A 72,089-nucleotide genomic window follows, 5' to 3' on the forward strand; every position below is an offset into this window, starting at 1 on the left:
TGTTAAAAGCACTGGAGACAAGATCGGACTTTGTAGCAACCCCTTTGTTTTTCAAAAGGGTTTTCAAAGGGGTTTTCAACTAGGAGTAACTTAACTCTTAGAAGTACTTTTCAGCCCTGCAAGGGGCACTTAGAACCCTCCCACCTCCCTGACTCACTTGCATGCTACACCTGTCCAGGAGGGGAGGGGGAAGAGTGTCAGGCAGCATCTCTTCTTCCTCCTCTCTATGTGACTGGCTCAGCCCTCAACCTGACTGATAGGCATGGCAGCAAGGAAATGCTGGCTGATGCTCAATTTAAACATTGCTCTTGCTGCCAAGCCCTGTAAGTCAGGCAGAGGGTGTGAGGCTGAGCTTGAGCATCTAGCCAGCCAGTCACATGGAGAGAAGGAGGGAGAGATGAGGTCAAGTCAGGTATATGCTGTGAAGCCCTGGCCATAAGGCTCCAGAGGACAGGAGGAAGAAGAAAGTCACAGTGGAGAGTTAGGGAGAGTTTTGTTTTTGTTTTTGCCAGATTCTAGGGTCTATTCACTTAGTTTGTATTTACTTCCCACCAGCTTTTACAAGATTTACTTCGGGGGGAGGTGTGTGTCCACAATTATTGGCTGCTTATATACGTTACCTGAGCTGAAGCCTTGGGACAGAAGGGGTACACTTGTTTTAAAAGGTTGGAAATTGACCAGAGGTCAGTGGCCAAGGGGCTGCCGTTCCCCAGCATCATCATCTGGAATGCTCCATAAATAACTGAAGCCAGCTGTATATGGTGCCTCCTACTGCCCAACCCCTTCAGTTGCCCCAGAAGGATATCATGACTGATAATATGGAAAGTTTCTAAGAAGTTCAGGAGAATCAACAGGTTCCCCTTTCTCTGTCTGTCTGACATCACGAATTATCTACAAGGAGGTTTCAGTCTAATAATAATAATAATAATAATAATAATAATAATAATAATAATAATGAGCAAAAGTCACTGGAGAGATGCTGAAATAGTGTTGGATAGGGACAATTGTTCTCCCTCTGCTAAAAAAAATAAGGGAGCCATTTTAAAAGTTGCCTCTTGGCCAAGTTAGCACTTGGCAGATAGCTGTATTTGGCAGCCTTTCTGTGGAGAGTAGCCCTTGTAGGCTTCCTGATAGTTCCAGAGAACTAGAATCAAACAAATTTACTTCATCTTAACTTTTCTTTGACATAGGATCTGGCTGAGAAAGGATTGTAGCGATGTTTTAATTTAGGTTTTAGCCTATGCATATTATACTGCATTTTCGAGATTTTCAACTCATCTGATTGGGCGGAATGACAAAATTTTGCAACAACACATAGATTAAAATACAAGGTAGCATCCACAGAACCACACATGCACTGGCATTTGATTATTGTTATTATTATTATTATTACATTTATATCCCGCTCTTTCTCCAAGGAGCCCAGAGCGGTGTACTACATACTTGAGTTTTTCCTCACAACAACCCTGTGAAGTAGGTTAGGCTGAGAGAGAAGTGACTGGCCCAGAGTCACCCAACTAGTATCATGGCTGAATGGGGATTTGAACTTGGGTCTCCCTGGTCCTAGTCCAGCACTCTAACCACTATAGCACACTGGCTTCGGTTTAGGTTTCTCTGTAAGGTTTTCTCTCTCTGAAGAGCTGGTCCTTGTGGCTTCCTGTGTTGCGAGCCAATTGGAATTAATTTGGTTGTCTGAAAGAATCCATTGCAAATAGACACCATAGCCTAGAATCCATAGACCAGCTACAGAAATGTAGCTCGTTATGAAATGTTAGGGTAATGCACACAACCATGAGAGGGGTAGAGAGACAGGGGGCCTATTCTTACAATCACAAAAATCGGGCTAGGAAAATCCCAGCCCAATTTTTGTGATCGTCAGATCCACCGGGCTCGCAGCCGAGCTCGGTGGTTCTGGAGCGGCTAACCCACTCCTGTAGCCCGCCCCTTAGCCCGGGTTTGCAGAGCAAGCGCTCCGCAAACCTGGGCTATCTGCTCGTGAGTAGCCGCGGCGTGGCTCCACAACATGGCTACTCGTGAGCAGACCCCTGGCCGGGAGGCTTAAAAGCAGCCTCCTGGCTCGAGGGTCTCCCCAGTATGCCCTGCGTGCTTGCGCAGGGCATACTGGGGCTTCCGGGGACCGCGCGGCCCCCAAGCTCCCCAGGCCCCACCAGCTCCGTCTCAGGGCCGGCCATCGTGTGAGCGGCCGATCCGGCCACCCAGGGCTCCCTTCCCGCTCACCGCTAGGAACCGGGTCTCACTGATCGTGAGACCCAATCCAGGGTGTGGTGGAGAAGGCAGGGATAAACCTACCTTCCCCTCAGATAATCAACTGGCTCCTCTTCAGCACACCAGCGTGCGCCCACATGATCCACACTGATCCCAGCAGCACAAATCACTAGAGGCTAGGAAAAGTAGTCTAGGCCCTCATGCTCGTGTGCACATCCTCATTGTCTGTAAAGTTTATCATGCTTTAGGACTAATTTCTAGGTAAATGATGTAGTCAGTACTAGTAATATTGCCAAACTTTGTCCAGACATCAAATCTGGCAGCTTCATAATATTTGCCTCTAATGCAAGCCAAATATTAAAATCCAAACCTTGTTTTCCAGTTTGAATTTTAATCCAATCAGGAACTAAAGTTTTGCTTCCTTTCCCACTTCTGCCTGCCTGCCTGCCTGCCTGCCTACCTACCTACCTCCTGCCGCCAAGCCCCCTCCCACCCCTTTACTTTTCTCATCACATCAGCAGTACCAAAAGAATAGCAGTGGGTTGATTCTGTCCCCGCCTTGATACTTGGCATACTGTGATGGCTGCAAGCTAGATGCAAGGAAAACTCTGGGTAGTAGTTTTCACAGCTCTGCTAGACGGGGCGGGGGAGGGGGATTGTTACCAGCACTTTCCTTCTGACATGCAGTCATCTCAGCATCATGGAGGAAAGGGAGGAAGAGATAGTCCTGCATTCTCCTTTGTCACTGAAGCCAAAGCAAAGGATAGTGGGACTTGGGGGAGACTAGTGGCTGGGAGGAAGAAGGGGAGGGGTGTTGGGAGCAGAGGCGTAACTAGGGAAAACAGCGCCCGGGGCAAGCACTGAAATGGCGCCCCCCCATGCCCCCCGCCCCCCCAACATACTACATTATACTTAAGTTTTTCCTCACAAGCGCCCGCCGCCAAGCCAGGCCACTGACTGGCCACCAGGTGCCAGCAAAGCAATGGGGGGGGGGGCGCGGGGGGCGCGGAAGGGACCACTCGTGGGGGAGGGGGCGCCAATGCGCTCCCTTGACTGCTGCAGCGCTGCTGCACTGAGCAGGAAACATTTGTATTAACAAAAAATTAAAAAAATTTTTTTTTTGTCATGGCAGCGCCCCCCATGTGACCAGAAAAGATGGCGCCCGGGGCACGTGCCCCCCCTGCCCCCCCTATAGTTACGCCTCTGGTTGGGAGATGTCCTGGATCTGATTCTGTTGTACTCCCAATGACATAATTGGGACAAGGTCCTAAACTGACCTGCGTTTTAAAAAAGCATTCTTTTCTGTGTTGGGGAACAAATGGTCTCAAAGCATTATTAATAGCCTTACTTGCAGGGGTTTACCTATCACTAGTCACAACACATAAAGGTAAAGTGTGCTGTCTAGTCGATTTCGACTCCTGCTGCCCACAGATCCCCGTAGATATCTTTGGTAGAATACAGGAGGGGTTTACCATTGCCTCCTCCCATGCAGTATGTACCAGTGGGGATTCGAACCGGCAACCTTCTGCTTGTTAGTCAAACATTTCCCCGCTGTGTCACTCAAAGTGAACATTATTCACCGGAATCCATCCAGTGTTACAAAGATATGAGTGATGGTTTCAAAGTTATTTAGTAGAGGTTGTGAACTAACCAGAATATGATTATGATCTGTGTTGCATAAGAAACTGCTTTTTACCAGTCAGACCATTAGTCTATTAGCTCAATATTGTTGTCTGTACTGACTGGCAATGGCATTCTAGATTATCAGGCAGGGGCCTTTCCCAGCCCTACCTGGAGATGCTAGGGACTGAATCTGAGTCCTTCTGCATGCCAAGCAGATGCTCTCTCACTGAGCTATGGTCCTTCTCCAAAGACATTGCCCAGCTCCAGAGGTGCCCGTGTCCATATGCAGGACTCAGTCCAGAGTGCATGCAGCTGTGAATGCCAGATGCAGAGTTGTAGCCATACAAACCATGTGCCCAGCACAGGGTCACTTTGTGTATTCAGACAGGGGTCTTTCCATTCCTGCTAGCGGAGATCTTTTTAAGTGGACACCCAAGGAGTTGAACCTGAGACCTTCTAGCACTGAGCTTTGGACCTTCCCCAGTTCCCAGTCCTTTAAGGTTGTTGCACATAAGATTGGGCAATTAGCATTTATACTTCAAAAAGTTTTATTATTTTATTGTACTGCATCATTGCCTTTCTTTGAGATAACAAAAATAATAGGTAAGATTGCATTTATAAGAACATCTTATTTTTGCACTGAGATTCTCCTTATGCTACCTCTTCTAGATGCTATTATTTGAACAGTTCCATAGCAAATGTGCCTTATTATCCTTCACATTGTTCAGTCTTTTCCACCTCCACAGAGCTGTCAAAGTACCGGTTACAGCACACATACAAAAAAAGAAAAAGAAAAAACCCATCTTGACAGCTACTCTACATTCTTTACTTGTAAATGGACTTGAGACATCTTGTTGTTACACACAGTAAACTTTCTGAGACTTTCCTAAGGAAAGTCAAATGTTTTCAAATAGCTTCATATAAACATAATCTCTAATTAAAGGAGTTTCACATGCTTCGACCACTCATACCCCAATACAGATGAGTCATGACTGAAATGAAAATGGAATATGTGAAATAATTCATATATACTGAAATAAGATCATCTCCTTCTCTGCTTGTTTTCAGGAAGGCCCTCAAGACTCTCCTGTTCTCGCGAGCTTTTAATTAGAATTAATTTTAATAATTTTAATAATTTGTTTTAATACCTTTTTATACTATTGTTTTTATTGTATCTCATGTATTTTAATCTGTGTTGACTTTAAATATTTTAAATTTCGAACACCTAGAGATGTACATATCAGGCGGTATAAAAATATGATAACTAAAAATAATAAATAATAAATAAATAAAATATTTCCCCATGAAGTATTTCACACGTATATTGTATTATCTTGAAATGCCCCAAAGCAAGTAGTGTGTAATTCAACACTGAAGCAGATTAAAACCTGAATTTAGGAGGAGCCAGATTGTATGCTTCCATGCAGAAGGTCCCAGATTCAGTCCCTGGCATCTGTACTTACACATTAAGGCTGCCCACACAACCTTCTGCTGGGCCAGGAAGGAAGCATATACCTTCCCCCAGAGGATCCAGCAGTGATCCAAGCCACACAGATCATGTGCCCACACAACAGGTGCTGCCACAAGCCACACAGCGTTCTGGAGGCCAGGAAAATGGCTTCCTGACCTCCAGATATCCCACAGCGCACTGTGTGATGAGCATGGTGCTTTGGGGGATGCCCCTGTGAGTCAGGTGCTCTAGGAAACTGCAAGCAGCCCGAGCAGACACACAACACTAGAGCGAGGTAAAAGGGCATGCTCATGCCCTCTTACCCAAGTAAAAGGCTGGGGGGGGGGGAATTGCCAGGCTACCCAGGGAGGGAGTACTGGAATCAGCCTTGATCCCAGCCCTTCACTTAAGCAACCCTACCCAGGGAGGGCTGCCCAAGCCTGGGTAGGGCTGCTTGTGTAAACAGCCTTGGTGTCTGGTAATAGGGTTGGAAAAGAGTTCAGGCCTTGAAGAGCTACTACCAGTCAGATTAGGATGGCTTTTACCAGATGGACCAATGATTCCATATAAAACATACTATGTTTAGATAACAAACATAACTACAGCTCTGTCCAGTCATTACAAAAGCCTGGAAGGTCTACTGTGCATAGAGGCTATTTGCTCATAAGCCCTCTCCCCCACACTGCATCTGAATTTGCCCAAGCATTCCACCTCATAGGCAAAAATCTTTTGCCAAGGTACAGCATAGGGATTGGAGTGGATTTATGATTTAGTGGCCATGTGTTCTGCACACAGGCCACTGGGGGACCCACCGAGGGGTGCTGAGGGGAGCCACCACTGGCCTTGCCCTTTGCCACCTCAGCCAAGGGCCTCCACTGCTGGCCTCCACTGGCCTTCATGGGCCCTGCTAAGAGCTGCCATCGCCATGGCTGCTTCCCTTTGCTGGCTATGGCATGGTACAATGACATCACTGTCTGGTGTCTCTTATCCCTGGGATAACAGGGGCCAGCTGGTGACATCACTGTACCATGCTGTGGTTGGCAAAGGGAAGCAAGCTGGCCACAGTGGTGAGCAGAGACTGGGGCAGCAGAGACTCCAGTTCTACCAGCAGTGGCAGCAGTCCACCAAAATATTTAGATGTAGGATGGTGTCAATGTCACTACAGATTGATAGGAATGTGGCTAATGAGTGCACCAGAATGGGCAGGGCGAGACTTTCCAAAGTGCTCTTGTGAAGGCTGTTGCCAGCTTCAGCCTCCATGCTCTTCCAGTGGTTGGACAGGGCTTAGGTTGTACATCAGTAAGGTTGCTTTCCTAAATAAGCATGACTGACCATTATTTTGAAGAAAAGCATTAGCTAGTAAATTCAGAAGAGAAAGTCTAGGAAACAGTGAAGAAGCAAAACAGAAAGAGAAAACAGGGTCTGCATGTTGGTCCAGAAAGAAAACTTGAGTTTTAAATACAGGTGGACCTCATTATCCATGGGGTTCCATTCTCCGATACAGCTGTGGATAATAGAACCATGGATAATGAGGCACTGAGGCAATAGAAATTGGCGGTTAGTTTCCTGGAAGCTAGAAAAATGGCTAAAAATAGTGAAAAACTGCTCTAAAATGGTGGGAAAGTGCCCTGCCATGCTCCGTCGATCTTCAGCTGTCCAGCAATGTCCCCTAAAGGTCATAAATCTGCCATTTTTTCTGTGAAAAAAATTCAGAACCCCCCCCCCCCATGAGCCAAGAAATGTCTCCTTTCCTCAAAATGGTGGCCATAAATGACCTCAGAGGGAATTTCCAGACACCCTGAGCCCATGGATACAAAGAAATTAACTCCTTTCCCTCTATGTACACTGAGGTCAGATGTCAATTGCCCAACCACGGATTTCAGGACCATGTATAGAGAGGTCCACTTGTATGCTGCCTAATAGCTGCTTGGTGCTTCTCACACTCTGTTGGTAACAATTAAAAGAGATTGTGCTCTCTTCCATCTGGGTTCATAGTCCTAGTATTAATCCATCAATTGTCTTCTGTTATGCTAGTTTCAATTCAATTCAATCATTCAAAATGTTGCCTTCCAAAAGATGGTGCTGCTTACAATCAAATCCTCTTAGCTGCCACACACCCTTCAGCTCATGCACATATACATCCTCCTCTCTTTTCTTCTGTCTCTGTCATGGTTACATTCAATCAGGCCTTTGGCTCACCACCCACACAGAATCCAATTTCAAATACAATTGTGATGAAGTAACCTTGTTCCAAACATTAATTTTTATTTCATAAGTTCTCTTGGGTTGTATTCATTGGGTAATTTAAAATTCCAGCCGCTAAGTTAGTTGGTTTTATTAGTATTAATTTCTTTTTAACTTTCTGCCCACCCTCTCAATGCCAATTACAGCCTGCAGCATTAGATGATGTGATGCAATCATTAATAGATTAAAAAAAGTTTGAAATTGATATTTTTAGACCAATGTTGTGTTAGATACAAGCAGGTGCATGAATTGCTGGTCAATGACTGAAATAAAGATATCTATCTATCTATCTATCTATCTATCTATCTATCTATCTATCTATCTGTCTGTCTCTATCTATCTATCTATCTAAGCAGTTGCATGAGGAGTTGCCCAATATGTGTGATTTGAACTAGAGTGATGGATTAAAATCTAAGCTCTGTAGTGGTCCTCCGTGGGTACATTTGGGCATATCCTATTAAGGACTTGTTATGTAGGAAAATGGTGTAAAGAGAACTGTAAATAGTATAGTTCAAATCAGTTATCCACATGTGCTGAGATACATAATGTGCCAGCTAAGGTTACCTCAAATCACAACTCAGATCAGATGTGGTGACCTGCTGAATTTAAGCATATTAGTCAGCAGAGGAAGAGAAGCTAACCAGGGTTGCCTCAGTAACAGTTAGTAAACAGGGAAGAGGCCAGCACCAAATCCCCATCCTGTGATGGAGCACGGGAAATGTGGTGTACCGCACACACAGTACACACTGAGCAGGTTCAGGTGATACTGCTTAACTGGCCTGCTGAATCCTATGGGTATGGCTTGAAGCATATGCATCCTCCAGCCTGTTTGGGCCTCCCCCACACAGTGCAGTGGCCATTTTGGAGGCCTCCATGCCTGTGCAATGGGCCTCTGCATGGCCTGGGTCATGCCCCAAATGGCTGTTGCACCAGGGGAAAGGACCGAATGGGCTGAAGAACAGCTGAACAGGCATGTTTTTGAAGGCAGGAATACCGGTGGGGGAAGGGAGGACCTCCATGGACCCCTCCGCTACCGTGGAACCCTGCCCCCCCCCCGAAGGGGAAAGTCTTTTTAAAAATTTAAAGTTTTTAATTCAAGAACTCCGCAAATGGGCCGGGGTGGTTCAGCTCGACCCCAAACCTTCGAACTGAACTGGTTCAACTTCAAACTGGTTCAGTTTTGAACCTATTTGCATATCTGTAGAAGAAATGTGCATGCACACATGTTCCTCCTTATGCAATGGAGAGCCCAGTCAGACATATTATTCAAACCCGCCCACCACTGAATTCAAATAGAGGGCGGTAGATCCATGGACAAAAAAGAATAAGACCACAGTTGAAAAAGGACAACATTGTCTTAAGGAGGCTATTATTAGACCACTCTTGAATAAACCTGCATTGGATCCCTCAGGGTTAGCTAATTAGAGACCTACAGTAGTCCCTCAACCTACGAACTACTCGACAACCAACGTTTTCGACTTACGAACGACAAAAAAGACTGGAAGTAGTTGGCGGTTTAGATTTGGCTTCAAATTTTTAGATGCGGTTTCCTCGACTTATGAATGTTTCCAGACCTCTGTGGGTGCGCTTTTCGGCCTACGAAAATTTCGACTTACGAATGTCCGTTCGGAACGGATTAACTACATAAGTCGAGGGACCACTGTATTTCCAGTCTTCCGTGGTTGGGCAAGGTGGCTATCATTACCATCTCCCATGGTATCCTTCTGGATCACCTGAATGAGGTAGGTGGCACTGTTTTACAGCGATTCTGTTCCTACCTCTCTGGTAGATTCCAGATGGTGTCACTTGGACGCTGCTGCTCTGCAAAGCAAGAACTAAAGTATGGAGTTACACAAGGCTCCATACTGTCTCCAATGCTTTTTAACATCCATATGAAACTGCTGGGAGAGCAGTTCTGGTTCACCTGGTGGAGGTTTGGTGCAGGGTGTTATCAATATGCTGATGACACCCAGATCTATTTCTCCATATTGACATTATCAGGAAATGGAACAACTTCCCTAAGTGCCTGCCGGGAGGTGGTAATGGGCTGGATGAAGAATAACAAACTGAAGTTGAATCCAATTAAAGATGGTGGTATTGACTGTGGGGGCTCGGGACCTGTGAGATGATTTAGATCTGCCTGTTCTGGATGGGGTTACACTCCCCATGAAAGATCAGGTATGCTGCTTGAGAGTGCGTCTGGATCCAAAACTCTCTCTGGTTTCTCTGGTTGTGGCAATGGCCAGAAGGGCTTTTTATCAGTTTCAGCTGATATGTCGGTTACGCCCATTTCTGGAAGTAAATGACCTTAAAACAGTGGTGTATATGCTGGTAACCTCCAAGCTTGACTACTGTAATGCACTCTATGTGGGGCTGCCTTTGTGTTTAGTTTGGACATTACAGTTGGTATAGAATGTGGCAGCCAGATTGGTCTCTGGGACAACTCAAAGGGACTGTATAACACCAATTTAAAAAGAATTGCACTGGCTGCCGATATGTTTCTGAGCAAAATACAAAGTGCTGGTTATTATCTATAAAGTCCTAAACAGCTTGGGTCCAGGGTACTTAAGAGAATGACCTCTTTGACATGAACCCTGTCATCTATTGAGATCATCTGGAGAGATCCGGTTATGGTTACCACCGATACAGGACCAGGCCTTCTCTATGGCTGCCCCGGGGCTTTGGATCATGCGCCCTGTGAAAATAAGAGCATCTCCATCTCTGTTTGCTTTTAGAAAGACCCTCAAGAGACACCTGTTTTCTCAGGCTTTTAACCGAAATTAATTTTAAACTATTTGTTTTTATCCCATGCAATTGTTTTCATTCATTCATTCATTCATTCATTTATATATTTGTTTGTTTGTTTGTTTATCAAATTTGTACACCGCCCCAAACTTTCGTATCTGGGCATTTAACAATAACATAAAACAAGTTAAAAACATACACAAAACTTAAAACAATTACAGCAATTTAAAAGTCAAAAACAGATTAAAACCTAAACATTTAAAAAGCTGAAAACGCTTGGGTGTAGAGGTGGGTTTCCAAATGCTTTTTAAAAATGGTCAGAGATGGGGAGGATCATATTTCAGTAGGAAGCGCATTCCACAATCTCGGGGCAGCAACTGAGAAAGCCTGTCTCTGTGTGGCCACCAGCCGAGCTGGTGGCAACTGGAGACAGACCTCTCCGGACAACTTCAGTGGGCGTTGGGGCTGATAATGAAGAAGACATTCTCTTAAATACCCAGTGCCCAAGCCATTTAGGGCTTTATAGGTTATAACCAGAACTTTGTATTTTGCTCAGAAACCTACTGGCAGGCAGTGTAGTTCTATCAGCAAAGGAATGATATAGTCTCTCCAAGATGACCCAGAAAACAACCTGGCTGCTGCATTCTGTACCAACTGGAGTTTTCGGACTACATACAAAGGCAGCCCCACATAGAGCACATTGCAGAAGTAAAGTCTGGAGGCTACCAGTATATGTACCACTGTTTTGAGGTTGTTCCGCTCAAGAAATGGATGCAGCTGGCATATTAGCTGAAGTTGATAGAAAGCCCCTCTGGCCACCACTTCAACCAGAAATATCAGGTAAAGATGTGGATCCAGAAGTACACCCAGACTGCATACCTGTTCCTTTTAGGGAAGTGTGACCCCATCTAGAACAGGTAAATCAAAATTGTTTCTGGAGTTCTGACCCTGCACAATAAGTACCTCCTTCTTATTGGGATTCAGTCTCTGTTTATTCTCCTTCATCCAGCCCATTACTGCTTTCAGGCAAGCATTTAGGGAGGTTATGCCATCTACTGATAATTTTGACATGGAGAAGTTGATCTGGATATCATCAGCATACTGATAACACCCCACACCAAATCCCCTGATGATCTCTCCCAGTGGTTTCATGTAGATGTTAAAGAGCATTGGAGACAGTATGTAGCCCTGAGGGACACCATATATAAGCTCAGGTTTTGAAGAGCAACAGTCTCCAATTGACACCATCTGGAATCTGTCTAAGAGGTAGGAGCAGAACCACTGTAAAACAATGCCTCCCACCCTCTAACGCTATCAGATGTTCCAGAAGGATTATGGTTGATAGTATAGAAAGCCACCCAGAGATCCAAAAGGAACAACAGAATCACACTTCCTTTGACAATTCCCTGTTGGAGATCATCCATCAGGCCAACCAAGTCAGTCTCCACCCCACAGCCTGCCCAAAAGCCCATTTGAAATGGGTCTAGATAATCAGTTTCTTCCAAGACTGTGTGGAGCTAAGAGGCCACCACCCTCTCAGTTACTTTGCCCAGCCATGGGAGATTGGAGACAGGCCTATAGTTGCTCAACTCTGAGGGATCTAATACAGGCTTCTTTAGAATAGGTCTAATAATTGCCTCCTTAAGACAAGGAGGCATCCTGCCCTCCCTCAGAGAAACATTTATGATTTCTACCAGGCCTCCTACAACAACTTCCCTGCTAGATAGAACAAGCCATGTTGGACAAGGGTCAAGAGAACAGGTGGTAGGCCTCATCACTCCAAGCAGCTTGTCCACATCCTCAGGAGTCACAAACTGAAACTGATCCAGTCGAACAACATAAGAGGAGTTGCTGGACACCTCCAATTCAGACACCTTAGTAATTGTGGAGTCTCCATCTAAGCCAGCCCAAATACGAGAGATTTTATCTGCAAAGAACTCATTAAATACATCACAGTGGGTAACTGATTACTCCAAATTCTGATTAAAGGAAGGGGGGCACATACTAGCCCCCTCACAACCCTGAACAACTCCACTGGACATGAACCCGCAGATGCAATATGGGCAGAAAAGAACCGCTTCTTTGTTGCATGTATTGCCTGAGCATAGATCTTTAAATGTGCTCTATGTCATAATCTGTCATATTCAAGTCGAGTCTTTCTCCAGTTGCACTCCAGTCACCCACCTTGCCGCTTCTGCCCCCATAGATCTTCCGTATACCAAGAGACCAATTTCAAAGTGGGTCAGAGGGGACGCTTAGGAACAATCGTGTCTACTGCCCTGGTGAGTATGTTGTTCCAGTTCTCCACCAAGGCATCAACAGGATCACTGGCAGAGCCAACATTAAATCTCTCCAAGGTTTTTTGAAATCCTATTGGGTCCAATAACCTCTTCAGGCAGACCATTCTAATAGGTCCCTTGCCCCTGCAAAGGTGGGAAGTGGTTGTAAGCCTAACCTTAACCAGAAGGTGGTCTGTCCATGACAATGGGGAAATTACTGGAGTCTCCACCCATGGAACACCACTCTGATCAGAGTAAAAGACGAAATCAAGCATGTGACCTGCAGTGTGTGTTGGTCCAGAGATCATTTGGTATAAGCCCATAGTTGTCATGGCCCCTAGGAACTCCTAAGCTGCCCTGGACAAATTGGTCCCAAAATGAACATTGAAGTCACCCAGCACCAAAAGTCTGGCAGACTTCAACGAAAGTTCCGTGACCAAGTCCATGAGCTCTGTAAGGGATTCTGTTGGGTTTTGGCGATTGGTACACCAACAGAAGTCCCAATCTATCCCTGGTCCCCAAACCTAAGTACACACATCAATATGGTCAGATACCCCAACAATGACCCTGGCAAGGGATATGTTATCCTTTTAGGCCACAGCCATTCCACGTCCACACCCACGTCTCCTTGCCTGCTGCTCTACAAAATATCCTGGAGGGAGAAGCTGGGACTAGACTGGGACACCAGCCTCCCCCTACCAAGTAATACTCATCAGGTCGACCCCTTCATCCACAATCAAATCATGGATGATTTCAAGTTTATTCTGGACCAACCTGGCATTGCAAAGGAGCAAGCTGAGGCTATGCATGTTGTTGGCAGTGCTCCCTGAGGTCAAAGAGCTGGCAGGACAACTGGAGGGGATGAGAGCTATTAAAATTTCTGACTTCCCTTCCCCTGGAACAGCCCGCTGACCCACCAACATTACTTCTGTTTCCCCACTACCACCGGAAGAGCTGCCCCACAGTCAACTAAGTCGCTCCCTGTCTCCCTGTCTCTAGACAAACCCAAACACATTACAAAAATCTTCAACCAAGTCTCAATAACAACACTGGCAAACCAGTTGTTACAGCTCCTAAAATAGCCAAAAGAAATATAGTATGCCCCAGCAATCAGTTGCACACTGAAGGCTGCCCCCCTTTGGTGGCTCGCTTTGGTGGCCGCCTGCAGGCCAGCCACACCACCGGCTGTACCGCCTGCGACAGCCTCCTTCCTTAACAAGCCTCCAGAGCCTTTCCTCTCACAAGGGACTCTGGGAAGGGCTTGTGTAATCAGTGCCAGCAGATGTTAAGAGTGTTGGAAGTGAAGGACTTTGTGCTGTCTCTTGTCTCAAAAACAGTGGAGGACAGACTAGTGAGTCAGAGGGCTAGAGGGTCAAGACATTGGTCATCCCTTCTCTACTGCTCTGACACTATCCCTTTCGAATGTAGATTGCTAATCTTAGGGAGTTCCTTCCTTCCATCCACTTCCTTCCTCTCTCCCTTCTCTTCCTGTTCCTTCTACCCACATGCAAGCTCCTCTCCCCTGTACCATGTGTGCAGAGATGCAGAATCCATCTGCATCCAGCTAGATAGATAGATTAGAGATCCTAACTCCTCACTTTCCTATCTAGAATGGAGTTCTTTCATAAATGCCATATATATTGATTTGAAATTATGAACTGGCTCCAAATTACTTTACTCTCAGCATACATGTATGCCTAACCAAATTCCGCTGTGTTGTGCCTCTGTGCACTCTGATATAATGAAAAAGGGATTCTCTTAACAGAGAGCATTCCCAACAAAGAGTTGGGAAAATAAAACTCCCAATCAAGGCTTTTAACCTTTTTTATTCTGTGAAATTGTTTTGTTTTTACTCTTGTAAAATTGTTTTTACTTGTTTTATATTTGTTGTTTTATATTGTGTACACCACCTAGGAATACACGTATCAGGTGGTATAGAAATATTTATTTTATTTATAGTTAAATTTATATACTGCCTTTCATTAAAACAATCCCAAGGTCTATCATCAGCTACTAGTGGGAGGGCTAAAGGCCACCTCCAGCCTCAAAGGCAGGATGCCTCTGAGTACCAGTTGCAGGGGAGTAACAGCAGGAGAGAGAACATGCCCTCAACTCCTGCCTGTAGGCTTCCAGTGGCATCTGGTGGGCCACTGTGTGAAACAGGATGCTGAACTAGATGGGCCTTGGGCCTGATCCAGCAGGGCTGTTCTTATGTTCTTAAGGTGGTTTACACAAAAATTAAAAACGAGACTATAAAAAATGACACAATTAAAATATAAAAATAAAATATAAAACAAATCTGATTAAAAAGATTTAAAATACAAGCATAAAAACTGTACAAAATACAAAGAAGCAGCAGTAGAGACAATCATGTAACAGCCTGGGTAAAAAGCCAAGATTTCACATGCTTTCTAAAAACTGTGATGGAGACACAGCAAATAGCCACCGGGAGAGCATTCCAGAGTCTGGGGGCAGCAACAGAGAAGGCCCTGTCCCGCGTGCATGACAACTGAACCACCTTCATGGTCGGCACCCAGAGCAGAGCCCCCTCAGAAGACCTTGTCATCTGATAAACAAACAAACAAACAAACATTGGACCGGGTCTCACGATCAGTGAGACCTGGTTTTTCCTGGTGAGCAGGGAGCCCTGGGCGGCCGGATCGGCCGCCCACACGATGGCCAGCTCCGTGACGGAGTTGGTGGGGTGTGGGGGGAGCAGGGGCCGCGCAGCCCCCGCAATCCCCAGTATGCCCTGCGTGACTGCTTTGCGCCTCCCGGCCGGGAGTCTACTCATGAGCAGGTGCGGCGCAGCGGCGCGCTGCGGCAACTCACAATTGCAAAAAGCAGGTTTGCAGAGCGCTCGCTCCGCAAACCTGCTTTTTAGCAGGGGTTCTCGAGCAAGTTACCCGCTCAAGAACCACCGGGCTCGGCTGTGAGCCCGGTGGTTCTTACGGTCACCAAAAATCAGGCTAGCCTCTGCTAGCCCGATTTTTACTGATCGTGAGAAGCGCCCCCTAGTCTGCTTCAACCCCAGGTACGAGTTTTACCTTTAAATACACTGATCAACTGAAAGACATGGTCACTGAACTGCTTCCATTCATTCCTCACTTTGTCCTCTACTCATAACCCCTTGGTCATGCAGGCAGGTAGCTACCTAATGGCATAGCGGGGAAATGCTTGACTAACAAGCAGAAGGTTGCCGGTTCAAACCCCCGCCGGTACTATATCGGGCAGCAGCGATATAGGAAGATGCTGAAAGGCATAATCTCATACTGCATAGGAGGAAGCAATGGTAAACTCCTCCTGTATTCTACCAAAGACAACCACAGGGATCTGTGGGCGCCAGGAGTTGAAATCTACTTGACAGCACACTTTACTTTTACTGCAGGCAGAAAAAGAGTTGTCAAAAAGACTATAGAAGAACCAGGTTGCAACTTTCACATACTAGCACTCTTGAATTTCAAACAATACATTAGCACTCTCAATTATTAGAGTGGGATGTTTATACTGTAATTTTTGTGTATATTTATGTTTGTGTGTTTGTGTGTCTGTGTATATTTATACATTAGAGTAATAATTCGCCCCATGAAAAAGCTGCAAGTGTGTGCATGCAAGTTCCATTTTGTTTAAATGCTCATAATATGATCCAGTCCGTCTCCCACAGCAGAACAGCTTTCCCATGACCATGATGGAAGTGAAGCCATGCTATTTGCCTTGTTGGTATGGTTTTGTTACTCTCATTTTGCCTCTCCACCACAGAAGTTATAGCAAGGTAGTTTTCTGCAGCAGTGCAATCTCTCTCTCTCTCTCTCTCTCTCTCTCTCTCTCTCTCTCTCCATACATAATGGGAAACCAGTGGTCCCTTCACCTCTGGTTCACAAACCTGAATGTACGAACTGGGGAATTACAGTTACCAAAAAAGAAAAAAGGGGGAGAAAAGTTTCCCTCCCCAAACTGCACTTTGTCACCTTTGGTTCTCTCTAGGTTTCATCTGCTCGGCCTCTGGTTTACCTGTGCAAGAGTTATATCACAAACGCTGGCATGCAGTTTCACCTCTCTAAAACCCAAGTTAAGAGAGGAAGCTCCTCCCTTACTCTGGCTCCTATTGGCTGTGCAGGCTGTACTTCAGGCTGTCCTTCAAGCCCACACAGCCAGCTCCCCCACCTCTCTGCAGTCTTGCTGACGGGTCAGTCCTAGTCCAGCACTCTAAGCACTACACCACGCTGGCTCTCTACCAAGCTCTCTACCAGTATATATTGCTGATGATAATAAATACAGGCACTCTAAGTATTTGAAAAGTGCCTTTCCTTCAAGTAACCACAGAAGTCCAGCAGTGGAGAGGAGGGGGCGCAAGTTACTTGTCTGAAGGTTGCTTTCTCTCCTTTGCCCTCCTCTGGCACTGTCTATCCTATAATATGATGTAAGCTGGTGTAATTGATATAATTTTGGACAAGGATCATCATCCATACTCGGTTGTGAAGCTCCCTGGAGAACATTGGGTAGATCACTGTCTGTCAGTTTAATCTATCTCACAGTTTTGTTGTGAAGATGAAACAAGTTGTGTACACTACACTCACTCATTAGTCATTACTTCACCTTCTCTTCCCCCGCCCCTTCATTGTCTCTGCCTCAGGAATGGATACTTCCCTTGTATCTGGGAAGGCCAGCCAAATACAAATGAGGATGGGGCCATAGTTCAAGCAGAGCATCTGCTTTGTATGTTGAAGGTCCCACATTCAATCTCTGGTAGCATCTCCAATTAGGGCTGGGAAAGACTCCTCTCTGAAACCTTGATGAAGCCACTACCAGTCAGTGTAGACAATACTGAGCTAGATGGACCAATGGTTTGATTATTGTTATAATTATTAAGTATTAATAGTATTAATAATTAATAATGGCTAGTGGTAATTATTATTAGGTAGTTTCCTATGTTCCTTAGCCAGTGATTATTAAGATGGTGATGGTGATGATTATCATTATAAAAATAGAAGCCATATTAACAAGTTTATAAAAAATGACCTTCCTCCACCCAACTTTAGACAAAGGATGGCTTAATGTGTGTGTAGTGGGGGGTGATACTCTGCAGAAAACTAAATGCCATGTGAGATGCATCATGTAAAACTTAAGGGTTAAGAATATTTTGATATGAAAGATCCTGCCACAATATGAAACTGGACAACAATCTTTGCTCCCTGTCTGACTCAAATTTACTATGGTTGCAATCCTACTGTTTCTTGTGCTCCGCTGAAATCCATAAGGCTGTGTACTTTTAATGGTGTGACAATGTTCTAACATGTTGCTATGTTCCTGTATGTCCGAGAGATATCCCAGTTGCTCAGCCCAGAGACAGTGTTCATGACAGAAGACAGCATGGCAGCCAAATCCTCTCACAGTCAGTGCGCTTATGTCACAGCAACACAAGTACTGTAGGTCACATCCCTCATTGTCTTTGTAATAATATGTATTCAACATCTGCCATACGTCACCTGAATATATTGTCCTTTTCCCCCTCTTGATAGACTGATAAGGAACATATGTCCCAACAAACAAGAAATGATGATATCAATCATTCACACTTCTTGAAGCTAATGTTTTATTGCACATGTAATGCTAAAGTTACCCTTCAGAGCTGTTTCATCCAATGTATTTTATTGTTCTGGACTTGAATTCATAAAGAGATCAATCTCATAAGAGTTCATGATGACCTGTATTGTTTCTATAGTGAAGATGAAGGAAGAAACTTGATTCCTGAAAAATTCAGCTGGGTTAACAACTTGCTTAAGCAGTGCGTATATATCTCAGTTTTCAAGGGCACCTGAGGCTTCCTTGCTGTATTCAGCAGTAAGTTTTAAATTATATGAAGTAGTTATTCACTCCAGGCTGGCAACAAACAAGAGCCATGATAGTGTATCTTCTGAGCTACAAGCGGAAGAAGAGCTGAGCTCCATATATCTTTGTTTTACAATCAGGAAAGTATCCCTAGGTAGGAACTAAACCATTCAGATCCTTTGAATTGCCCTTTTATGTTTTGTGGGGGGGGGGGGGGGCTAAAAAAGAAAGTACCAGTATAAAAAGAGTTCTGCAAAGTATGTATGGCCATGTCACATTTCACTGGGACTATAGCTCCATACAGATGTCATCAGAGGAGGATGTACTTGCACACAGCATCCAAAAATGAGGCAGACGTCCCGCCTGGAGTGTTGATCACTCTCCCCTGCCAAGCAGGTCCATCACACTTACAGCCTTCATCTGAAGAGGAAGAGGAGAGCTGGTCTTGTGGTAGCAAGCATGATTTGTCCCATTAGCTAAGCAGGGTCTGCCCTGGTTGCATTTGAATGGAAGACCACATGTGAGCACTGCAAGATATTCCCCTCAGGGGATGGAGCCACTCTGAGAAGAGCAGAAAGTTTCACGTTTCCTCCCTGGCTTCTCCAAGATAGGGCTCAGAGAGATTCCTGCCTGCAACCCTAGAGAAGCTGCTGCCAGTCTGTGCAGACAATACTGAGCTAGATGTACCGATGGTCTGACTCAGTATATGGCAGCTTCCTATGTTCCTATAAGAGATGAAGGCTGTAAACATGATGGAGGGTGCTTCCATGATTGGAAGGCTCAAATGCCAGAACCTCCTGATCACAGAAGCACCCTCCATCACATTTACAACCTTTGCCTCTGTAAGTGTGATAGGTCCACACAGCAGGGGAGAGTGATTGACACAGTGGTCAGGACTTCCACCTCATTTTTGGAGGCTGTATGCAAGTACAGCCTCCTCTGAAAAAATCTGAATGAGGCTTCAATTTTAGCAGTGACTGTGCCCAATCTCACTTAGCCGAAGTGTGTCCTGTATGTCAGTGTGTCCTGTTTGTTTGTACCTCTCATGGTTTTTTCCTCTTATTTATGCCTTATTGAGTGCATTCTCTCTCTCTCTCTCTCTCTCCCCCCCCCCCCCAAACACTGACTACTGGCCATATCACAGAATATTTGGTAGCCTTATTGCTCCTCATGAGATAGTGATATTATCAGGGGAGTGTTACAAGTCTCTGAATTTTATGTAGGATTTTAGATGTCCCTGATTTTCATCTTCTATTCACCTCAGAGTGTTCTGGTGCATGAAATCTGCAATTAAAATCAAATGCAAAACAGAATTCTGGTCCTTTTATATGTAAAGTTAGGATTTTGAATTCCACTTAGGTTGGGTGGAAATACAACTGAGATCCTTCAAAGCATAAATTTTATTGGGCTAAAAAGATTACATGGTGCCAATTAAGTGATAAGATTATACCCCCTCACTTCCTCCTCTCCCCCCCCCCCGCACTTTTTTTTTTTTTTGCTTCTGGATGCAAATGAAATGAAGTTACTTTGGTCTGCCCCGAGCCAAGACAAACTGGAATCCTTATTCATAATGATCACTGTCTTTTACAACTTGTACTTTTCCTCCACTCATTCCCACTCTGAATTCCTCTGGCTGCCTACAGTCTTCATTAACCTCCACATTTATGATCCCAGAAAAGGTTGCACATTATCTTTGGAAGGCTTTAATAGTTTCACTCAAGTTGCTGATGAAGATAAATTTCCAACTGTTATTATACACTAGATAAGTATTTATACGTGTCAGAGCAGGAGAGATTATTGGTTCTCCATAGTAAGTAAAAGTTCGGACTTGACTTTTTTTTTTAAAACCAAGTCTCTATTGCAATCCTGCCATTTTGGATAACTTTTTGCAAGTGTAAATGATAATTCAGCTTGCTTCAGTTATACACATAACATCTGGATTTGTCACACACCGATACAGCAGGAGATATGCAATTTGCAATCCTTGTGACATACATTATTACATTTCAGAAGACAAAACTACATGTCCATCTATTATGTGTCACTCTTTTTCTGTACATTTTATACAATTAGCCCTGGCCTCCTCATTCTCTTTCAATAAAGCTGCAGTATAGAGACACCTGCTGGGAAACGAATGAACAGAAACCAATGCTAATGTGTGTCTTTTAAACAACAAAGGAATCATTTGCAACCGTGTGTGAGAGAAAAATCACTCGCTCAAAGAATCAGTTCATCTTTCTTTGCAGTCACGAGGAACTGGATCAAAATGCATTCTTTTTTTGGCACTCTACCTTCCAGAGACCACTGCCTGTTGAGCACGAGCAGAACAAAATAACATGCAGTGACATAGACATTTGCATCTGCACTGAGGAATGTTTCAGAAAGTGTGCCCTCATCCACCTTGCTTTCACAGTGCCAGTCCTGCAGTGCCTAGTCTGTATGAGAAAGTGCACTGAGGAAGATATGCTCACTGAATATAGCTTATTTCATGGCATTCCACAGGGTTACTCCAACTGTGGAAGGGCAGCTGCTTGGTCTGGCCACAGGCATTGTCAACCAGCAATAATCTCTTGTGCATGTAGAGTTGCTCCCTGAATTTCCTCTTTGTGGCCCATGCTTTGTGATCCGATGCATATTTACATGTATGGTCTGTTGTTCCGTATGTGCAAGATTCTTACATGTCTAGGGTGACTTCTGCTTTGGGGTGCACATCTTTATTTTAAGTGAAAAGCACTAGATATCTGAGCTCTACACAAAATGAGAAAATCTGCCTTGAGCATAGATTAACATTATTTTCTTATACCATCAATAGCTTTCTGCAAATGGTGTCCAAACAGAGGGAGAGAGAGAAGGAGATCGAGAGATCATTCAGATCCAGAGTTTACCAACAACAGTCCTCTTCCCATCACAAGCAGCATTGCAGTCATCTGAGCACTCTCTCACTGTGGTAACTGTGGCTCCATCAAGCACTGTTGTCACACATCCTCCATCTATTTCACTGTAGGAGCTGTGAGGCCCTGCATAGAAGGGGTCATACCTCAGTGGCAGAACACATGCTTTGCACAGAATACATCATCAGTCACCATCATCGTCGTCGTCATCATCATCATCATCAATATAGTGCCACTCATGGCACTACAAATAATCAGAAGACAGACTTGTGCTTCCTGAAGATTGGGTAGGGCAAAATTGCCATCCAGCAGCACATGGCTGGGGGCATGGCGTCAATCACTATGAACCCCACTGCCCATTAAGGTCATCAGGAGAGGTTCGTCTGCAGTTGCCACTGCCTTGTCTGGTGGCTACTCAGGGGACGGGCCTTCTCCATCACTGCCCCGAGGCTTTGGAATGTGCTCCCTGTTGAAATAAGGGGGGGGATCTCTGACCACTTTTAAAAGGGCAGTAAAGACACATCTGTTCACCCAGGCTTTTAATCAGATACTGTTTTAATAAAGTTAACATGGTTTAAAATTTCAAATTATTGTAATGTTTTTAACCTTTTTATTTTGTTGTGTTTGTATTGTTTTATTGTAAACTGCCAAGAAATATACATTTTGGGTAGTATACAAATATGTCACATACATACATACATACACACATACATACATCTGCAAGTTATTGACACCTGCACATTAGTACTGCTTCATATACAGTATTGCTGCACACAATACTACAGTTGCTGTAATGAAAGCAGCTATCTAGCATCAAAGTATTAATAATATGCCTAGCATTTCAAAAAACTAAATTATAAAATGTATTTAATGAGACGAGTGTAAGAGATAAATATGGAATGGGAAAGGTCGACATGTTTCTAAAAGCAACGACTGACATTCAACACAAGTGTACGTCAGCCATGTAACATTGCATCTGTGCAATTTCAAAATGTGCTACACAAGAGTAAGCTCACTAGAAATAATGGTTGCTCTTGTGCACTGCAGTCCTCTTGTGTGAGGAGTCCCGTTTACCAGTAAAGGGGCAGTGGGGCTTCCCTAAGGGTGGAACGGGCGGGAGGGGAATGATTAATACTTACAAGCCCCATTGGCGGGAGTGGTGGTTGCAAGGGAGTGGCTGCACGGGGACAGCTGCAGGGGGCAGCAGTGGCATCAGCTCCCTACCCAACTCCTACCAGCTGCCCCCAGAGTAGCCAGGGCAGCCGGTGGTCTGGTTCATGCCTCTGTGTATGCACGGAGGTCACTAAGGTGGCCTCCACAAATGTGCAGAGGCCTGAACTGGGCCGCCAACAGCTCTGGCTACTCTGGGGGAGGCAACTATGGGGATCCTCCTCCCCCCCCCCCGCACAGCTGTCACTGCCATCAATGGGGCTTGTTAATCCTGAATTACTCCCATCCTGTTCGCTCTACCCTTAGGAAAGCCCCCCTGCCCCTTTACTGGTAAAGGGGAATCCTCACCAGATTCCCCTTCACCAGTAGAGCTATGAACCAGCTCGGTTCAAATCAGGCCTTGTTCCGTTCAAACCCAGACTAGCTGAGGTCTGGCTCGACTCCGAACCTGTCAAGCGAAACTGATTCATTGTAAAGTTTGGCTCGAATCGAGCCGGCTCTCACACACCTAGTTACAGTGAGACAGAAATCACAGAAGCTGTAATTAAGGCTATTTCCCCTGAACTGAGCCTCATGACCTATCTGGAAGGGAAAAGAGATCCTAGCAAAACTGAGACACATTATGAGATCGTTCCACCAGGAAAAAGATGCAACAGAATTGTATTTATCCTTGGCAAAAGCAGTGCAAGAACCCCAAGAGACACCCCAGGATTTCCTAGACAGACTAATGGATTTGAGGGGGGGGGGTGAGAATCATTTTTATTTTATTTATTTTTTATTTATTTGAAAATCTGAACATGGTTGTCAGTAAGTAACAAGAAAAGTAGAAATGGGGAAGAGGAGCCTGGGCTAAGACTGGAGAAATCTAAGAGTACAACCCCTGCATCTAGAAACTGAGCTTGACGGGAATGCAGTATTACCACACAAGCAAAAGAGCAATCACTTGCTGAACGAGTTGAAAGCACTGAAAGCCAGCCTTGAAGAGATTAAAGAGGCTAAACTGAAGTCAACCTTTCAAAGCAAGCTGTTTAGCGTACCAACCAGCATGCAAACTATGGCTACTGAGAGCCAGTATCAAAGAAGGGGTTGCAGAACCTGCCAACAGACTGGACAAGGGGGCACATGCACTCATTGTTTCCATTGTAGATGTGAGGGATATTACCAGTCAGGGTGTTCTGCCAAGAGGTTACCTCAGAAAAATACTCAGGCAGGAAATGGCAGACAGTCATTCCAAAGGGACTGGGAGTGATCATGCAGACCACATAGTCTCAGAATCAAAACAAGTCAGGACCCTGCCTGTACAGCTGGATGTGGCAGGAACTATTTATGCCTAAGAAGAAAGCCAGAATGGACCACATGGCGGGAAAGAAATGTATTATTTGGTCCTTCCTCAACCAGATCAAGACCCCAGCTTATAGGAATACAGGGGCACAAGTGTCCATAGTGTCTAGCCAGTGGGCAAAGGATAATCTTCCAGGAATTCCCCTGAGGAAGCTTGGAGAACTACTAGAAATAGACAGTGAACTGGAAGTGAAAGCAGCAAATGGGACTCCAATACCCTATGAGGGATGGATCAAGGGCCAGTTTCAGTTATCTTTAGATGATGACATCTTGACTGTCCCTACACTGGTTAGTTCACATGAAATGGAGCACATGGTCATTGGCGACAATGTTATTGAGGAGGCAGTAAAACGTCATAGTAGCAGTTCAACCAGGAAAGCACCTACATCCAATTTCCTCAGCAGAAGCATGTGTTCCCACATGTTGACTCTGGAAAAGTGTAGACTTTAGTAAACCTCATTAGAGGCAACAATTCTGGTCAATTATATGGCCTTAAGCTAGGGCAAAGGGATCTATGGATTACTAAAGAAAAAGCCCTATATGTGAAGTGTTGGTCCCATGTACAGCCTCACCAGGAAAGGCTGACTACTATATTTGGACCAGAACCAATTGCATTCTGGCCTGAGGATCTATACTTTTAAGAAACATTGGTCCAGATACCAAGTGGAGCACCCGGCCAAGTAAATATCCCAATTAGTAAACCCACAAAACATATCCTCTTAAGAGGACCAGCCCTACTGGGAAGTCTCCACCAGATCAAGTCTGAAACCCCAGTGGATATTCAGGGACAGAAAATATTTCAAGTAACTTCAGACTCAAGACCAATAGCAACAGACCTACACATTCTGAATCCCATCAGATGAAGAGAGAAGAGGAAAGCTGTGGATCTAAGTCACCTCTCAGACCTACAGAGGGAAATGGCCCAAAATATGTTGAAAGAAGAATCAAGAACATTTTCCAGAGATGAGAGAGACCTGGGACAAATTCCCATACTGCAAAGACATATCAATCTGCACAATCAACAACCAATTCAGAAGTCATATATAGGTGAAACTCGGAGAATTAGAAGATCGTGCAAAAGTCCATTAATTTCAGTAATGCAGATTAAAAGGTGAAACTGATATATGAGACAGATGCATTACATGCAAAGCGAGATAAGTCAAGCCTTAATTTGTTATAATTGTGATGATCATGGCGTACAGCTCATGAAAACCCCAAATCCACAATCTCAGAAAATTAGAATATTACATGGAACCAAGAAGACAAGGATTGAAGAATAGAACAATATCGGACCTCTGAAAAGTATAAGCATGCATATGTATTCAGTACTTGGTTTGGGCCCCTTTTGCAGCAATTACTGCCTCAATGCGGCGTGGCATGGATGCTATCAGCCTGTGGCACTGATGAGGTATTATGGAAGACCAGGATGCTTCATTAGCGGCCTTCAGCAATTCTGCATTGTTTGGTCTCATGTCTCTCATCCTTCTCTTGGCAATGCCCCATAGAATCTCTATGGCGTCAGGTCAGGTGAGTTTGCTGGCCAATCAAGCACAGTACACTGTATACTTTTCAGAGGTCCGATATTGTTCTATTCTTCAATCCTTGTCTTCTTGGTTCCATGTAATATTCTAATTTTCTGAGATTGTGGATTTGGGGTTTTCATGAGCTGTACGCCATGATCATCACAATTATAACAAATTAATGCTTGACTTATCTCGCTTTGCATGTAATGCGTCTGTCTCATATATCGATTTCACCTTTTAATCTGCATTACTGAAATTAATGGACTTTTGCACGATATTCTAATTTTCCGAGTTTCACCTATATGTCTCAATCCCACACCTTCACTTATAAAGAAGTAAAGGAATATCTGAAAGACCAACCTCCTTAGAAAAGGACACATTACAACATCAGAATCTTCATACTCATGTCTAGTGGTCTGTGTCTGGAAGAAAGATGGGAGCCTCTGTATCTGTGTGGACTACTGGGAAGTGAGCAGGAAGACAATATCTGATAGGCAGCCCATTCCCCAAATTCAGGATTTGCTTAACGTATTAGGGGGCAAAACTTGGTTCTCTGTTCCAGACCCAGTAGGATGGAAAGGGGAACACACTTGTGATATTCTGCAGTTGGAGTCTCCAGTGATAGACATGAGAGAGCACACTGAGTCATGGGGTTAGGGAAACTTATATCCCAAAATGTGCCTTGGGGGCACTTTGCTGTTGTCATGTTCTGCTGAACAGGGGAGCCCAGACAGGCTGTTTTGGAATGCATTGTGTCTAATTGTCCTTCCTGCGTAGGAAGGTGTGAATCACCTATTGTATGCAAGTCTGATTGTAATGAAATTAGCATCAGGTATTATCTCTCTTATGAGAGGATGAGGGGAGTTTTAGAGTTCATCCTAAGTCCAAAATGAACTTGGATGCCAGATAACTCACAATATCTAGTTCTGGAATCTGCTTAGCCAGGCCCCCCACATAGGGAGAGAGTATATGAAGCTAATCCCCTTTGCAATTTGTGTTACTTGCAGCCCAAATCTAGGGGCAACCAATCCACCACCAACTAAGTGACTTGTCCCCATGTATAACATAAACTGGGAGTTCACATTGTGGTGCAGCTCTTGAGTATAGCCAAAGTACAATCTTCAAGCCTGGAGAAGCAGCTGCAAACAGGGAGGCTTCTGGGAGCTGGGCAGAATAAGCTCAGCTAGTAACACCAGATCCCATTTGGATTTACTAATGCACCTACAGCCTTCCAGAGGTGTGTGGAAGAATGCCTAGAAGGACACAGGGATGACATCTGCATTCCATTTTTAGACAATATCCTAGTTTACAGTGGCTCATTTGAGGAACATGTGGAGAATGTGAGAAAGGTGTTACAGCATCTACAGAAATATGGCCTCAAACTCAAAGTTTTTAAATGCAATCCCTTTAAAAGAGAAGTGTGCTGTCTGGGGATGGTGGTGTCTACTGAAGGTTATATAATGGATCCTGCTGACACTTTGACTGTTTACACCCTGGCAGAACAAGCTCCAAAGACCATTGGAGAACTTCACAAACTACTAGGGTTTCTTACTTACTATCAGAAGTATATCCAAGATTTTTCTCAAATAGCTAAACCTTTGTATGACTTGTTAAATTCTCCTTTAAGATCTGACATGAATGATTCTCAGTGAGTGACTTTAAAAAGTCACAGAGGTGGCAAGAACAAAAAGGATTTCAGGGCCAATACCCGCCAAACAATCAATCACTTGGACTGAACATCATCAATAGATATTGAAGGAGTTGATTGACCACTTAGTGAAACCCCTAGGAATTGTATACCCAGATATGGCATTGCCCTTTATTTTACACATAGATGCTTCCAACAAAGGATAGTGAAGTTCTCTGTCAATGACAGGAAGGCCAACTCCATGCTATTGGGTTGGGTAAAGGACTTTGACAAGAGCAGAAAAAAATTATCATATGCACTCAGAGAAACTAGAGTTTTTGGCCCTGAAATGGGTAGTCACACACAAGTTCCAAGACTATCTATGTTATGCCCCCTCTTTCACAGTGTACAATGATAATAACCCATTAACATATATTTTTACTCTGTAAGACTCAGTGCCAGAACACACTGATGGGTAGGAGAACTGGCTGGTTTTAATTTTAGGATAAAGTATCTCCCAGGAAAATAAAATGTGGGTGCTGATGCATTATCTAGGATGCCTATTGATATGGACAGTTACATTACACAGTGTATTGGCAAAACAACTACTGATATTGTGGATGCCATTTTACAAGCCGCAGATAGGCAGGAAGAGGGAACTATATCTTGAGTGACAGCTGTGGCCTTTGATCCAGTGGTTGTGGAAGGGTTTCAGAAAGGCATGGATTGTATGCTGCATCCCATCTCTCAGGAAGAAGTCCGAGCAGCCTAGAAAGCAGATCCTGGGGCGGTTTTCACAACCAACAAAAATCAGGCTAGGAGAGCCTAGCCTGATTTTTGTTGGTCGTAATAACCACCAGGCTTGCAGCCGAGCCCGGTGGTTCTTGAGCAGGTAACCCGCTCGAGTACCCCTGCTAAAAAGCAGGTTTGTGGAGCGAGCACTCCAGCAAACCTGCTTTTTAGGCTCGTGAGTAGCCACGGCATGGCTTCGCGCCGCGCCTACTCACAAGTAGACCCCCGGCCGGGAGGTGAAAAGCTGCCTCCTGGCTCAGGGGTCTCCCCAGTATGCCCTGCGCACTCACGCAGGGCATACTGGGGCTTGCGGGGGCTGTGTGGCCCCCGCTCCCCTGCTGGCTCCGTCACGGGGCCAGCCATTGTGTGGGCAGCCGATCCAGCCGCCCAGGGCAACCTGCCCGCTCGTCTGCGGGGAGAGCGGACTTAGCCCGCTCTCCCCGCAGTTTTAACAAAAGCGGGTCTCACGGATCATGAGACCCACCTCCCTGACATTTCTTGCATAAGGCATTGGGGCAAAAGCCCACCAACTCTGCCCATACTAAAGGAAGTCTTGTTTTACTGTGGGAATGGCACCAATTGTATGTGAACTCTGAGGGCTTGTTATATTGGAAGCGCAAGTGAAGGAATCAACCTGCATTACCACAAAAATATACGCCCCTAGTATTTCATGAACTGCATAAGGAAATGGGACATCTTGGTGGTCTTTGCCCTGGGTAAGGAATGATTCTATAGGCCTCACATGAAGAGAGTCATTGAACACTATATTACCGACATTTGCGGTTGCGTCAAGCCAAAGAAACCTCTTCGCTCTGATAAAGCACCACTAATTCATATTGTTACTTCAGAACCTTTTGAGTTAGTGGCTATTGATTTCTTGCATTTAGACAGAAGTAAAGGAAGATATAAATATGTCTTAGTTCTGGTGGATCATTTTACAAGATTTGTGCAGGCATTTTCTACTACCAATAAGTCTGGGAGGACAGCAGCAGATAAAACCTTCAATGATTTTATTCTGAGATTTGGTTTTCCTAAACAACTACACCATGATCAAGGTGCAGAGTTTGAAAACGACCTTTTCAAACAACTTCAGCATGATAGCAACATCAGCTGTTCCGGTACTACACCATATCATCCTCAAGTTAATGATCAAGTAGAGAGAATGAATTGTACACTGCGGCCTATCTTGCATACTTTGCCAGATAAACAAAAGGCCAATTGGAAAGACTCCCTTAACAAGGTGGCCCATGCCTACAGTTCTACACTGCATGAAGCCACCCTTTATTTGTTATTTTGGAGATTACCACATTTACCAATAGACATTGCATCTGGGCGTTCGCCAAGCACTGCATCCTCATCAAAAGGCCACATTACTTATATAGACAAATGGAAACAACTGCTGAAGGAAGCATATAAATTGGCAGCACAATATTCCCAAACATCTGTTCTCCGGAGAAAACAGTGTTCTGACTAGGGAGCACATGGTATTACCCTTAGCCCTGGAGACATGGTGCTAGTTCAGAATCTTTCTGGAAGAGGAGGCCCTGGCAAACTGAGAGCTTATTGGGAAGACAAAATATGTGTTGTGCTCCAAGGGAAAAAGTCATGGCCTTCTATATGTAGTGAATATGTAGAAAAATGGCAATGGGGACATTAGGGTCTTTCGTCATAATCTGTTACATCCCTGCTACTTTTTACCACAGGAGTACTTTTTACCACAGGAGGAGCTTCAGTCACCCATAAATTACACAAGAAATCATAACACCACAAGTGTACTGTTTATCCCAGCTCTAGTGAGTCAGGCACTGGTTCCAAATCTTCAGATGATGAAAATCATCTATATTATGCCCCTTTACCAAGTATAGGACAGCACTCTTGATCAAAACACACAAATCTTTCTTCTGATTAACCAGAGCTTACTCCTACCACCCCTGACCTTTCTGATACTGCAGATCAGCCTATGGATTTGCCTGAAGGTTTAGAAAGGTTGGGATATTCTACTGCACCTGAATGTGGTGAAGTGACTGAGACTGAGTCTGCTGGATGTCATCCAAATGTGGCAGGTTATCCAGTGAGAGGGAAACGGGCCCCACATGTATTGACCTATGGCCAATTAGGAATGCCCTCCTACCAGCACCTTCCTTCAACTGTAACACGAATGCTGGTGTTATCCACAAAGCAACTCCCCATATAATTGTCCAGTTCCAGAGTTGTATCCTGGTTGATATGTAACAATGTAAAATGTGTGTGTGGGGTGTGTGTTTGTGTGTGTGTGTGTGTGTGTGTGTGTGTATTGGGGGGGACAGTGTGAGAGGAACTGAAATGCAATCCAGTTTGGTTAAGGCTTTGTTGATATTAATTGTTAATATGGTACTTTCATTTTAAAGCCTAGTGGAACTCTGGGGAAAGGGAGGGGGGAAACGCAGAATTGTTCTAGCATTGGCTTAGATAGAGAGTAAGCTTGTAAAAGTATCTACTGAGTTGTGAAGCAACAGAGGTTTGTTTCCCCCCCACAATCTTCTTTCATTGTGGTGTAACAAGGGCACCCCTCTATACAATTGGAGGGAGCAGCACCATCCATGGGAACCTTAAAAATACAGACACTGTCCAGGCCTCCAGAGAAATCAACGTCCTGCTGCCCAAAGATACAGCACACACAACACCTTTGAAAGGATGCCTTGCTGGCAGCCACATTAGATCAGGTGTGGGGGAGGAGCTAAGATGGTGATGGAGTAACAGCTTGTTTTAGAGCCTCTGCTTCAAAATGTTATTTTTCTTTTCCTTTGAAGTATGCAACTTTAAAAAAAATATTATATATATATATATATATATATATATATATATATATATATATATATATCTCATCTTCGTGGAAGAGTTCTGGAAACTTTTATTATTTTTCTTTAACCTTGGGAAGTGTGGAAAGTAGACAGAAGACTGTTATTCTTCTGGAGACCCAGAGATTGGAGGAGTGGTTTGTTTGGCACTCATAGGACGGTGAGAGATATATTATTTTCTGGCAAGCTTTTATTCCATATGATATGAGAGGGGGAAATGTAGCCGATCCAGCCCTTCTGTGTCTAGCCTTAATGGATCCCCCCAAATGGTGAAATCTTTCAAGCACTCAAGGACAGATGAGTTTTACCCTCCTAAGGAAGATTAAAGAAGCGTCATCAGAGTCCCCAAATGCAATAGATATGCTGCTCTTGAGATGGATAATATTCTTTTATCAAAGAGGCTCACTCCATCTGTAAATGATTCATCCCTATGGAGAAAATCTTCATGGCTGGATGAGCAGGAGGTCCTGATAGATAAAATATCAAAAGAGGATCAGAGACCAGACCCCCAGCTTGTTTTCACCATGGAATATATCACTAATCAGTGCCTAATCACCACAAATACAATAATATTAATGTTTGAACAATTTAATAATGTAAATAAAAAGGTAGATACAATTATAAAATCATTTGAAATTTTTATTCAGAAGTATTTGTAACTACATCTTCAAAGCTCCATCCTAAGGAAGCAGCTGGTTTAGACAAACAGTGTAATCAGCTGGCTGTGACCTTGGCCTCAAGCCAAAAAGCAGCTGGAGTGAAAAGGGCCAGAATTGAACATTATAACTGGACTCTCCAATTAAACAACAACCAAGAAAACTTTATTAACTTTTAGTCAACCTACTATCCCACTTACAATGCTAAAAATGAAATCATTTCTGTACACATTTTGAATTACACCTGTTTGGGTCTTTCATGATATGACTCTAAAGCCAGTCTTCCCCCACAAAACTAGCCTGGACTCGGCATCTCTGCACAAAAAATTATTGTTGGGCAGAGATTCAGATGCTGCTGCATCTAGAGATATGGCAGGGGCTGATGTTAATGAGGACCAACACAGAAATAAATTAATCCCTGTTGACAGTTTAAAGAAGGATCAGAATATTTCAACTGAAGAAAGATTGATTAACTCATTTGGAATGTTACCAAGAAATAAACAAAATGATATTATTAATTGATAGGCTAGGGAAAACACCTATTTCAGGCAGCAGCAATATAGGAAGATGCTGAAAGCCATCATCTCATACTGTGAAGGAGATGGCAATGGTAAACCCCTCCTGTATTCTACCAAAGACAACTACAGGGCTCTGTAGTTGCCAGGAGTTGACACCGACTCAATGGCATACTTTACCTTTAGGGGGTTTTAAGAACACAGCTTGTTTGTATTCTTTTGTAGAACCACTTTCATCACGTTCCTCTCTTAAAGAAAACAATAGCCAAAAGTGCAGTGCAGAAGAGTTGCTGTTAATAAAAGATTCAAATGAGCCTCCTTCCCACCTTGCCAAGAATATTGAGCTTATTTATTTTATTCCATATCCTGGAAAAAAAAAAGCCAGCCCTCCTCACTTGGTTTTTCTCACCGTCACTGATCAAAAGGCTGCATGCAGCTGCAGTACTGCTCCCAGCAGCCTTAGTGTGGCATTAGTATGCACATGCTGACCCCTGCACATTCTGACCCCTGCCCATGGCTGTATGGGCCATTTATGCTTCTGCACATGCATGGAAGCCATTTTTGTGACCTCTGAACATGTGCAGAGGCCATTTGTGTGACCACCCAGTGATGTTCCGTGAAATAACTTTTACATGACCAGGAACTCTTAAAGTCAATTTGCAGGTTTTGGAGCCACTAATAATTCAGGATCCCCCACACAAACATTTCTTTCTGCATCAAAACATGTTGATATCTTATCTTCAGAAATCAGATGGGCTGGGGAATTCCTTTACATCAGGTCTTTTTCATCCACTATCTGGGGGTTAGCCTTCTTTTGATCCATTTGTTGAAGCATATTTTCCTTTTTATGGGGTAAGGGGTTATCAGAATAAATAAAAGTAATTAAGAAATAATCATTTAGAGACCAAATGGAAAAATGTATGAAAAATGAAAATAAAGAGAGCAGAAGATTTCTCCACAGCTGAACAACAAAAGGAATCTAGAGAGAAAGCTTAAAATCTAATTAAGAAGAATGGGTATGAATTTTCTGTTTTAAAGAGTTGGGAAAGACCTAGATTCAGTAAAGGTTTGCCTGTATTTAAAATACCATTCATTACTGATAGATTTATTGTTATCTTTTTAGATGAGGAGATTCCTCCCATCAGTGATTTGCATTTGAAGTAGGGGTGTGCACAAAAACAGGTTGCATGGTCCAGTTCGAGTCTGGACCAAACTCGAAGTGGACCAGGCATGTTCAGTTTTGGCGCACAAACGCACACACACACACACACACCTCTGGTTTGGTTTGGGGGGTTTCATGATTTTTTGCCAGGAAATAGTAGGAGTAGTGTAAAGATGGCGGAGGGTGGGGCAACAGCTGAGAGAGGTGGTCAGTGAGAATTGAGGCCGACATAGAGCTGACGAGGGATGTGCATGAACCGGGCCAAAGAAGGCCCAAACCAGGCCACCGCTGGCCCAGCCTACTTTGTGGGAGACTGGCAGGGGGGTATGGATACGTAGTTATTTACTCCCCTCCTGCCCCCTATACCCTTATGGAAGCTCCCTTGTCCCCCCTTTACTGGAAAATGGGAATCCTCACTGGATTATCCTTTACCCATAGAGCCCTGAACCAGCTTGGTTTGAACCAGGCCCAGATTGGCTCGACTCGGACCCGGCCTCGCAGAGACCCATTGGGCATGTGCAGCGGCCTCCAAAACAGCCACCGCAACAGAGGACAGGCCCGGAACAGGCCAATGACTGCCCAAACTGGGTGATTTGAGTATATACAATGCTGGTGGCGGGAGGGGGTACTTCTGGAAAGACATAACCCCCCCCCCCCAGCCACGGTAGCGTGCGCGCACACACACACACACACCCCAGATGGGGTGAGTAAATTTTAAGACCAGGGGTTTGGTTCAATATCGAAGCAGGGGGAAGGGTTGTCTGATATCAAACCATCGAACCAAACTGGTTCAAACCGGTTTGGAATCCTACTTTGAAGTAGGGTCTGAATAGCCCGTCATACCTTATTATCAAGGGGGTTGAGCATCCTTTTCAGTTTTGTTAGCTGCTAAACCAGAAGGCACCCTGTGCATATCAACTCATTTGGGGCCAAGTCCTTTGACTAGGCAGGGTGAAATGGATACTACGATCATGAGCCCATGATCCAGTGCTGTTGCAACATCAAGTAGAGCGGTGATTTCTGTGCTACCCCAAAATATGGCTTACTGGCAACAATCTGTACACTTATACAATTTAATGTCTGAATCGGGGTTCTGTCTAAACACTATGAGCAGCATCCAGACTTGTCTTGCCCTCTACTGCAACATGGTGGGATAACAATACCTTATTATCTTGAGCATATGTTCCTCAAAGTTCACAAGATAATACACGTGAAGCACTTTGCACTCAGAAGCTGCTATACAAGCACAAAATATTATTATTTAATAACATCTAATAAAAGCTAATAGTGGGCACATTATCCTAACTCTGCTCCCTAAACCCATCTAGAAAGCAGAGTTTTCAGGTCTAGAACAATCCTTTCCACTGTAATTTTTTTTTTTAATGCTTGCTATAGTCTTCCAGGTAACATCAATATTTTTTATTTTTAAAATGTTACATTCCTCAGTACTTTCAACATGTTAACATGGTAACAGATGGTGTTTGATTCCTAATGAACATGTCCTGAAATTCTGAAATGCCCTTCAGATGAAACTTGGGTGTGTCTTCATACTTCTTTAAAAAATGAGGCTTTAACACTGTTCCAAAGAACCAGTGCAATTTATCTAAGTGTAATCTGTTTAGAGTGATGCATAAGAATTTCAGGGACCATTGATGCAGGCAAACGCTTCTTTAAGTTACCACACAGGACACACTCATTCAGTAAATGTCTCACTTGCCATGAGGAAGCTTCCTCTACTTGATGCAAAGGTATCATTAAGACTATGTTGTTTTGTTATATCAAGTGGCTCTTTCCTTTGGCCTGGCATGGTTTCTTTCATCCTTGATTGCACACTGTAAAGAGCCACTAGGGTGTTCTTTGCCTGAGTTTCTTTCGTATGTACTACAGTCATACCCACCTACCCCAGTCAAGATTGAAAGCCAGTTTTGATCTTGGTCAGACAAGCAGCACTTTGGGCTTAGAGAAAGATGGAAAAGTTGCAGTGCAGGGAACTTTCTAGGGGGAACGTTGCTAAGCAACTTCTCATAAAAACAGGCTATATGGATTTAGCCCATGTAGAAAAACCACACATAGATTGAATGTATGCCATCATATGTGATGCATTCATATACGTCTATTTTGTCATCCTCTCTAATAAAATGCTTGGTGTCCGTCCGTGGACGGACACCAAGCGTGTGTTCGTGCCTCCCTTGGCGGTTCTGGGCATGCCCGAAGCGCATGCCCAGAACAGGCCAGGGAGCCACGACCGCCAGCACCCGGCGGACATCTTGGACGGCCACAAGCGGCCGCCCTGAAGAAGCCGGAGAAGCGCCGGCGGGGAAAACTGGCCGAGGCAGCGGCAGAGCTGCCGCCTCGCCCAGAAGAGACAGCGACCAAGCTGGGGAGACGGGGGACGGAATGGAGGCCAACGGAGGCCGGCGGGACAGAGCCGACCGTGAAGGGCCCGGGCCGGCCGCGGAGGATGGCAGCGGCGCCTCCAGAGACTGCCCGGCCGGTGATTGAGGGGGGAAGAGGCGGCAGGGGAAGCCTGTCCTCCCACCGCCCACTCACCCGCCCTCCCAGCTTTCCAAAATCCCCTTCCCCGCTCCTCCCCCCAATTGATTACGGGCCAAAAGCGCCCATGAGAAGGCCGTCGCCCCCGCCTATCGCCCACCCAGCTGCCCGAGCCCACCTTACCCGCTCCAGCCCGTGATAGTCGGGCGAAGAAAAAAAAATTATTTGCACAGTGGAAGTGAGGAGCTCAGGAACAGAGCTCCTCTCTGTGCTATGCTGCTGCCCAAACTGCCGCTATGAACAAAAGGACACAACGTCCTTTGCGTGGGCCCTTTTGGCCCGTAATCAATTGGGGGGAGGAGCGGGGAAGGGGATTTTGGAAAGCTGGGAGGGTGGGTGAGCGGGCAGCAGGAGGACAGAGGGAGGAGGGGATAATGGGGGGGGGGAAACCAGAGAGAGAGAGAAAGAAAAAAAAACACTTTAAAAAAACCACTTAAAGGCGGGAGAGAAAGCTAGCGCCCGTTATCATAACGGGCTTAAAAATACTAGTATATACATAAAGGTTGCATTGTCTACCATTTTTTAACCACTATAGACAATGAGCCCTTTCTCACTATCTGTGAGAAGGGCTTGGCAGATGGGCAGGGGGGAAGGTTTCATTCCCTTCCCTTCCCTACAGACAATCCATAGAGGGCACTGGGCAGACGAATCACACACCCAGATCAACTACCTCTGGCAGTGCCAAGGGTTGGGGGATGGTATGCATTGTTTGCCCCCCCGGAACTCCCAAAATGCAACACATAAGTGTGTGGTGCATTGTGGGTGTCCCCTGACATTATCACATTGTGGGTATCCCCTTGCACCACCTGGGAGCTCCGCAGTCTGCCAGCCCTGGCTGCAAGCAGCCAGGGCTGGCAGATGATCCAAAATATGGGGCAAAAGGGGGCACTTGCTCCTTTAACCAAGTTTAAGTTGCAGGCTCCACAGGTAGCACCGGCAGCCGCTTGCCTCCCACTGCTTCTCACATCACGAGCAGCCAAAAGCAGGCTTGGCTGCTCGTGAGAACAGTCTCTAAGTGTATAACCAGTGACATAGATATCTGGGGTGCTGTTATGTGTGACCATACAGCATACATATGGTTTTCCAGCATGGAAGTTATATTTTTATTTATTTTATATTTTATTGTGAAATTTATATATCGCCTTTCATTAAAACAATCCCAAGGAGGTTTACACAAAAATTAAAAACAAGGCTATAAAAAAAATGACACAATTGAAATATTAAGCTAAAATATAAAACAAATCTGACCAGGGGCGTAGCAAGGTTGGAGTGGGCCCAGAGACAAGATTTTAAAATGGGCCCCTCCCTCACTAAAACTCAGCTCATGAAGTAAAGAAATCTTAAATGAGGCTGAATTGTGATAACAAAAAGCATAGTAAAATATCTATCTATCTATCTATCTATCTATCCTATGTGCCACAATCGAATATTATCCTAAATTATTTTTTTAAAGGTTTTGTAAATTGTCAACGATGCAAGTCATTTAATGGTACTAGAGAAAGACATGCTGTTCTGGTAGCTCCAGGTCTTAAAACTCACATCAATTTTGGAGGATGAATACAACTGAAGGAAGCCTGGGTGTGTGTGTGGCTGGGGGAGTCATGTGACTTGCCTCTGGGGGCCCCCCAAGGCAGTGGGCCCCCAGACAACTGTCTCCCCTTGCCCTATTATAGTTACGCCCCTGAATCTGACTAAAAAGATTTAAAATACAAGCATAAAACCTGTACAAAATACAAAGAAGCAGCAGTAGAGACAATCATATAAAAACCTGGGTAAAAAGCCAAGATTTAACATGCTCTCTAATAACTATGATGGAGACCAACGAGCGAATAGCCACTGGGAGAGCATTCCAGAGTCTGGGGGCAGCAACAGAGAAGGCCCTGTCCTGTGTGCACGACAACCAAGCCTCCTTCATTTTCGGCACCCGGAGCAGAGCCCCCTCAGATGACCTCGTCAGGTGGGCAGCAACCCTTGGGAGCAGGTGGTCCCTCAGGTATCCCGGGCCCAAACCGTTAAGGGCTTTAAATGTCAAAACCAGCATCTTGAATTGGACCCAGAAACAAACTGGTAGCCAGTGCAGCTCTTTCAAAATGAGTGTGATGTGATCCCACTGGGCAGCTCTGGATAAAACCCTAGCTGCCGCATTTTGCACTAGCTGCAGTTTCCAGATATTCTTCAAGGGCAGCCCCATTTAGAGCATGTTACAGTAATACAGCCGTGACATGACTTAGGCATGGGTAACCGTGGCCAGATCTGCCTTCTCGGCAAAGGTGTAATAGCCAAAACTGTGCAAAGGCACCCCTGGCCACCACCTCCACCTGAGCTTCCAAAAGCAGAGCCAGGTCCAATAATACCCCCAAGCTGCGTATTTGCTCCTTCAAGGAGAGTGCAACCGCATCCAGAACCAGTAAAATTTCCTCATCCCAATTGACTCTTCTAGATTACCTTCATCTTGTCCAGAATCAGTCTCAGTTTATTAGCCCACATCCAACCCATCATGGCCTCCAGTCCCAGATTCAGGACATCCACTGCCTCCCTAGGATCAGGTGACAAGGAGAGATAGAGCTGAGTGTCATCAACTTATTTATTTATTTATTTATTTATTTATTTATTTATTTATTTGCATTTATATACCGCCTTTCGTTAAAAAGATAACCCCAAGGCGGTTTACAAAAGTTAAAAACATACAATAAAAAGACAATAAAAACATCATGTTAAAAATATAAAAACAGGCATAAATACAATACAACAAATACAACAAATAAAAACACAGAGAGGCTGCAGTAGAAAACGATCATGTAAAAGCCTGGGTAAAAAGCCAAGTCTTTAAAAGCTTTCTAAAAGCCGTGATGGAGTCCGAGGAACGAATGGCCACTGGGAGAGCATTCCAGAGTCCGGGGGCAGCAACAGAGAAGGCCCTGTCCCGAGTGCACGACAGCCGGGCCTCCCTCATTGTCGGCACCCGGAGCAGGGCCCCCTCAGATGTCCTTGTCAAGCGGGCAGCAACCCTTGGGAGCAGTCGGTCCCTCAAATACCCCGGGCCCAAACCGTTTAGGGCTTTAAAGGTCAAAACCAGCACCTTGAATTGGACCCGGAAACGAACCGGCAGCCAGTGCAGCTCTTTCAAAATGGGGGTGATATGTTCCCAACGGGCAGCTCCGGATAAAACCCTCGCTGCTGCGTTTTGCACTAGCTGCAGTTTCCGGATATTCTTCAAGGGCAGCCCCACGTAGAGCGCGTTACAGTAACGCTGTACAACTCAGTACAGTAATTGCTGACAACTCAGTCCAAATCCCTGGATGACCTCTCCTGGTGGTTTCATGTAGATGTTAAACAGCATGGGGGACAAGACTGAACCCCGCTGGACCCCACAAGCCAATGGCTACGGAGCCGAGCAATAGTCCCCCAGCGCCACCTTCTGGACCCTCCCCTCAAGAAAGGACCGGAGCCACTCCAACGCAGTACCTCCAATTCCCATACTCAAGAGGTGGTCCAGAGGGATACCATGGTCGATGGTGTCGAATACCGCTAAGAGGTCCAGCAGAACCAACAGGGATGCATCCCCACTGTCTAGTTCCTGGTGTAGGTCATCCACTGAAGTGACCAATGCAGTTTCAGTCCCATATCTGGGGTGGAAGTCAGATTGAGAAGGGTTCAGGTAATTCATATCACCCAAGACCCTCTGCAGCTGTGACCACACACTTTATCACCTTGCCCAAAAAGGGCAGGTTAGAGACAGGTCTATAGTTGTATGGGTTGGAGGGTGCAAGGGAGGGCTTTTTAAATAATGGTCTTACAATCGCCTCCTTGAGGCATGATGGCATCCTGCCCTCTCTTAATGAAGCATTAATAATCATTTCCAAACATCTGCCTGTACCCTCCCTGGAAGCTTTTATTAGCCATGAAGGGCAAGGGTCAAGAGCACACGATGTCGCCTGCACACTGTTCAGGATCTTCTCCACATCCTCAGGCTGCACCAACTGAAAAGAATCTAACACAATAAGACCAGATGATACCAGAGGCATGTCTGCCAGAACTGCCAAAACTCTGGAGTCCAAATCAGCATGGATGTGAGTGACTTTATCTGCAAAGTGGCACGCAAACTGATCACAACAGGCTGTAAAGGATTCCTCCCTCATTACCTGGGGGGATGTGTGCAGCAATGTCTTTGCTACATGAAACAGCTCCTTTGCTCTGCACTGAGCAGAGGCAATGGAGGTGGAGAAAAAGCATTTCTTCACTACCCCCATGCCACAGAGCACTCCCTAAAATGGGCTCTAGCCTGTGTTCGGTAGAATTCGTCACAACTCTTCCTCCAGCATTGTTCCAGCCGTGACCCGAGATGTTTCATTGCTCTAAGCTCTGAGGAAACCCAAGGAGCCAAACAGGATCCACCAAGCTGGAGAGGGTGTTTAGGAACAACTGTATCAACAGCCTGGGATGTCTCTCCATTCCAGAGATTCACCAGGGCCTCGACAGGGTCACCAGCTCTAGACACTGGAAACCAAATGGATCTATAAGCCTCCGGGGGCAGACCATTCTAATCAGTCCACCACCCCTGCAGAGGGCAGATGGAGCAGTCAAACTAAACCCCACCCGATGATGATCTGTCCATGACAAGGGAGTTATCTCAAACTCCCCCACCTTCAGATCATTTATTCCCCAGTTGTCAAAAACCAGATCCAGAATATGTCCTGCCATGTGGGTAGGGCCTGATACCAGCTGAGACAGGCCCATTTGCCATGGAGGCCATTAAATCCTGAGCTGCACCTACTGGGGGGCCTCAGCGTGGACAATGAAATCCCCCAAGACAATAAGACAATAAGGCCACCTCCGAGACCACTCCCACCAGCTCAGGTAGGGAGACTGATGCGCAGCAAGGTGGTTGGTACTCCAGCAGAATCCCCAGCCTATCTCGGAGGCCCACCCTCAAGGACAAACACCCAAAATTCTGAGATTGCCTGACTGGGCACCTGGAAATGGGAAAGATCTCTCAATAGATGACTGCAATGCCCCCTCCCCAACCCTCCAGGCGGGGCTGCTGCATGATCTGGAAACCTGGAGGACAGAACTGAGAGCGATCAACCCCACCCAGCTCATCCAACTAGGTCTCTGTCACACATGCCAGGTCAGCATGCTCATCTACAATCAAATCGTGGATGAGAGATGTTTTAGTGTTAACCGACCTGGCATTCAACAGCAGCACCCTAATCCTTGAGGGAGTGTTCTCAGAGCTCCCCGAATCCAAAGGGTTGGGAGAAGAGCTGGAAAAAGGAACAGGCCTCAATTGCCTGGATTGTTTCACCCCACATAATGGCCAGCCCAGCTCCCACTGCCATATCTCCTTCTGCCCGCTATCTGTGATATTGCTGCCCCCACAACATCCCCACTTTTCTGCTCTCCCAGACACATCTCTTCAGCCCGACCAACCATAGCTCCCCTGTTTGATAAAGACCAGGTCCAGGACTCATGCAGTCAAACTCTTGTGCTGGCTTCTTGGTGGGAAAAAATGAATGTTACAGTAGTTCTTCTGAGGCCCCAGAAGAAAAGTTCTCAGCCCACAGCTGAGAGCCACAAGGATGAGAGGCCAAGGGCTGCTCTTTGTAGCAAGAGCAGTAGCAGCCCCACAGATGACACACACCTGGAGCAAGGTGTGGCAGAGGCAAACACCAGAGTTAGTGCCCCACCCAAGCTGTTCTCTCTTCCTATTTGTATAGAAATCATCATATGTGAAGCAGCCCTGAGTGTTCAGCTGGTACTCAGATTGATTAAAATGAAGTTAAAAGGCCAGGTAATAATATATCAATGCTCCTGGGGAACAGCACTTAACCTTGATACCTAATGTCATTTCTAATAAGACTAGTATTTCACCTCCAGCACTATATTTCAGCTATAGCCTGAAGAATCTCCAGTGAAATGAGTTGGGTTATTTCAATTCAGGGCACATAACAACCATTGGGCAATAATTTCTCCTGATACTGTATCATTGACAATAACTATTCATGAGAGTTCAAACAGAGCAAAGGCAATGGCCCCCAGAGTAGGCACACAATCTGTATCCATTCTAGGGACATTTCTTAAACCAGTATGGGAGAATAAAACTGTGTGCTATGTAGCACTCTACCAGACCAGCAGTCTGTTGAGATAAATGATGGAGTCTGGCACAGAAAATGAGGAGTGTTTTAAAGAAAATAATTCTTGCCCCAGATCCATATAACAAAAAATTGAAGCACTATTTCCATCTCTCAAGATAGCCTGCACGGATTATGGATTTGGATTCCAAAATGGAAGATGAGAGAGTCAAGAGTCCAGCTGGGAAATACATCAATATAACCATTTATGACACAAAGAAAACTCTTCCTGATCTTGAGCTCAGTTGGGGTCAAAGATTCTGTATTATTTGGAAATAGGTTGCTTGAACCACTATGATACAGAAAATGAAAAAGTCATTTCCTGTGAGTAACCACATATTGGTTTATTATTACATCTCCCAAAGGAGGAGGCCAGCTGGGTGGGAGTGGGGAAGACATATTAATCTTTGACTTTTAAAAACCATCAAAGAGAGAGGAGGTCCATGTTGTAATCAGCCTTTTAGTTCTATTCACAGATGACCAATTACTTCTTCTTAGATATATAACTGTTTTATTTTTAACTAAAGAAATACATACTTGAGACATCAGGAGCTTCAGAAACCCAACAGCCACCTTGAGGTTTCTCCCAGAGTACTCGACTAGGCATTTCCTCCAGGCCACCGGGTGGTAGAAGCCCCTCCTAAAACTGTTAACCTTTTCGGTTCCCACAGTTCTGTATATACATTTCACAACATTCCAGAATTCCTTCCCCTCATATTTTCATGTTAAAGCAGATCTGGTTTTCCCAAATATGACTAGTTGATTTTGAATTCAAAGGACTCCTCACACAGTTCACAAAAGCCTTATGCATGTTTCTCCAGATACTTAGCACCTATATTTCATACACGACAGTGCTAAACAGCATGAAAGGTGCTAATTTCATTGGAAGGCAACCTACAGTACTGTGATAAACTACTGAGATATAAGTTTTCCTCTTTTCTGAGCCATTTTGTAGAAGTTTTTGAAAATACTGGAATTATTTGAAATTTCTGAGCAATTCTGGGATGCCAGACTGTCACATTGGGATGACCCTCTGAGCTCTTTATTCAAAGAACCACTTTTGAATGCCTCCTTCTCTCTCTCTCTCTCTCTCTCCCTCCCCCACCCCCGCTTTGGTAATTTAAATGTAGGATGGCCTTTGCTTCCACACATCAAAAATAGGCTAAGCGGAAGTCACAGTGGCCCTTAATAAAGAAAATGTATTATGTTTGGTGGCTGACAGGATGGGCATGATTGGTTGACATAGTCAGAGCTGCCTGGAGGCAAGGAGCATTCCGACTTGCCCTGCAGGCTTGATGGGCAGGGGAGGGCAAAGCATGGGGATGAAGACTAGAAAGTGATTTTAGCTTCTCTCTCCTCCCTATAAAAGTGCTGTGCACAGCCCTTATGGACATATTCCTGGCACAGCATTTTTGCAGGAAGGGGAGAAAAGTGAAAATGACTTTCTAGTCTCCCTTCTCACATGCTGATCTGCCTATCCAGCCTGTAGGCAACTACTCTGAAGGTTCCTTGCCTCCAGGCAGCTCTGGCTGTATCGATGGATACATCATGTCTGCCACTGCATTTAGTCTCATAGGCTATAATGAGCATCCATCAGATGAGATAAATGTTTTGTCACCATGCCTCACAGGCCTAACAAAGCAAGTATCCTTTTCAACAAAGAAAACTGTATGTTGGAAAGGGAAGCAGGTGACAGAGAACTGTGGTAAGTGTGGAGTAAAGTTCCTTCCATTTAAGCAGGAATATAATGAAGGTGTTTAATATTCTGAAAGCAAGTGAGCACTCATTAGCTGAAAATAGAATTTGACTCTTCCTCTTTCCGATTTGCAGTCATGAACCTAAATTTTGGTCTGTGGTCAGCCCCTAAGAATGGTGATGTGAGTTTATGGAACCAGGCCTTAATTTACACACATGCATAATAATTAGCTCTACTTGGGCCATACATGATTAAGTATGACATAGGGATTTCTTTAAAAAAAATGTTAATAACAGTTTGTTATATACACACCTCTAATGAAATGTGGTGGGAAGGAAATAATTGTAATTCTTGCATCGTTGAATTTTAACTGGAGTGCAGTGCTGCCTTAAAAAGTAAAATATTTCCTCCAAAAACCCCTGTCAGAGTGTAATTCAGAAAGAAACTGCTATTTTATAATACAGGAGGCCCTCATTAACTCTTTATTATTATTTTGCTGATTGTGGTTTCGTGTATCTAAAGTAAGGTCTTAGAGACCTGGGTTCCTTATCTGTGGGTACATTGCTTTATCTCTTATTTCTGCTCCCTGCATACTGTTTTTGGCCTTTTGGGGGGTCAGGAATCTAACCCCTGGGTCCCCATAGGGGTAAGGTTTTTTATTTGTGGTTTCCATACATGAGGTTGTAGGCAAGAACAGAACCCCCACAAATAAAGATGGCCTCCTGTTTCTTCAGTGTTCATGCCAATATTCTCTCTTGTCTGTCCAGCTCTTTGAAACAAATGGCACAAAACAAGAATTTTAGAGGCATCATCAGGCCTATAGCTAGCCTAAAGATTTAGGGGGCACAAAAAAGTAGGGGAGCCGGGTTTTACCATCTCAGTTACTCTCCATTACATTATCCCAGTTTAAAATTGTAAAAGCTTGTGGGTCAAGAAAATTAAGGGGGGCGGGGCTATGGGTCTGGGTCATGTGTCTTGCATAGAAACTATAACAATGAGCATCTCACATGGATGAACTGAGTGGTTTCTTTGTCAGCGCAGCCTTTGCTACAGCAAAGTGCAACACCCAGAAATGCAGTGGGGTGGCAGCGAAGCAGGTAAGGACCTGCTTCTTAAGGGAACTGCCTCTTCCCTGCTTCTTAAGGGAACCGCTCCCCACCCCACCACACCGGTTTGGCTGTACGCACCCGAGCCGGTTCAGCACTTCCCAAAAAATTCAAAGTCCCAAACAGAGGCGTAACTAGGGAAAATAGCGCCTAGGGCAAGCACTGAAATTGCGCCCCTGTCCAAACAGGAATGATGGGACTTGTAGTCAACAATATCTGGAAATCCTTGTTAAAAGGAACACTGTACCATCTAGACATGGTTGTGGATCAAAACCTGAAAACATGAGCCATCTCTGTAAAAGACTTAGAACAACAGTCAGGAGTTATGCGAGGATTCCAAATGTCATTTTCTCTTTCTCATCTCATTCTTTTTAAGAAACATGACTTTGTCCTAGAGGATCACCTGCCCAAATAGCCACTAGCAAAATAGGGGAAGAAGGTGGTGGTGGTGGGGTGTCTATAAACCAGTGAATGATTCCTGCCAGCCTTTGTCTTATGATGACTGTTGGCTCATGATGGGGTATATGTACATTCACCACACCAGTGCTTACTTTGACACCAAGAGGGAGGATACATTAGTTTGCCACACTAGGCAGAGGCATTTGCAACAGGAGCAGACAGCCAAGTTCTGCCAGGGCCAAAACCAGCCCCTGCCAGACTAAGAAATCATTGTAATTTGCCCCTTCTTGTCACAAGCAGTGTGCTGTTCTTTTATTATTGACTCTAACTCTCAAATATCCCAGTCATGGATGGAAAATTCAGGGTCAATTTACAAGAGACACATTTTCTACATGGAAGTTTCTTCTGTGCAGGTGTTGTGCAGAAACCCATGTTTAGTGACCCCCAGGGGCATAGCAAGGTTGGAATGGGCCAAGATGAAATTTTAGAATGGGCCCCCAGCCCCTCAAAGTCCAGGGCCTCCACACATCCCAGGCCCCCAAAGATTTAAGTCTGATATTTCAAAATAAGTATGCTGCCTGGAAATACATTTCACTGAATACACACATGCACACTTCACAGTATATAGTGATATACATTGAGTGCTACTTTTAATGCCTAGAACACACTAGCAACGCTAATTATTAAAATGGCCCCCTCGCTGCAGATTAGCAAAGGAGACTTTCAACCATGCAGGGTGAGCCTATGTATGTTTTCTCAAAATTCTGAACACATTCAGTAAAGTTTGATTCCAGGAGGTTTTTCATATGAGGCTTTTAAAGCGCTTTAACACACATGTCTTCTGGAATGGAGGTGCTGCATTCACATGTTGGCCAGATTTACCCTGAAGTCCCTGCAAGTTATTGGAGAGCAGTTCACACACAAGAAAAATAAAATAAAATAAAAGCACAACACATGCTTCGCAGTTCTCACTCAGACCTTCTGGGTTGCAAAACAACTTGAACATAAGTGCATTTATAAATGAATGAAAGAATAAATGAATACATAAATATTTGTTCCAGAAGTTTTTGTAATTTTCTGACATGAAACAAGCCACTTATAGGCCTTAGATAGTTTTTGTTTTTAAAGCCAGCACATTTTTCAGTCTGTTTTAAATTAAATAATCAGAGACTTCTCAGTCTTGCCCCAACACCCATATCAAAGCCCTATGGCAAAAAGATCCCTATATACGGGGGGTAACCACAAAAAGGAATTCACAGCCTACCTTACAAAAGCTGTGCTGGATGGTCTGGTCTGCTGCAGGGAGCTCTGCCAGCCTCCTTCCTGGCTTGCTGGGGCCTGCTGAGTTCAGGCTTCAGGGAGGCCTACTTGGAGGCCTCTCTGGAAGCCCCGCCCACCCACCGATCAGCTGAGAGGCGGGGAGAGAAGAGCTCTGCAGTTTGCAGGCTGCTCCAATCCTAGGCTGGTGCTGGAGGCAAGTGGCTGAGGGGCCCTGGGCCTGGGCAGGTGGGCAATGGAGTGGGGATGGCAGGAACTGGCGTGGTGCCCCCACCTCAGTGGCGCCTAGGGCAGGTGCCCTGCCTGCCCCCCCCAGTTCCTCCTATAGTCCCAAATAATTCAAGACATAACAACAGGCAGCACAAACTTGGGCTTTGCAAACCTGCTTCAAATCAGATTTGATATCCTGATTTGGCAGCCCCTTAGAAATCATGATTTGTAATCTTACCTAGGTTCATATCTGATGACCAAACGTGGTGTAGCATTATGTCTGAATGCAGCCAACATTTGTTGTCATGTTGTGTAAATATTGATGTATATAGTTTTCACCTTTTTTGTATTTTAGAGTTCTATCCCAGCTTTGGATCCAGAAGTTCCAAGGAGGCTTACATAAAATAAGATGTCATACTGGGGAATACTTCACTTCCTCTGACACATGGCATTTCTGGATTAGCATCCCCTTCCCCCCAATAATCAGCTCCTATCAGGTCATCTTGACTATTCCATTCTATTTAATTTCTTCACACTACTCCACATGATGGCAATTGGTACTTCCATTGCCTGCCTCTGCATGCATTACCCCCCATCCTAGGACTGCAGGTTTTTTCACTGTCCAGATAGGGTGGAACCACATACAGCAGCTGTAGCTCAGGTGAGTGATGGTGACTGGATCTTCTGTTATCTGATTATGCATGCACATACCCAGGATTTTTGCTGGTTTTGCAGGATACTTCTTGCTGGTTTGAATGACAAACTTTGCTGTAAATAATACAGGATGCTTTCATAAACTGAAACATTGGAAGAGCCCAACGTGCATAAGTTCATAAGTTCAACGTGCATAAGCAATAAGCAAGCTGTTCAAAGAAAATTAGGTGATGATGTGGCAAGTGATCCAAGACCATCTTTACATTCTCTGAAGTTTCCGTTGCAAGTAACCTTAAGAGTACACAGACAAACAAATAGAGTGAAAGGACAAACTCGTTACATGTATCAGATCTTGCCATGAGGTGCATTGCCATCCTTTACAGAACATTGTGAATGTTCTTTGTGCAGAGAATCAAGTCAATATCTTATTTTGTGCCTCCAGATATAGAAATAGGAGGGAATATCATGGCAGACCAGTTCAGAGTATGGAATATAGTGATAGGCAATACTACTGGCTCCAGAAGAAGTTATGGCTTCGGGGGGGCGGGGGATGCTGGAAGAAATGCTTCAGCAATAAAATAGAAACTGACTTTGGATCCAAAGTCCTCTCTGTGTTTTGAGGCCAAATTTCATTTTCTAATCAGTTGAAGTGTAGCTGCTATTGCCTGCCAATATTACATGTAGTGTGGGAGGACAGTAAGATGAGAGGAACTCCATGTGGTGCCCTCAGCTAAATGTGCCAATAGTTTGTGTAGGAAAAACTGATTTGAATGGAACAACGAGGTAGTAGCATATGATGATAGATGAGGTAGATATCCAAGGAGGTATATATTCCTGAAATTAATTATGCAAGACTGCTCGGCTCTAAGAAATGTTAGAGCAATATGTTCTCCAAGGGTTGCATCATTGATCTCTATACAAGACAGAGAAATATATTGCTTTTTCTGGGTATAGACTTGACTATGTTTATTCTTCTTTATGTTGAAATTTGGGCAGTGGCAAATTGACAGTAGGTGCCATTTTTATTTATTATTATTTATTTAACATATTTATATACCACCCAAAACCTATGTCTCTGGGTGGTTTACACTAAACCAGTATACATTAAAATAAAATTAAAATATTAAAACATTAAACTAATTTAAAATTTAACACAATGTTTAAAAAACTGTAGGTCTAATTAAAAGCCTGGGTGAACAAATGTGTCTTAACTCCCTTCTTAAAATTTATCAGAGATGGAGAGGTTCTTATTCAAGTAAGGACCAAATTCCAAAGCCTCGGAGCAGCAACAGAGAAGGCCCGTCCCTGAATAGCCATCAGACAAGCTAATGGCAACTGCCGATGAACCTTTCCAGATGATCTCAAATGGTGGTGGGGCTCATGGTGAAGAAGACGTTCTCTTAAATACCCAGGGCCTAAGCTGTTTAGGGAATTTTGAACAGGGAATTTTGAATATACAAGTTATTAATGTTAAGAAGACTGCCCTTTTTAGCCAGGCTTTTGGCCGATGAGTTGTCCCTGGCTATCTTTTTAGTGGTTGTAGCTGTGTTTGTTTGTGGTAGTGGTTGTTGTTTTTGGTGGAAGGTTTATTATTGAAATTGTACAATTGTTTGTTTTTAACTTCTTGTGCACCACTCCAGGGCCTTAAGACAAAGGCAGTATAAAAATATAAATAAACAAACATGATACTGCTTTGCAAATTAAAAGTCCACTTCAAACCATGACCGTTCCAGCAATCAAGGAGAGGGAGTTTTTTGTGAGCAAGGGGTTAGCAATAAGTACCTTCTGTTGAATGTACCTACAAAGCCATTGGTGGGAGGAGCTAATCTGCTGAACAAAGTCCATGCAGTTGTAGAAGCTTGTGAGACAGAGGAGAACTTCAGGAAAATGACACTTGATTTGTATTATCATCTGAGTGTAACCCGTGTTACCCTGCAAGATACTTTATGCTATCAGTTAATTTTTTTTAACTAATTTTAAAATAATGCATTTGGGGAAATGGCTCTGTTCAGTCTGCTCAACAGAAGGATGGAAGAACATGGACTTTGTAATTTGTAACCTGGCTTGGGCCTTGCTGCTAACAAGTTTACCTGAGAAAACTAAATGAGTTCGCATTAGAAAGACTAGCTTTGATTGCTTTGAGAAGGACTATAGGTGACCATGTTACATGAGACAAAATGCAACAAGAATGCAGTGATCACCCATTCACATCACCATAATGTAACAGGGTGAGCCTTCTGCTTTCAGAAATATCCAGCCAAATATTTCTGGGAAGCTTACAAGCAAGACATAAAAACAATAGCCCTTTCCTATTGTCTTTCCTCCTTGCATTTCTTAGTCCAGGGTATACTTGTTAGTCCAGGGATTTTGCATCACTGAGGAAGGGTAGGTCGCCTCCTTGTTTGAAGAATGCAATGGCTATACCACTCCTTAAGAAGCCTTCCCTGATTCCCTTAGCGATGGATAGTTACAGGTCAGTCTTCAACCTCCCATGGTTGGGCAAGGTGATTGGCGGACCAGCTACAGGCAGTTTTGGAGGAAACTAATTATATAGACCCATTTTTAACTGCCTTTAGAGCGCGTTATAGGGTTGAGACAGCCTTGGTCAACCTGATGGATGACCTTTTCCGGGGAGCTGAAAGAAGGAGTGTGACTCTGCTGGTTCTTTTGGATCTCTTGAGTGGCATTCTATACCATGGTATCCTCCTGTATCTCCTGGGGGAGCTGGGGATAGAAAGCACTGATTTGCAAATCAATAGGAGGTTCTGCTCCTATCTTGCATGTAGATTCCAGATCGTGGAGTTTGGTGACAGTTGCTTCTCAAAATAGGAACTGCTATTTGATGTCCCTCAGGGCTCCATTCTGCCACCAATGATTTTTAATATCTGCATGAAACCGCTGGGTGAAGTCATGAGGAGATTTGGTGCAGGGTGTTATTAGTATGCTGATGACACCTGAATCTATTTCTCCTTGTCGTCGTCATCATCATCATCATCATCATCATCAGGAAATGGCATTCATTACCTAAACATATGCCTACAGTCAGTAATCGGCTGGATGAGGGATAACAAATTGAAAATGAATCCTAGCAAACCGGAGGTGCTCATTGTAGGGGCTCAGAATTTGAGGAATGAGTTAGATCTTCCTATCCTGAATGGAATCACACTCCCACAGAAGGAACAGTTACACAGCTTGGGAGTACTCTTGGACCCAGGCCTCACCCTGGTATCTCAGGTACAGGCCATGGCCAGGAGTGCTTTCTATCAGCTTTGGCTGATTTGACAGCTGCACCCATTCCTTGAAGAGGATGACCTCAAAACAGTGGTGCATCAGCTGGTAACCTCCAGGCTTGACAATTGCAATGCGCTTTATGTGGGGCTGCCTTTGTATGTAGTTTGGAAACTTCAGTTAGTTCAAAATAGAGCAGCCAGATTGGTCTCTGGGGCATCCCAGAGAGATATTATGCCTGTACTTAAACAGTTGTACTGGCTGCCGATATGTTTCCGGGCAAAATACAAAGCGCTGGTTATTACCTTTAAAGCCCTGAACAGCCTAGGCCCGGGTCACCTTAGAGAGCACCTTCTTCTGCATGATCCCCACCGCACGTTAAGGTCAACTGAGGAATTCCGTCTCCAGTTACCACTGGTACATCTGGTGGCAACTTGGAACCAGGCCTTCTCTATAGCTGCTCCTGGGCTATAGAATGCACTCTTGGCAGAAATCCGTTGCTTGAGTTCATTGCTGGCCTTCAAGAGAGCCCTTAAAAAACCTATTTGTTTGGTCTGACCTTTCAGGGTTTTTAAATTAATATTTTTAATTGCTGAATAGTTTTAAACTGTTTATTTTGTTTTGTTTTGATTATTTTTAAATGATCGAGTCACAGGTTTGGTTTTGTTCCTGTGTACTGCCCAGAGACTTTTGGATAGGGCAGTATAAAAATGTAACGAACAAACAGATATTGCTTCTGAACATGGAGGTTCCATTTACCTATCATGACAAATAACCATGGACAGAACTACCCTCCATGGATTTTTCTAGTCTCTAAAAAACCCCATCTATACCTAGTGGCCATTCTGTATATTTTATGGCAATCCATAAGAATGATGCATTATATTAAGAAGCATATATATATTTTTTGTCTGTTGTGAATCTACTGCCAATCAACTTCATTAGTGATCCCAAATTCTGGTTTTGTGTTAAAGGGAGAAAACCTTTCTGCTTTCTATACTCTCCATAGTATGGTTTAAATACAGTACTTAGAAGAACATACAGAAAAAATAAGCAAATTAAATATTTTAAACCACATCTGCTCAATGAGACTAGCCTTACTAAGAATTTGATCCATTTCTAGAGGGATTTCTTTGTGAGTCTCTCTCACACAAAATCTCATGGTAGTTACCAATCATTTCCAACATGCTAGTCTTCAGAATCGCAAAGGCTGAGAAGGACTATAGCAAGCCATTTACAGGAAAGTACACAGATAATTGAAATTAGTATTTGCAGACATGAGAGATGTTTAGAGCTCTAATTAAAGGAGCAGCAGTTCTGGTGCTTGAGCTGAAATAGCAAAAACAGTGGGACATTAATTCATTATAAAATACATGACAATATCAGGGAAATCTGGCCAGTCAAACAGCTGTCCAGATGACTGTGCATATGCATTCCTGTGCTTTACACACACACCAACACAGCTAGTTTGTTGGTCTGTGGAGGTTTCATTGAACACAGTGAGCATGCTTTTTTTATAAAGATGGTGTGTGTGTGTGTGTGTGTGTGTGATATCTGTGCGATGTCCCTGAAGGACACAGCCATGGACACCAAAGAACTGCAGGTTAGAAGTCAGGAGATTTGATGATGGCATATAAACTATTAGAAAATCTATAAAGAGATCTGGGGGATGAGGAAAAGTCACTAGAGCTCTCAAAAACCATCAACTCCAGAAGTAAATCCTCCAGAAGTAAAGCCTTGATTTGCTCCATCTTCCCTCCCCTTTTTCAGTTCTCCTACTGTGCTGTAGTGAAAACACTTATTCAGAATATTTAAATGTCAAGCCTAGTGAGGGAATACTGTGAAGACCCTTCCCTCCTCTCTCTCTTAAGATATTTATTATATGAAGATGCCATCAGGCTGTGAATCCTGGAGCGAGGCTCTGCAGGCAGAGAGCACACAGGGAAGAAAATGTGCAATTCCGAACAAAAAACACCAACTGTCCACAAACAGTCTTCAACAGACAGTTCTATCACTGTTCTGGCCAAACCCTTAACAAAAGATGGAAGCTGCCTGAGCAAAAGATGAAGACAATGGAAAACAAAAGGTTTCCCTCCCTAAATGACTGTTGCCTGTGTCATTAAATTTCATATTGTGCATGGAATCTAAATACATCACTTTGTTCTGCATGACAGGCAGAAGTGAGCATTCATACATTACCCAGCCACTTAATTAAGTGGCTGGGATATTTGCAGTTAGCAGAAACTAATAAGGGAATCACATTTAAATTCCAATCACTCCTCGGGGTGGCTGCCTGCAACATAAGCAAAGCTTACTGGGTAGACGTTCCACTAAATGCTCAGCTAAAAGCTTAGATCTACTGTATTTGTGAATAAAGAATAATTCTATTTGTGATTAAAAGGTGAGGCTAAAACAAACAAAAATGTTTGGGATTTTTGAGACATGTTTTCTCGGCATCGCTTTTAAAATGCCACTTTGTCTGTTACTTTCTCTAATAAAACAGGGGTGTGATTTAGAGCTTTGCTAGCACAGAACAGGAGGTTCTATAAAAACAAACAGCCGGCTTACCCTAGCCATGGCAGACTTTCAAGACATTTCACAAAAATGAGATCTATGCTGTAGACAGCACATACAGAACTACAGATCTCAAGAAAATATGGAAATTGATTTATTGGTAGATTACGATGAATGCAACAGCACAGAGGGCATTAAAAAATTGAAATGAAATCTATAATCCTACATGCACATTTGCATGGCTATACTGTAATAATCATTGCTATTCTCTAGGACACCATTTTCTCCTAGGTTTGTTTTATATACAGTATCTGACACCAAAAGCTTCTTTCCCCCCAAGAATGCTGCTTGTATAAACCTCAGTGGGCAAACTGCCTCCTATGTCAGTGGTACCACACATGCTCAGCTAGTAATGATTTCAATTCTGTATTTCATTCTAAACTATCCTCTTGGCAGAGATCAGCCACTCTGATTGCCTCTCACTAGAGGGCACCAGCTCAAAGCACCAATGGAGCTGAAATAATAACATTCTTTCACATTTCTGCTATTGGAAGATAGTACACAACCTGTACACTCTATGAGTGAGGGATGTTCACAACTGAAAGCTGTGAGCTGATTTTCATATAATTTGTGGAAGCACCTTATTTAGTACTCATGATTAAGAAATGCTGACTGTCAAATATTTTTAAACCATAGCATACTTGCTGGTTTTATTATGGATCTAGAAATATAGCATGCAAATGTTATTTTTAGTTTCCCTCTGCAATGCTGTCATTTGGCAACTGACCTACATAAGCATCATGTGTCTCTTCCAGCTGATTGGTTGACCACACGTGGGTGGGCTGGGTATGGGATGTAAACCAGGACATTTCTTTGTCCAAACTGTAGAAACCAGGGAGGGGGTCCAGCCCTGGGCTTGAGCTTTTAGTCAGGCTTAGAGGAAGGTGTCAAGGGCTCCCAGTCTGAGACTATTTGCTGCATAGCTGCAACCCAAAGAAGTAAGGTTTTGATTCAAGGAGACTCATTTCCCAGCAACCTTCTGAAGTTACAAATTCAGTTACCAGGCTTTGTGTTAGGCTAGGGATTGCCAACCTGTGGTACTCCAGATGTTGCTGAACTACAACTCCCATCAACCCCCGGTACAATTTATTGTGGCTGGGCATGATGGAAATTGTAGTCCAGCAATAATAATTCTTCTTCTTCAGTTTCTCCTCCTCCCTCTCCTCCTCCTCCTCCTCCTTCCAGACCTCAGAGCAATCCACCCTGAACCCATGCTGCATGGAGCAACACTGATCTTGTGGGAGAGTGCATCAAGCTCCCAACAAGCACAGCATAATTGTTGGGGATGGGGGAGGCAAGGTTTTTGAAGCCTTCCACCCACCTGCTCGGCCATAGGAATGGCTGTGTGAATGTCCCATTATGTTTTTGATGAGGATTCATGTATAATTAACCCTGCCCTATCCAGCTGTATTCATTTCTGACATTTCTGGAAGGTTTCCCGCCAGCAGGCAGCAGTGGTTAACACAGCATGTAGAGGGCTGCCCCTCAAAGAGAGATGGACACATGCAGATTAAGTGCCAGCAAAGAGCCCTTCCTTCCTGGCAGCAGAGGTGGGGGAGGTTCCATGCACACACAGCTGTGCATAATTGCTGTTGCGCCACTGCAGCCATTATTCCCATGACAGTAGTGATGCAGCAGTGTTTACGCATGGCTTAGTGCGCATGGAGCCTCCCACACCTTTGTTTCGGAGAAGAGGAGCTCTTGGCTGGCTCCCAAGCTCTGTGCATGTGTCCCTTTGATGGGTGGTGATGGGTGGGCAGTGTGTTAGCTAGCAACTGGAAAACATTTCTCAGCTCACACATTTGCTGCACTAGCTTGGATCCTTTCCTGTTTATTCTTTGGCAGGAGGAGGAGGGGGAAAGATTGTCTTCATCTTAGCAAACAGGCAGACCACTTCCAGTCAAAACCAACTGCTGAAGTTTGTGTGTGAGGGTGGGTGGGTGTGTGCTCACAGAAATGCTTGGGCTCAAACATGGGTATGCATGCTTGGAACCTGGCCATAACAAGCAAACAAATAACCATAACAACAGCATCATTTGTATTGTTTGACATATGTTGCATGATTAATTTCTACAGTTGGTGTAAATATTTTGGGAACATGGCATCATCGCTCATCGTACCTTGAGCTCTTTCCCAGGATGATTTCTTACAGCATATGCTTGAAGTGGGTATGATTTTTCTATACACTCTAGCAACAAAAATCACTATACAACTAACTGCGTATGATTTAGTTGCCATAGTGAGGGTCTCTAGCAGAAAGCACAGTTTACCTGATGACACTTTTGTGACAGGCAGTATTTAGGTGACATAATGCCTCTCTTTTAAAGAAGCATCTTCAGTGCATCAGGCAGATATTCTGGGACAGAAAGGTGACATTTATACTGCCATTCATAGAAATCTGTCGTGGAATTTGGATACAGGATTGAATGACTATCAGTGCTGTCTTGAGATTATATTTGGGCTGCATCACACAAATATGTGTTCATCGCTTGAGGAATGCAATCTCACGTGATAATTTGCATTTGTGAACATGCTCTCAAAGCTATAACACCACAGACAGAGCTACAGACTCTATCAGGAGAGCCATTTCATGGAATCAATCTATACATTCAGTCACCAGTAATTAAATGTAAAGAAACCAAGTAAAGAAATCAAGCAGTATTGCACTGGAAGGGCGAGATATAATTTTGATAAATAAATAAATAACAAATAAGTGCTTAAAATGAATGTATGAGTCAGGCTTTTGTCTTAATCCATTTATGTATTTCTTTTAAAAAATATGGAACCCTCAAGGAAACTTACAGCACTCACAATAACAAAAAAAGGGGGATGATATCTTGACACAGGACAGGAAGCCACAGTCCAGACAGGTGAAACAGACTGGTTCCAGTCTGGCAAGCAAGTAAGGCAAGGCTGTATACTTTCTCCTTATTTATTCAACTTATATGCTGAACATATACTAACAGAAGCTGGATTGGAAGAAGATGAGTGTGGTTTTAAAGTTGGAGGAAGAAACATCAATAACTTGCGCTACGCTGATGACACCACTCATAGCTGAGAATGCAGATGATCTGCAAGCTCTAGTAATGAAAGTCAAGGAGCACACTGAAAAAATGGGACTACGATTAAATGTAAAGAAGACTAAACAAACTAATGCCAATGGGTACAGCAACCAGCCTCAGAACTGATAATGAAGACATTGAAGTGGTAGATAGTTTCTGCCTTTTAGGATCAGCCATCCACAGTAAAGGATCCAGCAGTCAAGAAATAAGCCGCAGACTAGCACTTGGTAGGGTTGCAATAAAGTCCTTGGAAAGGTTATTCAGATGCCATGATGTGTCTATACCTACAAAGATTAGAGTTATTTGGACAATGGTTTTTCCCATGACATTCTATGGATACAAAAGCTGGACTTTGAAGAAGCAAGATAAAAAAAGTATTGCTGCTTTTGAAATTTGGTGCTGGAGAAGACTTTTGAGGACAACATGGACAGCCAGCAAAACAAACAAATGGATCATAGAACAAATCAATCCAGAATTTTCACTCGAGGCACAAATGACCAGGCTCAAACCATCATACTTTGGTCACATTATGCGAAGACCCAGCTCCCTTGAGAAGTCCATAATGCTGGGGAAAGTTGAAGGAAAGAGAAGAAGAGGATGACCAGCAGCAAGGTGGATGGACTCAATTACAGCAGCAATGAATACACCACTGAGAGACCTTCAAGACCAAGTTGAAGACAGATCATCCTGGAAAGTATCTATCTAGGTGTTCGCTAAGAACTGACACCAACTTGACCACACTTAATCAATCAATCAATCAATCAATCAATCGTCCTGACTACTGAGGCAGGAGCTGCATCCTTGCAACAGGAGGCTACAGCATCATCGCAGCCAGAGGCTTCCTCATTTCCGCAATGCACACACATGGGGAAGGAAGCAACTTTTGTGGATCTTCTCTGCCTTCAGAAGGGCTCTCTGCCTCCAAAAATATGTTCCTGAGGATTGAGAAGTGCTGGTGCAGGTCATTAGGACAGCAAAGGCCATCTCAGTCTCACAACTAGGGATGTGCATGGAACCAGCGGAGGGCGGCTCGAGGGTGGGATACCTTTAAGGACAGGGGAGGGTGCTCTTACCCCCTTCCCACCATGTTTTCCCCATCAGTGCTGCAGTTTAAAAGGGTCCGGCAGGGAGGCAGCGTACCCCCCTGCCTCCCCTTTGCCTCCTCAGTGACCGGAAGTACCTGGCGCACATACCTGGGTACGTCTGGTCACTTCCAGTCTGAGGATGCAATGAGGTGGCAGGAAGGTATGCTGCCGCCCCGCCAGACCCTTTTAAACTTAAGCGCTGGCAGGGAAAATGCAATTCGGGGGGGGGGGTAAGAGTACCCTTCCCAGTCCTTAAGCCCCCCCCCACCTTTGAACCGGTCAAACTGCCAGTCTTTCAAACCTGTTCAGAGGCCCATAAAAGGGCCCCTGAACAGGTTCATGAACATCCCTACTCACAACTGCATCAGACACCAGATTGAACCAGTTAATAATCAGTATCATTCAGGAATCTTTGGACCAGAAAGAGCATCATATACTTCGAGAACTTTCCCAGAATATTTTCCTGGTATTTTAGAAATCAACTGGTAGGTATCTAAATCAATGGAGTTTCCCCTTCCTACTGGAATTTTCTTTGGGAAAGGGCTTATCATAGCTCCCTTCAAGACTGCTAGAATTATACCTTCTCACCATGAAGCAGTAAGAGCCTTTCTGAACTCTACACAGTCTTGTTCAATGGAGCAGTCTGAATTATGAGGAGTCTTTTACATTCAACCCCTCTGGGAGTAGTGGAGGATCCTTATGTCACCTGGTGTGACCAGTTTGGAAGACACTTTGCAGAGAGAATTGTTCACATCCATCCTAATTTGGATTCCACATTAATTAGTCTCCAGATATTCCCTTGTTTCCTAGTCATCAAGTTAGTATGGATACTTTTGAGCTTGTTCAGTCTGAGGACATGATCCTTAGAGAGGTGACATATAAACTTTGCCCTGCTAACTGGACAAAGAGGCATCTTTTAAACATTGTGATTCTCTTTATTTAGTAGGGGGAGAGTAACTGACCCTATCCACCCCCAGCACAGTACCTCCAGTGTCTGTTGCTGTTATCTATCTAATGTGTTTTTTTAGCTTGTGAGCCCTTTGGGGACAGCGAGAAAGCCATCTTATTTATTATTTATCTATGTAAACCGCTTTGGAAACTTTTGTTGAAAAGCGGTATATATGTATTTGTTGTTATATAATTATTTGTTGTTATAAAGAGGCTGTTCACACAAGTAGCTTGGGAAGCCCTACCTGGGTAAGGTTGCTCGTGTGAAGTTCCATGATCATGGTCGATCCCAGCGTTGTCTCTCTGGGTAGCCCTGGGATTTCCCCCAGGCTTTTACCTGGATACAAGGGTGCACCCAGGTCATAAGAACAGCCCTGCTGGATCAGGCCCAGGGCCCATCTAGTCCAGCATCCTGTTTCACACAGTGGATCACCAAATGCCGCTGGAAGCCTACAGGCAGGAGTTGAGGGCATGCCTTCTCTCCTGCTGTTACTCCCCTGCAACTGGTACTAGGAGGCATCCTGCCTTTGAGGTTGGAGGTGGCCTCTAGGTCCTCAGTTGTGTGTCTGCTCGGGCTGCAGTCAGCCTAAGCAGTCACAGAGGCAGGTGCCTAGAGTGTCCAGCTTTAGGGAAATCTCTCAATGCACCGTGGTCCTCACACAGTGCATTTAGGGATATCTGGAGGCTAGGCTGCATTTTCTTGGCCTGCAGATGGCTATGCAGGAGGGCAAACAAGCCTCACAGACAGAAAACCAGGACAGATAATCTGGGGTATGATTCTGTTGTATGAATAACCTTACAGACTTGGTCCCTGCCCCTTCTGACAGATTAAAGCAGCCAGCGGGAGTGGGTGGGTAGGTGGGTTGCTTTGCTGAAAAATACGATTTCTTCACCTCCATTGCTGACATAGAAAAGGCTGGAACAAAGTTCAGTCATTTTTGTCACAGCATCATCTCTGCCATTTTTTAAATCCCCAGTTCCCCAGAAAACGAGGAGATCAGGTCACCCATCCAGGCCACATCCATTCCAGAGACCAGTCAGCATTTCAACGGCAGCACTAATCAAAGATATGAGAAGCTTCTCGAGAGCTGTCAATCTGTTTGGATTTCTAGGGGGCAGACCATTTTTATAGGTCTGGCACCTTGCAGAAGTAGGGGTTACAGAAAGGCAGGCAGTAAACTTCCATGACAAGTGCAACACTACAGATCCAAGTTATTATAAACAACTTTCTTCACAATTATACCTTTTCTTCGTATAAGCCTGACTTTCTCCACAGCAATATCTCAAGACTGGATCATAAGGAGTGTGTGAAAATGATTCCAACTTTCTAAAAGCTTCTAAGAACAGAGGGATTCTAAATTGTGTTACAAATTGCCTCATTCTTGTAGTACAGGGTTGTTGAAAGCTTCAGTGTTGATAGTGTTCAAACTCAAAAAACATTGGCATGATGCCGAAGGTTCTCTAAGGGTTGACTTACGGAGAGGGGAGAGTCAATAAAAATGAATGATTTGAGAAGGAAAGATCTTGTTCTATATACAACATGTATCATGCAGGTTTTAAATGCTCTCTTCCCTAACTCTCTTTCCCAGTGTGAAAACAAAACAAAAATCCATTACAAAGTACAGACTTTTCTGTGTTCTTGACTTGATTAGGATTGCAGCCAATGCTATCCCATCCCTCTCCTCTGGGGATGAATCAGTACATCAAGAATTCTAACTTGGAAAGCATGGCTGTTGTGAGCAATCTAGTCTTCAAAAGCCAGCCCCCAGCCAACTTTGAAGCAGATTTGGCAAAGAAGTGGAGAAAAGGGGGAAGACAGAGAGAGAGAGACCGGGTGGGGGGGGGGGGGGAGAGGAGGCAGTGATGGAAAACTGAAACTGCTTGGTAGGAACCAAGCAAAAAAATATACTAAGGTCTCAACCCACAAAATGCAAAATAGCACTGTGCATAAACTAGTCAGGTACCTGAACAACATGTGAATATATGTTACATGAAGAGAAGGATAGGAACCCACATGAAGAGAAGGACAGGAATGTGCATTTTTATCCATAGTGAGAAGGAGGAATTTGATGCAGATCATCATCTACTACAACTACTACTGCTACTACTATTACTACTATGATGAAAATTTATATACTGCTTTGTAACAGAAGTTCTCAAAGCTGTTTACATAGAAAAAGATTAACGAAAGAAGGTTCCCTGTTGCAAAAAGATTCTCAGTTGAGAAATAAACATACGGTAGACACCAGCAACAACCACGGGAAGGATGCTGTGCTGAGGTTGGATAAGGACAGTTGCCTTCCTCCTACTAAATATAAGAGTCACCACTTTAAAAGGAGCCTCTTTGTTCAAGTAGGGGATAGTTAGTAGGATCTCCTCCCCCATAGACTTGCATCCACATCCATGCATGTACTGCATATTGGCTTAAGGATGCTTACTGGTGTGAAACAGAAACCAATGCTGACCTACTGTGTTCTGTTATAAGTAAGAGATATATCTCTAGATCCACATTTTCCCCACATGCAGCAGGATCCTTTACAGTGTGGCCAAATTCTTCACCCTAGGAAGTGGTGGATTCTCCCTTGCCAAGCCCTTCCGGGATCATATCCCCTAGCAATTATATTATTTCATTTCCCCAACAGTTTAGGCAGGGGAAGTCTACTGCCCACCACCAGCTCACTAGCTTGCCAGGGAAAGAGGAAAGATTTAAAAAACAGGACTAGCAGAGTCACACATCCTTACTTATCTTGTAGGTGCCGATGCCACTGAGGAATGAGAAGTTGCCCCACAGGCCCTGTGAAGTTGCAGAGATAGCTTGGGTGACCTGGATGGACATTTGCTGGATTGAAAGAAGAGTTACAAGTATATTGCGTGTTCAAGTTTGTCCTTGAATATCTGGAGGCATATGGTCATTTGGAGCTTAATATTTCTAGTCCTAGCCTCCAGAAATCTATATATCTATTTTTGAAGTGAAAGCCAGCTTTGTATAATTGGGTAGGGCAAGGCTCTGGTTGTACAGAGACAAATGAGGTATCAAATTAAAGTACAGAACATGTCAAATGTGCCAGAAAATAATAGTTTGCCAATTTTCCTTCCAAAAATTGCATAAATTCCATAAAAGAAGAAAATGGGATGAATTCAGGTTGCATTGTTTGAAACCTGCATACATTTTGTCTGTGAGACTTCCAGCTTCAGATGATTGAAATGAGTCCTCCCAAGCCATTGGCTCTGCTGCTTGGGAACTTTTTAGAATCATTCCAAAACTCTCAGCACTCAAAGATTAAGGACAGTCTGTAGGAAGAGAGCCAGAGGGTGAAGGAGGCAGCATAATCAGCTATCAGCCATAAGACTGAGCAGTGGGAAGGGATGTCTGCATGTGAGAGAGTGCTCTATCAGTGGGGTGTGTAAGTAGTGTGAACAGCTAGATGTGCTTGAAATAGAGTGGTACATGAATGAATCTATTGTGAGACTCAAAGTGTCAGAATAATATAAATGGGTGACCATGAGAAAGGAGTGGGGTGTAAATGGAACAAGGTGAACTAGGCTAGCCATGTGACAGTGAATGAGGAAATAGACAGAGAACTGCAGACCAAAAACACATCTGCACATTTCTCTAGGCTTCCACCTGTATCATATTCAAAGTTATATGCAAAAAACCTGTTTCTGTTTTCATTCATTGTAGTTACGAAATGCCTAGCTTGTGTTGTGTTGAATTATCACAGAATTTACCCCTTTTTGTTTGCTCATTTGTTCATTTGTTCTTTATTAGCTCCAAAGGGGGAACCAGCTCCACTTCTCCTTTTAAACACAATCTCCCAGGGTGGAATAATCTATCAGTTTAAGAATAATGGGGTGGGTTTTAAAATTAAATACTCTGGATATAGGTAAAGCAGACTCCGAACAATTCAGAGAAAAACAATATTAGAAATTCCAACTGCAAAGATATATATTTTACAGGACCTCCCCGCCCCCCCCCCCCACAAAACACACATTTGTAAACTATCACTCTCCTCCCTCGCCACAAAGTAACAAATGGCAGAACTAAGAAACCACATGTGGTTGTCATATTCCCACACATCCCTTCTCTTGCCACTTTGGAGTGGTGGTTTCTGTGTGTAAATAAGCTCTGCTGTATAGCATTCTTGGGCACTTGAGAATGGGTTCAAGACTGCAGAGTTCCATTTCCCCATATTCTGTCCCCCGCTCCAATCTGCCCTAGTCATGAGTGGCTGTGGGAACTGAAACCAAAAAGAATAAATGAGACCTGAACTCCGAAAGGATTGCTACTATTCAGCCCATTACTGTTATGCCCATTACTCTCAGCTCAGAGTGAATAGATTGGGACTTCTGTTGGTGTACCAATCACCCTACAGCTCAACAGAGTCCCTAACTGAGCTGACTCTCGGGCTTGGTGTTGGAGTCCCACAGGCTTGTGGTGGAGGGAGGAGACTTCAATGTTCATTTCAGGACCAATCTGTCTGGAGTGGATCAGGAATTCATAATGGCCATGACAACTATGGGCCTATCCCAAGTGGTCTCAGGACTGATGCACATTACTGGTCACATACTTGACTTGGTCTTTCACTCTGATCAGGGTGGTGTTCTGTGGGTGGGGACTCCTGTGATTTTTCCATTGTCATGGATGGACTACCATCTGGATAAGGTTGGACTCACAATTACTTCCCACCTTCGCAGGGGTGAGGGGCCTATTAGGATGGTCCACCCGAGAAAGTTATTGGATCCAACTGGATTCCAAGAAGCCTTGGAGGGATTTAGTGTTGGCTCTGCCAGCAATCCTGTTGATGCCCTGGTGGTGAACTGGAACAGCAAACTCACCAGGGCAGTAGACATGATCACTCCTAAGCATCCTCTCCAACCCACTTCAAAACAGGCCCCTGGTATACAGAAGGGCTGAAGTAGCAAGGTAGACTGGAGCACAAGTGGAGAAAGGCTCAACTCAAATCCGACAGATTGCAACATGGAGCACATTTGAAGATCTATGCTGGGGTAAAGAAACTATTCTTTTCTGCCCGTATTGCATCCACAAGTTCAAGTCTGGGGGATTTGTGAGAGGGCTAGGATGTGTCCCTCCTCCCTTGAATCAGAATCTGGAACTATCTATTACCCACTGTGACTCGTTTAATGAATTCTTTGTAGAAATGATCTCTAGTTTTCAGGCTGACTTAGACTCAGTCTCCACAATTACTTCAGTGTCTGATGAGGAGGTGTGCAACAAGTCCCCATTTGTGGTTAGATTGGATCAGTTCTAGTTTCTGACTCCTGGGGATGTGGAGAAGCTGACTGGAATGGTGCAGCTTACCACCTGTTCTCTTGACCCTTGCCTGAAATGGCTTATACTATCTGGCATGGGAGTTATTGTAGAAGGCCTGGTAGAGTTTATAAATGCCTCTCTGAGGGAGGACAGGCTGCCTCCTTGTCTTAAGTAGGCAATTATTAGACCTCTTTCAAAGAAGATTGCCTTGGATCCCTCAGAGCTGAGCAAATACAGGCCTGCCTCCAAACTTTGTGGCTGGGCAACAGATAATTGAGAGCGAGCTGTCCTCCCAGCTTGGAGGAAACTGATTATCTAGATGCATTTCAGACTGGCTTTCAGGAGGGCTATGGGGTGGAGACTGCCTTGGTCGGCCTGATGGATTATCTCCAATTGAGAATTGACAGAGGAAGTGTGACTCAGTTGGTCCCTTTGGACCGCTCGGCAGCTTTCAATACTATTGAGCATAGTATCCTTCTGGAGTGTCTGAGGGGGTTGGGAGTAGGGATGTGCACAGAACCGGTGAATGCCAGTTTGAACGGGGCGGGGGTAAATTTAAGGACTGGGGAGGGTGCTGTTACACACACACACACCACTGCATTTTCCCCACTGGCTCTGTTCTCAAAAATGGTCCTGCCAGGGCGGCAGCATACTTCCTTGCCGCCCCAGTATATTATGGACAAGAAGTGGCCGCTGTGTGTGTGTACATTGCAACGTGCTCCCATGAAAGAGCTACACTGACTGCCAATAAGTTTCCAAGCAAAATACAAGGTGCTGGTTCTAACCTATAAAGCCAAGAGAACGCCTTCTTTGTCATGAACCCCATCACTCATTGAGATCATCAGGAGAGGTCCGTCTGCAGTTGCCACCAGCTCATCTACTTGCTGCCACCCGGAAGCTTTGGAATGCACTCCCTGTTGAAATAAGAGACTCCCCATCTCTGACAACTTTTACAAAGTCTTTAATGGACTCCCTATGAGGGAGGGCAGGATGCCTCCTTGTCTTAAGGAAGCTGTTATCAGACCACTTTTGAAGAAATCTGCATTGGATCCCTCAGAGTTAGCTAATTACAGACCTGTTTCTAATCTTCCATGGTTGCACAAGGTGATTGAGCAGATGGTGGCCTCTCTGCTCCGGGCAGTTTTGGATGATGCCGGTTATCTAGACTCATTTCAAACTGGCTTTCATGTGGGTTATGGGGTTGAGACTGCCTTGGCAGGCCTGATGGATGATTTCCAACTGGCTATCAACAGAGGGAGTGTGACTCTGCTGAATCTTTTGGATCTCCCTGCAGCATTCGATACCATCAACCATGGTATCCTTCTGGACCACCTGAGAGAGGTGGGATTGGGTGTTTTACAGTGGCTCTGCTCCTGCCTCTATGGTAGATTACAGATGGTGTCGATTGGAAACTGTTGCTCTGCTAAGCTAGAACTGAAGTATGGAGTTCCACAAGGCTCCATACTTTCTCTGATGCTCTTTTAACATCTACACTAAACCGCTGGGAGAGATCATCAGGAGGTTTGGTGCTGGGTGTTATCAATATGCTGATGACACCCAGATTTACTTCTTCATGTCAACTGCATCAGGAAATGGAATAGCTTCCTTAAATGCCTGCTTGGAGGTGGTAATGGGCTGGATGAGGAATAACAATCTGAGGTTGGATCGAAATAAGATGGAAGTACTGACTGTGGAGGGTTGGGATCTGAGAGATGGTTTAGATCTGCCTGTTCTGGATGAGGTTACACTCCCCCTGAAACATGAAGTGCGTTGCTTGGGCGTGTTCCTGGACCCAAAGGTCTCCCTGGTTTCTCAGGCTGAGGCAGTAGCCAGGAGCATTTTTTATCAGCTTCAGCTGCTTTAAATTTTTATTGATTTTAACAATATCTTGAAAATCTCATTACATCAAACATTAAACAAAAATTGACTTCCAGCTCACCAATCAGTGCGAATCACTAACTATACAATTAACCCTTGCTATAATAATTCAAAACATATATCCTATACCTTACCAAACTCAATTTTAGTCTACTCAACCTGCTAATATTACAAAATTTCAAACCCTGTTGAAAAAATCAATATTAGGAAAATAGTTCTTTAGGTACAGTAAGAATGGTTTCCAATCGTCTTTAAAACCTTCCAGATTTTGATCTCTTATCAGTACTGTAAGTTTTGCCATCTCCTCATATTCAAAAATTTTTATCAGCCAATCTTCTTTTGAGGGCAGTTCATTGTCCTTCCATTTCTGTGCATATACTATTCTGGCCGCCGTGGTTGCATACATGAAGAATGTTAAATTTCTTGTGGAAAACTCTCCTTGCATTATTCCCAGCAGGAAGGATTCTGGGCTCTTAGGAAATGTAATTTAAAAAAAAATTAACTCATTATATATCATGTCCCAAAAGGCCTTTGCCTTCCTACAAGACCACCACATATGAAAAAAAGTTCCTTCACAATGTCCACATTTCCAACATTTGTTTGAAACATTTTTATACATTATCGCCAGTTTTTTAGGTGTCAAATACCACCTGTACATCATCTTATAATAATTTTATAATTAAAGTGTAACATGCAGTGAACTTTAAATCAGTTTTCCATAATTTTTCCCAAGCTACCATATCTATATTATGACCCACTTCCTGAGCTCATTTTATCGTAGTCGTTTTAACCACTTCATCTCTTGTATCCTCCAAAAGCAACAGCCTATACATCTTGGACACTAATTTTTCATCATTTTCACATAGCTCCTTCTCAAATCTCGACATTTGATCCTCAAATCCAAGTTTGAAATCCTTCTTAAAAACTTCATTTAACTGATGGCACTGAAACCAATTACTGACCAAATTTTTTACTTCAATTAAATTTTTTAACTTACAGCCCTTTTCATGAAAACACAACAGATCCCTATAGGTACCCCATTGTGGTTGCATATTTATCTCTTTACATACTAAAGCTTCAATCGGGGATAACCATAACAGAGTTTTGGGTTCCAGCCATTTTTTATATTTTACCCACACTCTCATTAGACTCCGTCTTACATAGTGATTCAGACAATCTTTATGTGTTTTACTTTTGTCATACCACAAATATGAATGCCATCCGAACCTTCTATCAAATCCTTCCAAATCAAGTATTCTAGGATTTCTTAATGTTATCCATTCTTTTAACCTTCAGCTGATTTGTCAGCTATGTCCATTTCTAGAGGTAAAGGACCTTAAAACAGTGGTACATATGCTGTTTTCAGGCTTGACTACCTCCAGGCTTGACTACTGTAAGGCTTTCTACATGGGGCTGCCTTTATACGTAGTCCGGAAACTACAGTTGGTACATAATGGGGCAGCCCAGGGCTTTGGAATATGCTCCCTGCTGAAATAAGAGTATCTCCTTCTCTGTTTGTTTTGAGGAAACCCGCAAGACTCTCCTGTTCTTGAAAGCTATTAATTAGAATTTTAATGATTTTAATAATTTGTTTTATACTGTTTTACTCTGTTTTATCTATTTTAAACTGTGATCTTTAATATTAAACTTTGTACACCACTTATATATATCAGGCAGTACAAAAATATGATAGATAGATAGATAGATAGATAGATAGATAGATAGATAGATATCTGTGCATCCAAGCTTTTAATTAAATACTGTTTTAATAGTTTTAACATGGTTTTAAAATATTGTTTTAAATTTTTAAATAATTATAATATTTTAACTTTTTCTGTTGTCATTTAATTTGTTTTAACTAATATTTTAAACTGTTCTATTGTCATTTATTTTGTTTTAACTAATGATTTAACCTTTTTTGTTGTCATTTGTTCTGTTTTGTTGTAAACCACTCAGAGATGTAAGTTTTGGGGTAGCATAACAATATGTTAAATCATGATGATGATGATGATGATCATCATCATCATGCAGACTGATTATAAGAAAAGACACAACAAAGTTGCTTCAATTATCCACTGGAACCTTTGCAAGAATTACCATTTGCCAGCAAGCAAGAATTGGTGGAATCATCCGATTTTATTTATTTATTTATTTATTTGATTTCTATACCGCCCTTCCAAAAATGGCTCAGGGTGGTTGAGAAAAATGGCTCAGGGTGATTGAGAAGGTCACAAAAAATGAAGAGGCAAAAATCCTTTGGGAATAAAAACTGATAGGCATTTAGCTCACAATACGCCAGATCTGACAGGTCATCAAGAAGAATTGGGTTCTGATAACTGATATTGCAATTCCAGGGAATAGAGGAGTTGACAAAAAACAATTGGAGAAAATAACTAAATACAAGGACCTTCAGATTGAAATTGAGTGGCTCTGGAAAAAGAAAACAATAGTGGTGCCAATAGTTGTTGGTGCCCTTGGTACAGTACCAAAAGAACTTGAACACCATCTTGACACCTTGGGCATCAATAACATTACAATGCTTCAACTACAGAAGGCCACACTACTAGAGACAGCATGAATAGTACAACAATCTCTTTAATTTTTCTTTAGTTATCCTAGACCCTTGGAAAGGGCCCAATAATTAAAGTAACAAATCCTGTCAATAACACCTGGTAGACTGTATATAATAATAATAATAATAATAATGCCCAATAACGCCTTGGAGAATGCCCAAACATTAAAAATACATGGCCATTATCCAGGCTGATAACATTGCACACACTGAAGTTAAAAGAAAAATTGGAAGTGAATACATCAGGAGAGTTAGAAAAATCCTAAAGCCCAAACTCAATGGCAGAAACACCATACAAGCCATAAACACCTGGACTATAGCTATTATCAGATACGATCCAGGAATAATAGACTGGACCCAGGCAGAGCTAGAGATGCTAGATCGTAAGACCAGGAAAATAATGGCCATCAACCATGCTCTGCAGCCCCATAGTGATGTAGATAGGCTATAACTCCCTCACAGCTCAGGTGGAAGAGGAATGCTGCAAGTCCATCAAACAGTAGAGGAGGAGAAAAGAGGACTTGAAGAATATATAAAGGACAGTGAAGAAGATGCACTTAAAATGGTCAAGAACGAGAAACTATTCAACACCAATGAAACAAAGCAGGCCTACAAGAAAGAACAAGTCAAGAACCGAGCAGAAAAATGGAGAAATAAGCCCCTGCATGGTCAATATTTGCACAATATAAGTGGAAAATCAGACATCACCAAGACCTGGCAATGGCTTAAGAATGGCAACTTGAAGAAAGAAACAGAGGGTTTAATATTGGCTGCACAAGAACAGGCACTAAGAACAAATGCAATAAGAGCAAAAGTCGAAAAATCCACCACAAACAGCAAGTGCCGCCTTTGTAAAGAAGGAGATGAAACAGTGGACCACCTAATCAGCTGATGTAAAAAGATCACACAGACTGACTACAAACAAAGGCATGACAAGGTAGCAGGGATGATACACTGGAACATCTGCAAAAAATACAAGCTACCTGTAGTCAAAAATTGATGGGACCATAAAATTGAAAAAATTGTAGAAAATGAAGATGCAAAAATATTACGGGACTTCCAACTACAAACAGACAAACATCTGCCACACAATACACCAGATAACACTTTAGTTGAGAAGAAGGAAAAAGAAGTTAAAATAATCGACATAGCAATACCAGGGGATACCAGAAGAGAAGAAAATGAAATTTTAAAAATCACAAAATACAACGATCTACAAATTGAAATTGAAAGGCTGTGGCAGAAGAAGACCAAAATAATCCCAGTGGTAATTGGCGCCCTGGGTGCAGTTCCAAAAGACCTTGAAGAGCACCTCAACACCATAGGGGCCACAGAAATCACCATCAGCCAATTACAAAAAGCAGCTTTACAGCCTATATTTTGCGACAATATCTATTATAATAACAGCAACAACATTGATAATAAAATTCAGCCATCCCAGGTCCTTGGGAAGGACTCAATGTCTGGATAAAACAAACCAGTCAATAACACCTATCTGACTGTGTAAACAATAATAATAATATCATCAACTTGTTCATTCCATTTTGCCATTCATCCCCAAACCAATACTCAAACCAGATTATATATTCTGCACAGATTTAAATGGTAGCACATGGACCACTTTGGGATCTTCTAGATAAAAGGAAGATGTAAGTTACTCATGTGATACCAAAGTGCCACCGAAGAATCTGTATAAAGGAACCAAGGCAAAATGATGACACCAAGATGCTATAGGCATTCCTACCAGGGGGATGGCCAAGATTTGGGCCACCACATTTCAAAATGCATTATATTTCTTTAATCTTGCTTCTCATACAATCATGCCTCTCTATCATGCATTTACTTCACATTCCTGACCCTTCTCTTGCTTCTGAAATCAAATCTCTCTGGTTCATTCTCTTGTTATTCTATCTATAATTTGTATTATAGCTGCACAACTAATGGCCTAATCTTTCTGTGAATATGTATTTTAGTTGATCATCCTGTGTTAATAACATTGCCAAATGTTTTATTTCCAATTAGTTAATCTCCTGCAGATACATGTAATCCGCATACTGCATTATGTCAGAAAAGAATGAAGCTGAATTTTAAAATTTAATTTAAAATATCTCTAAACCTGTTCTACATATTAATGTGTAATTTGGCATGGTCCTTGTCAAATAAGGGTTTAACATTAAAGAAAAAAGCAAACTGATTATTACTGAATTAAAACCTTCAGCCTGCAACTTTTTACACAGCTCTATCCTGTGAGGTTCATGCGCTCTGCCACTAATCCAAGCAAAATGCTAGGAACATGTTTCAGTATTAGAATATGTCCTCTGGCTGCCTGCATATTATGAAGAGGCACCAACAGTATCCTCAAAAGGGTGCTACAGCCAGCTTTCTGATGTCCAGCTGAAACATACACGTGTACACCTAAAACTTTTAGACTGCAATCCATTGCCGTTTACGAAGGAATACTCCCCAGTGAACACAGCAGATCTTACTTGCAAATAAAAATACAACATAACATGACACATTTTTATATATTGCTTTTCAACAAAAGTTTCCTAAAGGGGTTTACATAGAAAATAAAGTAAAAAAATAAAATGGTTAAAATGGCTCCCTGTCCCCAAAGGGCTCACAGTCTAAAAAAGAAACATACGATAGACACCAGCAACAGCCACTGGAGGGATGCTGTGCTGGGGATGGATAGGGCCAGTTGCTCTCCTGCTCAGTAAAAAGAATCACTACTTTTAAAAGGTGTTTTTTTAAAAAAAAAAAATCAGTTAGCAGGGAACTTCTCCCCTCACAACCAAACTGGTTCGGCTGCAGGCACCAGAGCCGGTTTGGCACTTTGTCTTGACCCAGCTTCACAAATGGCCAGGGAGCATGCATGGCAGCCTCCAAAATGGCCACTGCCACTGGGAAAATAGGCTGAAATGGCCAGTGGGGGAGAGGGAGACTAAGGAGACCCCCCTGCGACTGTGCCAATGCCCCCCAAGACTGCCGGACCCGTGGCGCCATGGCAGTGAGTTTGAATTTTTTTAATTAAAAAAGGTTTAGAACCCCCGAACCAGCCCCAAGCCAGCCGGGGGTGGGGGTTAAGCTTGAGGTTGAGCCAAAATGGGCCTGGTCTGGCTCAAGGGCAAACCTTGGAGCTAGACCAGTTCGATGGCGAATTGGCTCAACCTCAAGCTGGTTCACACGTCCCTAGAACTGAGCCCATACTTACAATATATTGAGCATGGGTTCTCAACCTTGGATCCCCAGATGTTGTTGGACTTCAACTCCCATAATCCCCACCCAAAGGCCATTGGGGCTGGGGATTATGGGAATTGAAGTCCAGTAACATCTGGGGACCCAAGTTGAGAATCCCTGATATTGGGTATGGGTAAGCAAAGACAGCCGCACTCAGCAAACTTTTTCTAATAGCTCTATTTTTTATTTAAGGCCAATGACATCCAACCCAGCTACAGGACAGAAACTGCCTTGGTTGTCCTGGTTACCTATGCCTGGAGAGAGACAGGGAATGTGACTCTGTTGATTCTCCTAGACCTCTCAGTGGCTTTGGATACCATCAATCATAGTATACTTCTGTGTTGTCTCTCTGGACTGGGGCTTGGAGGGCACTGTTTTACAGTGGCTCCAATCCTACCTTAAGGGCCATACCCAGAAAGTAGAGGTGGGGGGATGCCTGCTTTATCCCTTTGGCGTATGTGGTGCCTCTGGGTTCCACTCTATCCTCCATGCTGCTTGACTTATACATGAAACAGCTGCAAGGCATAATCCACCGGTGTGGGCTGCTGTGTCACAGGGATGTGCATGACCCATGGTTCAACCCTTGGTTTGAGCACAATTTGGTAGAGGGACCCGGAAGCTTTAAGAAAGAGGAGAACAGGTCCTTACCTGCTCTCCACCACCCCACACAACTTCCTGCTGGGGCGCGACACCTCCCAATAATCCTCATGTGGCGCCAGCATGCACATGGCATCTTCGCATATGTGAGCACCATTTGCATGGTCAGCAACACTATGTTGACAACACAAATTACACACATGTATGCGCAGGTGCCATGTGTGTGCTGATGCCACACAGGGATTATTGGGAGGTGTGCTTCCCCAGTGGGAAGCTGTATGGGGTGGTGGAGAGCAGGTCCAGAGGAGAGCAGGTAAGGACCTGCTCTCTTCTTTATTAAAGCTCCTGGGTCCCTCTCCCAAACTGTGCTCGAACTGTGGGTCAAACCATGGTTCATGCACATTCCTACTGTGTCACTGTCCTGCTAATAGTGTGAACCAGCACAAGGTGTAGAGTTGGTAGCACAAGGTAAAACAGAATAGGACATCGCATATCAGATCTATTTTATCATGCTATTTTTGTTTATATGCTTCTTTTATTACTATTTATTCCTTTTATTGTTCTATTGTGTTTCATTGTAAGCCATCCTGAGGAGCAGTGGGAAAGAATAGAATTTTTAAAATAATAATAATAATAATAATAATTATTATTATTATTATTAATAAATATTATAATTAATAAATTATAAAATAATCT

The 72,089-nt window shown here is 43.7% G+C and overlaps 1 long non-coding RNA gene across 1 annotated transcript; it reads right to left on the reverse strand.

The window, feature by feature from the left end:
- Positions 1–21,094: 21,094 nt before the first annotated feature.
- LOC128345916 (uncharacterized) lies at positions 21,095–46,158 on the reverse strand. Its single transcript, XR_008316699.1, has 3 exons — positions 46,060–46,158; positions 37,909–37,999; positions 21,095–21,413 (listed from the first exon to the last, which is right to left on the reverse strand). It is a non-coding gene; the product is annotated as an uncharacterized LOC128345916 (long non-coding RNA).
- Positions 46,159–72,089: the final 25,931 nt, after the last annotated feature.

Source organism: Hemicordylus capensis, chromosome 1, assembly GCF_027244095.1.
Source record: "Hemicordylus capensis ecotype Gifberg chromosome 1, rHemCap1.1.pri, whole genome shotgun sequence".
NCBI lineage: Eukaryota > Metazoa > Chordata > Lepidosauria > Squamata > Cordylidae > Hemicordylus > Hemicordylus capensis.